The sequence below is a fragment of the Triticum urartu genome, chromosome 6A (genome assembly GCF_056163025.1).
Source record: "Triticum urartu cultivar PI428250 chromosome 6A, HENAU_Tu73, whole genome shotgun sequence".
Lineage (NCBI taxonomy): Eukaryota > Viridiplantae > Streptophyta > Magnoliopsida > Poales > Poaceae > Triticum > Triticum urartu.
Genome location: NC_141878.1, coordinates 231,350,865 through 231,422,953, shown reverse-complemented (window position 1 = coordinate 231,422,953; position 72,089 = coordinate 231,350,865). Strand labels below are relative to the sequence as shown.

At 44.4% G+C, this 72,089-nt stretch overlaps 1 protein-coding gene and 1 long non-coding RNA gene across 4 annotated transcripts; one reads left to right on the top strand and one right to left on the bottom strand.

Annotated features, from left to right (window-relative positions):
* Positions 1-28,173: 28,173 nt before the first annotated feature.
* On the bottom strand, positions 28,174-30,453 carry LOC147964862 (uncharacterized). Of its 2 annotated transcripts, XR_015607198.1 has the most exons (4): positions 29,546-30,453; positions 29,360-29,449; positions 29,085-29,197; positions 28,174-28,992 (listed from the first exon to the last, which is right to left on the bottom strand). It is a non-coding gene; the product is annotated as an uncharacterized LOC147964862 (long non-coding RNA). The 2 variants fall into 2 exon arrangements; XR_015607197.1 differs by having other exon boundaries at positions 28,174-29,197.
* Positions 30,454-30,777: 324 nt separating this feature from the next.
* On the top strand, positions 30,778-51,027 carry LOC125513314 (RING/U-box superfamily protein). 2 transcript variants are annotated; one of them, XM_048678395.2, is made up of 8 exons: positions 30,778-31,218; positions 32,937-32,988; positions 33,080-33,125; positions 33,225-33,306; positions 33,395-33,557; positions 33,651-33,753; positions 49,042-49,108; positions 50,203-51,027. In XM_048678395.2, the coding sequence occupies exons 1-8, from the start codon at positions 31,021-31,023 to the stop codon at positions 50,767-50,769; spliced, it is 1,278 nt and encodes a 425-aa protein (XP_048534352.1). In that variant the 5' UTR covers positions 30,778-31,020; the 3' UTR covers positions 50,770-51,027. The 2 variants fall into 2 exon arrangements, with proteins under 2 accessions (XP_048534352.1, XP_048534353.1); XM_048678396.2 differs by having other exon boundaries at positions 30,782-31,218; positions 50,206-51,027.
* Positions 51,028-72,089: the final 21,062 nt, after the last annotated feature.

The following is a 72,089-nucleotide window of genomic DNA, read 5'->3' as shown; positions in this document are numbered from 1 at the left end:
TATTTAGCCTCTTTTTTGGTTGTGTTTTTTGTGTTTAATTAGTGTTTGTGCCAAGTAGAACCGTTGGGAAGACTTGGGGAAAGTCTTGTTGAACTTGCTGTAAAAAACAGAAACTTTAGCGCTCACGAGAACTGCTGCCATTTTTATTTGGAAAGTGCTATTTAGTTAATTATTTTTGCAGATGATTAATAGATAAATTCCTCACGCCCAGCAATTTATTTTAGAATTTTTGGGGTTCCAGATCTTGCGCTAGCTACAGATTACTACAGACTGTTCTGTTTTTGACAGATTCTGTTTTGCGTGTGTTGTTTGCTTATTTTGATGAATCTATGGATAGTAAAATAGTTTATGAACCATAGAGAAGTTGGAATACAGTATGTATAACACCCATATAAATAAATAATGAGTTCATTACAGTACCTTGAAGTGGTCTTTTGTTTTCTTTCGCTAACGGAGCTCACGAGTTTTCTACTTTAAGTTTTGTGTTGTGAAGTTTTCAAGTTTTGGGTAAGGATTTGATGGATTATGGAACAAGGAGTGGCAAGAGCCTAAGCTTGGGGATTCCCATGGCACCCCCAAGGTAATCTAAGGACACCTAAAAGCCAAAGCTTGGGGATGCCCCGGAAGGCATCCCCTCTTTCGTCTACTTCTATCGGTAACTTTACTTGGAGCTATATTTTTATTTACCACATGAAATGTGTTTTACTTGGAGCATCTTGTATGATTTGAGTCTTTGCTTGTTAGTTTACCACAATAATCCTTGTTGTACACATCTTTTGAGAGAGCCATACATGATTTGGAATTTGTTAGAATACTCTATGTGCTTCGCTTATATCTTTTGAGTTATATAATTTTGCTCTAGTGCTTCACTTATATCTTTTAGAGCACGGTGGTGGATTTGTTTTATAGAAAATATTGATCTCTCATGCTTCACTTAGATTATTTTGAGATTCTTAATACCATGGTAATTTGCTTAAAATCCTAATATGCTTGGTATGCAAGATTAATAATAAAACTTTCTTATGAGTGTGTTGAATACTAAGAGAAGTTTGATGCTTGATGATTGTTTTGAGACATGGAGGTAATAATATCAAAGTCGTGCTAGTTGAGTAGTTGTGAAATTGAGAAATACTTGTGTTGAGGTTTGCAAGTCCCGTAGCATGCACGTATGGTAAACGTTATGCAACAAATTTGAAACATGAGGTGTTATTTGATTGTCTTCCTTATGAGTGGCGGTCGGGGACGAGCGGTGGTCTTTTCCTACCAATCTATCCCCCTAGGAGCATGCGCGTAGTGCCGAGGTTTTTGATGACTTGTAGAATTTTGCAATAAGTATGTGAGTTCTTTATGACTAATGTTGAGTCCATGTATTATACGCACTCTCACCCTTCCATCCTTGCTAGCCTCTTCGGTACTGTGCATTGCCCTTTCTCACATTGAGAGTTGGCACAAACTTCGTCGGTGCATCCAAACCCCGTGATATGATACGCTCTTTCACACATAAACCTCCTTATATCTTCCTCAAAACAGCCACCATACCTACCTATTATGGCATTTCCATAGCCATTCCAAGATATATTGCCATGCAACTTTCCATCATTCTGTTCATCATGACACATTCATCATTGTCATATTGCTTAGCATGATCATGTAGTTGACATAGTATTTGTGGCAAAGCCACCGTTCATAATTCTTTCATACGTGTCACTCTTGGTCCATTGCATATCCCGGTACACCGCCGGAGGCATTCATATAGAGTCATATTTTGTTCTAGTATCGAGTTCTAATCATTGAGTTGTAAATAAATAGAAGTGTGATGATCATCATTTTCTAGAGCATTGTCCCAAGTGAGGAATACATAAAAAAAGAAAGGCCATAAAAAAGAGAAGGCCCAAAAAAGAGAAAGGCCATAAAAAAAGAGAAGGCCCCAAAAAAGAAAAAAATGAGAGAAAAAGAGAGAAGGGACAATGTTACTATCCTTTGCCACACTTGTGCTTCAAAGTAGCACCATGATCTTCATAGTAGAGAGTCTCTCATGTTATCACTTTCATATACTAGTGGGAATTTTTCACTATAGAACTTGGCTTGTATATTCCAACAATGGGCCTCCTCAAGTGCCCTGGGTCTTCGTGAGCAAGCAAGTTGGATGCACACCCACTAGTTTCTTTTGCTGAGCTGTCATACATTTATAGCTCTAGTGCATCCGTCGCATGGCAATCCCTACTCCTTGCATTAACATCAATCGGTGGGAAACTCCATAGCCCATTGATTAGCCTCGTTGATGTGAGACTTCCTCCTTTTTTGTCTTCTCCACATAACCCCCCTCATTATATTCTATTCCACCTATAGTGCTTTGTCCATGGCTCGCGCTCATATATTGCGTGAAATTTTATAGGTTTGAGATTACTAAAGTATGAAACAATTGCTTGGCTTGTCATCAGGGTTGTGCATGATGATAGCATTCTTGTGTGACGAAAATGAAACATGGCTAAACCATATGATTTTGTAGGGATGAACTTTCTTTGGCCATGTTATTTTGAGAAGACATAATTGCTTAGTTAGTATGCTTGAAGTATTATCATTTTTATGTCAATAGGAACTTTCGTCTTGAAACTTTCGGATCTGAATATTCATACCACAATTAAGAAGAATTACATTAAAATTTTGCCAAGTAGCACTCCGCATCAAAAATTCCGTTTTTATCATTTACCTACTCAAGGACGAGCAGGAATTAAGCTTGGGGATGCTTGATACGTTTCCAACGTATCTTTAATTTTTGATTGCTCTATGCTATATTATCTACTGTTTTGGACATTATTGGGCTTTATTATCCACTTTTATATTATTTTTGGGACTAACCTATTAACCGGAGGCCCAGCCCAGAATTGTTGTTTTTGCCTCTTTTAGGGTTTCGAAGAAAAGGAATATCAAACAGAGTCCAAACCGAATGAAACCTTCGGGAACGTGATTTTCTCACCGAATACAACTCAGGAGACTTGGACCCTACGTCAAGCCAACTAACAGGAGCCCACGAGGTAGGGGGGCGCGCCTACCCCCCCCCCCAGGCGTGCCCTCCACCCTCATGGGGCCCCTGTTGCTCCACCGACGTACTTCTTCCTCCTATATATACCCACGTACCCCCAAACGATCAGAACAGGAGCCAAAACCCAAATTCCACCGCTATAACTTTCTGTATCCACGAGATCCCATCTTGGGGCCTGTTCCGGAGCTCCGCCGGAGAGGGCATCGATCACGAAGGGCTTCTACATCAACACCATAGCCTCTCTGATGAAGTGTGAGTAGTTTACTTCAGACCTACGGGTCCATAGTTAGTAGCTAGATGGCTTCTTCTCTCTTTTTGGATCTCAATACAATGTTCTCCCCCTCTCTTGTGGAGATCTGTTTGATGTAATCTTCTTTTTGCGGTGTGTTTGTTGAGACTGATAAATTGTGGGTTTATGATCAAGTCTATCTATGAATAATATTTGAATCTTCACTGATTTCTTTTATGTATGATTGGTTATCTTTGCAAGTCTCTTCGAATTATCAGTTTGGTTTGGCCTACTAGATTGATCTTTCTTGCAATGGGAGAAGTGCTTAGCTTTGGGTTCAATCTTGCGGTGTCCTTTCCCGGTGACAATAAGGGCAGCAAAGCACGTATTGTATTGTTGTCATCGAGGATAACAAGATGGGGTTTTCTTCATATTGCATGAGTCTATCCCTCTACATCATGTCATCTTGCTTAAGGCGTTACTCTGTTTTTAATTTAATACTCTAGATGCATGCTGGATAGCGGTCGATGAGTGGAGTAATAGTAGTAGATGCAGGCAGGAGTCGGTCTACTTGTGTCGGACGTGATGCCTATATACATGATCATACCTAGATATTCTCATAACTATGCTCAATTCTGTCAATTGCTCAACAGTAATTTGTTCACCCACCGTAGAATACTTATGCTCTCGAGAGAAGCCACTAGTGAAACCTATGGCCCCCGGGTCTATCTTTATCATATCAATCTCCTACTGCTTAGTTATTTACTTTGCTATTTACTTTGCCTTTATTTTACTTTGCATCTTTATCATAAAAATACCAAAAATATTATCTTATCATATCTATCAGATCTCACTCTCGTAAGTGGCCCTATAGGGATTGACAACCCCTATTTGCGTTGGTTGCGAGGATTTATTTGTTTTGTGCAGGTACGAGGGACTCGCGCGTAGCCTCCAACTGGATTGATACCTTGGTTCTCAAAAACTGAGGGAAATACTTACGCTACTTTGCTGCATCATCCCTTCCTCTTCGGGGAAAACCAACGCAATGCTAAAAGAGGTAGCAGGGAGCCCGGGGCCGTGAAGGCTCCAAAGGAACGAGCCCGTGCTCATCGAAGATAGGCATGGCGTCGGCAATCTTCTCCCTGTCAAGGTGGCGGTACAACACAAGATGGGTGTCCGGGGAGCAACCCTGGTCCTTCTCGAGCAAGGTGTGCATGACCTTGTTCAGCTCCTCATTGGACAGGTTGTCCAGGCGCAGCCGGAGGTCGCCTTCCGCACCCTTGAGCCTCCACAGGGGGCGCGAGCGCGCCTGGAGCAGAGCCACGCGCTGCGCTAGGAACTCCTTGACGATCATGGCTCCCGTCAGCTTCTCCGCCTTCAGGTCGTCCAGCTTCAGATCGGCCACCATCTTCTCCATCAACTGCCCCTCGGGGATCGGTGAGCTTCTCGTGAGACCATCCTTCGTGGGGCGTCGGCAGCCCAGTCGGTAGCTCCAATCGAGGGTAGGAGCGTTTGGCGTCCATGAAGATCCACTTGTTCCAGAAGTCCTCCACCTTCTTCCCCGCCCGCGAAATTGCGTTGCTGCCATTGGCCGCGATGAAGTTGGCGCACCCCGAGCACTGTCCGCCATTGACTGGAAGGTAGAAAAAGTGGCGGAGCAGCGCCACGGAGGGCATCACCCCCAGAAATGCCTCGCAGTAAAAGGCGAAGATTGACAGGAGGAGGATGGAGTTAGGGTGAAGATGGAGGGTGTGGAGCTTGTAGTGGCGAAGAACAGCATAGAAGAAGTTGGAGAAAGGGGGAACCAGCCCCGCGAAGACACTATGCAAGAATAAGGGGTAGAAGGTGCCGCCCAAGGTTTCTGGTTTGGCGGAGCCGACCCGGAGCGCCGTCTCTCCTCCCTTGTTGCTGCTGCCCGCCATCAGTTGGAGCGCGGCGGTGAGGTGCTTCTCCTCGGCAATGGTGGACGCGCTCACGGCAGGCTCGAACCAAGAGGGTGAGCGCGCAGCCGTGGCCGAGGACTTCGCCTTGTCGGTGGCCATCGATCGCGGGATTGAGGAAGAAGTTCGGCGGATCTAGAGTTTTTCTGGACAGAAGGATAAGGGGATCTGGAGCTAGACAAAGGAAGGGCAATGAAGGCTTCGCAGCAGGCAGTAGCCTTTTTGTCAGCCAGGGACGGTTGCCGAGGCAGCGTGGGGAAGCGGAGGCGCCCACGTCCCATCAATCAACATGCGTCAACCAAGGCCACAGGCGGTTAGGGCCCGCGGTGCTCCGCACTTGCCCTTTGGCTTCACCTTGAAGCCAAGTTCGAGCGCGCCTTGGGCCCGGGGTCTACTGTCGGCGTTCTGGGAACGGGGGTACCCAGACTTGCCTGCCTATGGCCCACAACATGGCTCCATAGACGGCCTGGTGCGGCCCAGCTTCAACATCGACAACTCAAGACCCTCGCGGGGGGCCAAGCCTTGCGAGGCAGACAACACCAAGACCTCCACGTGGGGCGGCCTCTCCAGGCTGGCTCACGAGGAGCAGAGATATCTATGCAAGGTTCACCTCGCGAGGTTTAGATGGCATGAGCCATGACGACCAAGGCCAGGCGGGTACCAGCGGGCGCAATGTACTAGTTTCCTCTTTGGTGCTAAGGAGGCAAGCGCAGGTGCGGAGTCCCGAGGAATCAAGCAAAGGTTCCCACTCTGATGCAACAAGACCAAGAATGTCGGGACGGCAGGACGGAGGTCATCACCGAGCCCTGATACGTCCATTTTGCATCATGCTTTTACATCAACATTTATTGCATTATAGGCTGTTATTACACATTATGTCACAATACTTATGCCTATTCTCTCTTATTTTACAAGGTTTACATAAAGAGGGAGAATGCCGACAGCTGGGATTCTGGGCTGGAAAAGGAGCAAATATTAGAGACCTATTCTGCACAGCTCCAAAAGCCCTGAAACTTCACGGATGATGTTTTCCAAATATATAAAAAATACTGAGCGCAAGAACCTCACCAGGGGGGCCACACCCTTCCCACGAGGGTGGGGGGCGTGCCCTACCCCCCTGGGCATGCCCCCCTACCTCGTGGGCCCCTTGGTGGCCCTCCGGTGGCCATCTTCTGCTATATTGAGTCTTTCGATGGAAAAAATCCATCTTCTCGGATGAAACTCCGCCGCCACGAGGCGGAACCTTGGCGGAATCAATCTAGGGCTCTGGCGGAGCTGTTCTGCCAGGGAAACTTCCCTCCCAGAGGGGGAAATCATCGCCATCGTCATCACCAACGCTCCTCTCATTGGGAGAGGGCAATCTCCATCAACATCTTCACCAGCACCATCTCATCTCAAAACCCTAGTTCATCTCTTGTATCCAATTCTTGTCTCCAAGTCCGGGATTGGTGCTAGTAGGTTGCTAGTAGTGTTAATTACTCCTTATAGTTGATGCTAGTTGGTTTAATTGGTGGAAGATCATATGTTCAGATCCTATATGCATATTAATACCCCTCTGATTATGAACATGTTTATGCTTTGTGAGTAGTTACTTTTGTTCCTGAAGACATGGGAGAAGTCTTGCTATTAGTAGTCATGTGAATTTGGTATTCGTTCGATATTTTGATGAGATGTATGTTGTCTCTCCTCTAGTGGTGTTATGTGAAGTAAGGGCAGCACCCAAGCACCGGTCCACCGACATACCAAATTATCAAAGTACCGAACGCGAATCATATGAACGTGATGGAAACTAGCTTGACGATATTCCCATGTGTCTTCGGGAGCGCTTTACATCATATAAGAGTTTGTCCAGGCTTGTCCTTTGCTACAAAAGGATTGGGCCACCTTGCTGCACTTTATTTACTTTTGTTACTTGTTTCTCGTTACAAATTATCCTATCACAAAACTATCTTTTACCACTTATTTCAGTACTTGCAGATAATACCTTGCTGGAAACCGCTTATCATTTCCTTATGCTCCTCGTTGGGTTCGACACTCTTACTTATCGAAAGGACTACGATAGATCCCCTATACTTGTGGGTCATCAAGACTCTTTTCTGGCGCCGTTGCTGGGGAGTGAAGCGCCTTTGGTAGGTGGAATTTGGTAAGGAAAAAATCATATAGTGTGCTGAAATTTATTGTCACTTGTTCCCATGGAAGGTAATCCTCCGAGGGGCTTGTTCGGGGTATCTTCACCCCGACCAGTAGAGCAAAGAGTTTCTCCTCAACCTACTGAACCTAATGAAAATGAATATGAAAATGCTTGCTTTGAAGTTCCTTCGGGTATGATAGAAAAACTGCTAGCTAATCCTTTTTTGGGAGATGGAACAAAACATCCTGATGAACATTTGATATATGTGGATCAAGTTTGTGGATTATTTAAGCTTGCAGGTGTACCCGGAGATGTTGTTTAGAAGAAGGTCTTTCCCTTATCTTTGAGGGGAGATGCATTGACATGGTATAAGCTATGTGATGATATGAGGTCTTGGAATTACAAACGATAGAAATTGGAATTTCATCAGAAGTTTTATCCTATGCATCTTGTTCATTGTGATCGCAATTATATATATAATTTTTGGCCTCGCGAAGGAGAAAGCATCGCTCAAGCTTGGGGGAGTCTTAAATCAATGTTATATTCATGCCCCAATCATGAGCTTTCAAGAGAAATGATTATTCAAAAAATCTATGCTCGACTTTCTGGTAACAATCGCACCATGCTTGATACTTCTTGTGCTGGCTCTTTTATGATGAAGACTATTTAATTCAAATGGGATTTATTGGAAAGAATTAAACGCAACTCTGAAGATTGGGACCTCGACAATGGTAAGGAGTCAGGTATGACACCTAGTTTTGATTGTGTTAAATCTTTTATGGATACCGATATTTTTCGTAAATTTAGCACTAAATATGGACTTGACTCTGAGATAGTAGCTTCTTTCTGTGAATCTATTGCTACTTATGTTGATCTCCTCAAGGAGAAGTGGTTTAAATATCATCCTCCCATAGAAGTAAAAGTAGCTGCGCCTATTAAAGTTGAAGAAAAGACTATCACTTATAATGATCCTATTGTTCCTACTTCTTATGTTGAGAAACCCCCTTTCCCTGTTAGGATAAAGGATCATGCTAAAGCTTCAACTGTGGTTCGTAAAAGCAATACCAAAACATATACACCTCCTGAGCAAGTTAAAGTTGAACCTAATATTGCTATTGTTAAAGATCTCTTGTCTGATAATATAGATGGGCATGTTATTTATTTCTGTAATGAAACTGCTAGAATTGCTAAACCCCGTGATAAAGATAAACCTAGACCTGTGGTAGGCATGCCTGTTATTTCTGTTAAAATAGGAGATCGTTGTTATCATGGCTTATGTGATATGGGTGCTAGTGCTAGTGCAATACCTTATTCCTTATACAAAGAAGTTATGCATGATATTGCACCTGCTGAGATGGAAGATATTGATGTCACAATTAAACTTGCCAATAGAGATACTATTTCACCAATGGGAATTGTTAGAGATGTTGAAGTCTTGTGTGGGAAAACTAAATATCCTGCTGATTTTCTTGTTCTTGTTGTTACTATCGGTTTAGATGATATGACTCACGAATTTAATTTTTCTAAATTCAGTAGACAACACCGTGAAGAAGAATTACCTAGTAAGGATGAAATTATTGGTCTTTCTTCTATTGCCGTACCTCCTAGCGATCCTTTAGAACAATATTTGCTAGACCATGAAAATGATATGTTTATGAATGAAAGAAGGGAATTAGATAAAGTATTCTTTAAATAGGAACCTATTCTGAAAAATAATTTACCTGTTGAAATCTTAGGGGATCCTCCTCCACCCAAGGGTGATCCCGTGTTTGAGCTTAAACCATTACCTGATACTCTTAAATATGCTTATCTTGATGAGAAAAAGATATATCCTGTTATTATTAGTGCTAACCTTTCAGAGCATGAAGAAGAGAGATTATTGAAAACTCTGAAGAAGCACCGTGCTGCTATTGGGTATACTCTTGATGATCTTAAGGGCATTAGTCCCACTCTATGTCAACATAAAATTAATTTGGAAGAAGATGCTAAGCCAGTTTGTGATCATCAACGCCGGCTGAATCCTAAAATGAAAGAAGTGGTAAGAAAGGAGATACTAAAGCTCCTTGAGGCAGGTATAATTTATCCTGTTGCTGATAGTCAGTGGGTAAGCCCTGTCCATTGTGTCCCTAAGAAGGGAGGTATTACTGTTGTTCCTAATGATAAAGATGAACTGATTCCTCAAAGAATTATTACAGGTTATAGGATGGTAATTGATTTCTGCAAATTAAATAAGGCTACTAAAAAGGATCATTACCCCTTACCTTTTATCGATCAAATGCTAGAAATATTATCTAAACATACACATTTTTGCTTTCTAGATGGTTATTCTGGTTTCTCTCAAATACCTGTGTCAGCCAAAGATCAATCAAAGACTACTTTTACATGCCCTTTTGGAACTTTTGCTTATAGCCTTTTGGTTTATGTAATGCACCTGCTACCTTTCAAAGATGCATGATGGCTATATTCTCTAACTTTTGTGAAAAGATTTGTGAGGTTTTCATGGACGATTTTTTCGTCTATGGGTCTTCTTTTGATGATTGCTTGAGCAACCTTGATCGAGTTTTGCAGAGATGTGAAGAAACTAATCTTGTCTTGAATTGGGAAAAGTGTCACTTTATGGTGAATGAAGGTATTGTCTTGGGGCATAAAGTTTCTGAAAGAGGTATTGAAGTTGATAAAGCCAAGGTTGATGCTATTGAAAAGATGCCATGTCCCAAGGACATCAAAGGTATAAGAAGTTTCCTTGGTCATGCCGGTTTTTATAGGAGGTTCATTAAGGACTTCTCAAAAATCTCTAGGCCTCTGACTAATTTATTACAAAAAAGATATACCATTTGTTTTTGATGATTATTGTGTAGAAGCATTTGAAATACTTAAGAAAGCATTGATCTCTGCACCTATTGTTCAGGCACCTGATTGGAATTTACCCTTTGAAATTATGTGTGATGCTAGTGATTATGTTGTAGGTGTTGTTCTAGGACAAAGAGTTGATAAGAAACTAAATGTTATTCAATATGCTAGTAAAACTCTAGATAATGCTCAAAGAAATTATGCTACTACTGAAAAAGAATTCTTAGCAGTTGTATTTGCTTGTGATAAGTTTAGACCTTATATTGTTGATTCTAAAGTAACTATTCACACTGATCATGCTGCTATTAAATATCTTATGGAAAAGAAAGATGCTAAACCTAGACTTATTAGATGGGTTCTCTTGCTACAAGAATTTGATTTGCATATTGTTGATAGAAAAGGAGCTAAGAACCCCGTTGCAGACAACTTGTCTAGGTTAGAAAATGTGCTTGATGACGCACTACCTATTGGAGATAGTTTTCCCGATGAGAAATTAAATGTCATAAATGCTTATCATACTGCTCCATGGTATGCTGATTATGCTAATTATATTGTTGCTAAGTTTATACCACCTAGTTTCACATACCAGCAAAAGAAAAAGTTCTTCTATGATTTGAGGCATTACTGTTGCGATGACCCACATCTTTATAAAGGAGTAGATGGTGTTATTAGACGTTGTGTACCTGAGCATGAACAGGAACAGATCCTATGCAAGTGTCACTCCGAAGCTTATGGAGGACACCATGCTGGAGATAGAACTGCACATAAGGTACTGCAATCTGGTTTTTATTGGCCTACTCTCTTCAAAGATGCCCGTAAGTTTGTCTTATCTTGTGATGAATGTCAAAGAGTTGGTAATATTAGTAGACGTCAAGAAATGCCTATGAATTATTCAGTTATTGAACCATTTGATGTTTGGGGCTTCGACTATATGGGACCTTTTCCTTCCTCTAATGGATATACACATATTTTAGTTGCTGTTGATTACGTTACTAAGTAGGTAGAAGCTATTCCAACTAGTAGTGTTGATCATAACACTTCTATTAAAATGCTTAAAGAAGTTATTTTTCCAAGATTTGGAGTCCCTAGATATTTAATGACTGATGGTGGTTCACATTTTATTCATGGTGCTTTCCGTAAAATGCTTGCTAAATATGATGTTAATCATAGAATTGCATCTCCTTATCACCCTCGGTCTAGTGGTCAAGTAGAATTGAGTAATAGAGAACTCAAATTAAATTTTGCAAAAGACTGTTAATAGTTCTAGAAAGAATTGGTCCAAGAAACTAGATGATGCATTATGGGCCTATAGAACTGCGTATAAAAATCCTATGGGTATGTCTCCGTATAAAATGGTCTATGGAAAAGCATGTCACTTGCCTCTCGAACTAGAACACAAGGCTTATTGGGCTATTAAAGAACTTAATTGTGATTTTAAACTTGCCGGTGAGAAGAGGTTATTGGATATTAGCTCACTTGATGAATGGAGAACTGAAGCCTACGAAAATGCCAAGTTGTTTAAAGAAAAGGTTAAAAGATGGCATGATAAAAGGATACAAAAGCGTGAGTTTAATGTAGGTGATTATGTATTGCTATACAACTATCGTTTAAGATTTTTTGCAAGAAAACTTCTCTCTAAATGGGAAGGTCCTTACGTTATTGAGGAGGTCTACCATTCCGGTGCCATAAAAATCAACAACTTCGAAGGCACAAATCTGAAGGTGGTGAACGGTCAAAGAATCAAACACTATATCTCAGGTAATCCCATAAATGTTGAAACCAATGTTATTGAAACCGTAACCCTGGAGGAATACGTAAGGGACACTTTCCGGAATGCTTCAGACTCCGAAAAGGAATAGGTATGTGGTACGGTAAGTAAACTGACTCCAAAACAGTTTTTAAGGCAATATTTCTCCGTTTTGGAATATTTAGAAAAATAGAAAAATAAGTAGCAGTCCGGGAAGGACACGGGGCCTCCACGAGGGTGGAGGGCGCACCCTACCCTACTGGGCGCCCCCCCTACCTCGTGGGCACCTCGTGTGCTCTCCGGACTCCGTTTTCATACACGACACATATTTTGGTCGGTAAAAATTCATTATATAACCTCCCGGGGGTTTTGACTCCCGTATCACGCAAAAATCTCATGTCTTTGTTTCGAGCTGTTTTTCTGACAGATCTAGATTATCATGGCATCTTCAAGTGCTCCCAAGGACAAGTTCTTTGAGAAGGTCATCAACCCTTACCTAGCGGAGGTGCAGCGACACCCTCAAACCATTGAGATGCGTGATGGGTTGCTGCACATCTGTGATGCTGAGGGACCGAAGGGGACCGGAAGCGTGCAGACGAGGCTCGAAGCAATGGAGCAACAAGTTTTCAAGTGTCAGGGGATGGTGGTGTTGGGGAACGTTGCAGAAAACAAAAATTTTCCTACAGTTTCACCAAGATCCATCTAGGAGTTCATCTAGCAACGAGTGATCGGATTGCATCTACATACCTTTGTAGATCACGCGCGGAAGAGTTCAAAGAACGGGGATGAGGAAGGCGTACTCGACGTGATCCAAATCACCGAAGATCCTAGCGCCGAACGGACGGCACCTCCGCGTTCAACACACGTACGGTCAGCGTAACGTCTCCTCCTTCTTGATCCAGCAAGGGGGAAGGAGAGGTTGAGGAAGATGGCTCCAGCAGCAGCACGACGGCGTGGTGGTGATGGAGCTGCAGTACTCCGGCAGGGCTTCGCTTAAGCACTATGGAGGAGGAGGATGTGTTGGAGAGGAAGAAGGAGGCACCAAAGATGTGGTTTAGAGGCCCTCCTTTCCCCACTATATATAGGGAGCCTAGGGGGGGCGCCGGCCCTAGGAGATCCAATCTCCTAGGGGGGGCGGCGGCCAAGGGAGGAATCCCTCCCCCCCAAGGCACCTAGGGGGTGCCTTCCCCCTTTGGGACTCTTCCCTTCTTGAACCCTAGGCGCATGGGCCTCTTGGGGCTGGTGCCCTTGGCCCATGTAGGCCAAGGCGCACCCCCTACAGCCCATGTGGCCCCCCGGGGCAGGTGGCCCCACCCGGTGGTCCCGGTACAATACCGGTGACCCCGAAACTTGTCCCGATGGCCGAAATAGCACTTCCTATATATAATTCTTTACCTCCGGACCATTCCGGAACTCCTCATGACGTCCGGGATCTCATCCGGGACTCCGAACAACATTCGGGTTACTGCATATACATATCCCTACAACCCTAGCATCACCGAACCTTAAGTGTGTAGACCCTACGGGTTCGGGAGACATGTAGACATGACCGAGATCGCTCTCCGGCCAATAACCAACAGCGGGATCTGGATACCCATGTTGGCTCCCACATGCTCCTCGATGATCTCATCGGATGAACCACGATTTCGAGGATTCAAGCAACCCTGTATACAATTCCCTTTGTCAATCGGTATGTTACTTGCCCGAGATTCGATCGTCGGTATCCCAATACCTCGTTCAATCTCGTTACCGGCAAGTCACTTTACTCGTACCGTAATGCATGATCCCGTGACCAGACACTTGGTCACTTTGAGCTCATTATGATGATGCATTACCGAGTGGGCCCAGTGATACCTCTCCGTCATACGGAGTGACAAATCCCAGTCTTGATCCGTGTCAACCCAACAGACACTTTCGGAGATACCCATAGTATACCTTTATCGTCACCCAGTTATGTTGTGACGTTTGGCACATCCAAAGCACTCCTACGGTATCCGGGAGTTACACGATCTCATGGTCTAAGGAAAAGATACTTGACATTGGGAAAACTCTAGCAAACGAACTATACGATCTTATGCTATGTTTAGGATTGGGTCTTGTCCATCACATCATTCTCCTAATGATGTGATCTCGTTATCAATGACATCCAATGTCCATAGTCAGGAAACCATGACTATCTGTTGATCAACGAGCTAGTCAACTAGAGGCTTACTAGGGACATGTTGGTGTCTATTATTCACACATGTATTACGATTTCCGGATAACACAATTATAGCATGAATAAAGACAATTATCATGAACAAGGAAATATAATAATAATGCTTTTATTATTGCCTCTAGGGCATATTTCCAACAGTCTCCCACTTGCACTAGAGTCAATAATCTAGTTACATTGTGATGAATCGAACACCCATGGAATTCTGGTGTTGATCATGTTTTGCTCCAGGGAGAGGTTTAGTCAACGGATCTGCTACATTCAGGTCCGTGTGTACTTTACAAATATCTATGTCTCCATCTTGAACATTTTCACGAATGGAGTTGAAGCGACGCTTGATGTGCCTTGTCTTCTTGTGAAACCTGGGCTCCTTGGCAAGAGCAATAGCTCCAGTGTTGTCACAGAAGAGTTTGATTGGCCCCGACGCATTGGGTATGACTCCTAGGTCGGTGATGAACTCCTTCACCCAAATTGCTTCATGCGCTGCCTCCGAGGCTGCCATGTACTCCGCTTCACATGTAGATCCCGCCACGACGCTCTGCTTGCAACTGCACCAGCTTACTGCCCCACCATTCAAAATATACACGTATCCGGTTTGTGACTTAGAGTCATCCAGATCTGTGTCGAAGCTAGCATCGACGTAACCTTTTACAACGAGCTCTTTGTCACCTCCATAAACGAGAAACATTTCCTTAGTCCTTTTCAGGTACTTCAGGATATTCTTGATCGCTGTCCAGTGTTCCTTGCCGGGATTACTTTGGTACCTACCTACCAAACTTACGGCAAGGTTTACATAAGGTCTGGTACAGAGCATGGCATACATAATAGAACCTATGGCTGAGGCATAGGGGATGACACTCATCTCTTCTATATCTTCTGCCGTGGTCGGACATTGAGCTGAGCTCAATTTCACATCTTGCAACACAGGCAAGAACCCCTTCTTAGACTGGTCCATATTGAACTTCTTCAATATCTTATCAAGGTATGTGCTTTGTGAAAGACCTATGAGGCGTCTTGATCTATCTCTATAGATCTTGATGCCTAATATATAAGCAGCTTCTCCAAGGTCCTTCATTGAAAAACTCTTATTCAAGTAGGCCTTAATGCTGTCCAAAAGTTCTATATCATTTCCCATCAAAAGTATGTCATCTACATATAATATGAGAAATGCTACAGAGCTCCCACTCACTTTCTTGTAAATGCAGGCTTCTCCATAAGTCTGCATAAACCCAAACGCTTTGATCATCTCATCAAAGCTAATGTTCCAACTCCGAGATGCTTGCACCAGCCCATAAATCGAGCGTTGGAGCTTGCACACCTTGTCAGCATTCTTAGGATCGACAAAACCTTCCGGCTGCATCATATACAATTCTTCCTTAAGGAAACCATTAAGGAATGCCGTTTTGACGTCCATTTGCCATATCTCATAATCATAGAATGTGGAAATTTCTAACATGATTCGGACGGACTTTAGCTTCGCTACCGGTGAGAAAGTCTCATCGTAGTCAACCCCTTGAACTTGTCGATAACCCTTAGCGACAAGCCGAGCTTTATAGATGGTCACATTACCATCCGCGTCTGTCTTCTTCTTAAAGATCCATTTATTTTCTATGGCTCGCCACTCTACGGGCAAGTCAGTCAAAGTCCATACTTCGTTTTCATACATGGATCCTATCTCGGATTTCATGGCTTCCAGCCATTTGTCGGAATCCGGCCCGCCATCGCTTCTTCATAGTTCGAAGGTTCACCATTGTCTAACAACATGATTTCCAAGACAGGGTTGCCGTACCACTCTGGTGCGGAACGTGTCCTTGTGGACCTACGAATTTCAGTAGGAGCTTGATCAGAAGTATCTTGATCATCATCATTAACTTCCTCTCTAGTCGGTGCAGACACCTCAGGAACATTTTCTTGAGTTGTGCCCTTTTCTGGTTCAAGAGGTAATACTTCATCAAGTTCTACTTTCCTCCCACTTACTTCTTTCGAGAGAAACTCTTTCTCTAGAAAGGACCCATTCTTGGCAACAAAGATCTTGCCTTCGGATCTGAGGTAGAAGGTATACCCAATAGTTTCTTTAGGGTATCCTATGAAGACGCATTTTTCCGATTTGGGTTCGAGCTTTTCAGGTTGAAGTTTCTTGACATAAGCATCGCATCCCCAAACTTTTAGAAATGATAGCTTAGGTTTCTTCCCAAACCATAATTCATACGGTGTCGTCTCAACGGATTTCGACGGAGCCCTATTTAAAGTGAATGCGGCAGTCTCTAAAGCATACCCCCAAAAAGATAGCGGTAAATCGGCAAGAGACATCATAGATCGCACCATATCTAATAGAGTGCGATTACGATGTTCGGACACACCATTACGCTGAGGTGTTCCGGGCAGCGTGAGCTGTGAAACTATTCCACATTTTCTTAAGTGTGTGCCAAACTCATGACTCAAGTATTCTCCTCCATGATCTGATCGCAGGAACTTGATTTTCCTGTCACGTTGATTCTCAACCTCACTCTGAAATTCCTTGAACTTTTCAAAGGTCTCAGACTTGTGTTTCATTAAGTAGACATACCCGTATCTACTCAAGTCATCAGTGAGGGTGAGAACATAACGATAGCCACCGCGAGCCTCAACACTCATTGGACCGCACACATCAGTGTGTATGATTTCCAATAAGTTGGTTGCTCGCTCCATTGTTCCTGAGAACGGAGTCTTGGTCATTTTACCCATGAGGCATGGTTCGCACGTGTCAAATGATTCGTAATCAAGAGACTCTAAAAGTCCATCAGCATGGAGCTTCTTCATGCGTTTGACACCTATGTGACCAAGGCGGCAGTGCCACAAGTATGTGGGACTATCATTATCAATCTTACATCTTTTGGTACTCACACTATGAACATGTGTAGCATTACGCTCGAGATTCATTAAGAATAAACCATTCACCATCGGAGCATGACCATAAAACATATCTCTCATATAAATAGAACAACCATTATTCTCGGATTTAAATGAGTAGCCATCTCGAATTAAACGAGATCCTGATACAGTGTTCATGCTCAAAGCTGGCACTAAATAACAATTATTAAGGTTTAAAACTAATCCCGAAGGTAAATATAGAGGTAGCGTGCCGACGGCGATCACATTGACCTTGGAACCATTCCCGACGCGCATCGTCACATCGTCCTTCGCCAGTCTCCGCTTATTCCGCAGCTCCTGCTTTGAGTTACAGATGTGAGCGACTACACCGGTATCAAATACCCAGGAGCTACTACGAGTACTGGTAAGGTACACATCAATTACATGTATATCACATATACCTTTCGTTTTGCCGGCCTTCTTGTCCGCTAAGTATTTGGGGCAGTTCCGCTTCCAGTGACCACTTTCCTTGCAATAAAAGCACTCAGTCTCAGGCTTGGGTCCATTCTTTGGCTTCTTCCCGGCAGCTTGCTTGCCGGGCGCGGCAACTCCCTTGCCATCCTTCTTGAAGGTTTTCTTACCCTTGCCTTTCTTGAACTTAGTGGTTTTATTCACCATCAACACTTGATGTTACTTTTTGACTTCTACCTCTGCTGATTTCAGCATTGCAAATACTTCAGGAATGGTCTTTTCCATCCCCTGCATATTGAAGTTCATCACAAAGCTCTTGTAGCTCGGTGGAAGCGACTGAAGGATTTTGTCAATGACCGCGTCATCCGGGAGATTAACTCCCAGCTGAGTCAAGCGGTTATGCAACCCAGACATAGTGAGTATGTGCTCACTGACAGAACTGTTTTCCTCCATCTTACAGCTGAAGAACTTGTCGGAGACTTGATATATCTCGACCCGGGCATGAGCTTGGAAAACCATTTTTAGCTCTTCGAACATCTCATATGCTCCGTGTCTCTCAAAACGTTTTTGGAGCCCCGGCTCTAAGCTGTAAAGCATGCCGCACTGAACGAGGGAGTAGTCATCGGTACGTGCCTGCCAAGCGTTCATAACGTCTTGTTCTGCAGGGAGAACAGGTGCGTCACCTAGCGGTGCTTGTAGGACATAATCTTTCTTGGCAGCTATGAGGATGATCCTCAGGTTCCGGACCTAGTCCGTGTAGTTGCTGCCATCGTCTTTCAGCTTGGTTTTCTCTAGGAACGCGTTGAAGTTGAGGACTACGTTGGCCATTTGATCTACAAGACATATTGTAAAAAATTTAGACTAAGTTCATGATAATTAAGTTCATCTAATCCAATTATTCAATGAACTCCCACTTAGATAGACATCCCTCCAGTAATCTAAGTATAACATGATCCGAGTTAGCTAGGCCGTGTCCGATCATCACGTGAGACGGACTAGCCAACGCCGGTGAACATCTTCATGTTGATCGTATCTTCTATACGACTCATGCTCGACCTTTTGGTCTTCTGTGTTCCGAGGCCATGTCTGTACATGCTAGGCTCGTCAAGTCAACCTAAGTGTTTGCATGTGTAAATCTGTCTTACACCCGTTGTATGTGAACGTTAGAATCTAACACCCGATCATCACGTGGTGCTTCGAAACAACGAACTGTCGCAACGGTGCACAGTTAGGGGAAACACTTTCTTGAAATTATTATGAGGGATCATCTTATTTACTACCATCGTTCTAAGTAAACAAGATGCAGAAACATGATAAACATCACATGCAATCAAATAATAACAGTGACATGATATGGCCAATATCACATAGCTCCTTTGATCTCCATCTTGGGGCTCCATGATCATCTTGTCACCGGCATGACACCATGATCTCCATCATCATGATCTCCATCATCGTGTCTCCATGAAGTTGCTCGCCAACTATTACTTCTACTACTATGGGTAACGCGTTTAGCAATAAAGTAAAGTAATTTACATGGCGTTTCTCAATGACACGCAGGTCATACAAAAAATAAAGACAACTCCTATGGCTCCTGCCGGTTGTCATACTCATCGACATGCAAGTCGTGATTCCTATTACAATAGCATGAACATCTCATACATCACATATATATCATTCATCATTCATCACAACTTTGGCCATATCATATCACAAAGCACTTGCTGCAAAAACAAGTTAGACGTCCTCTAATTGTTGTTGCATGTTTTACGTGGCTGGAGTAGGGTTCTAGCAAGAACGTTTTCTTACCTACGTGAAAGCCACAACGTGATTTGTCAACTTCTATTTACCCTTCATAAGGACCCTTTTCATCGAATCCGCTCCAACTAAAGTGGGAGAGACAGACACCCGCCAGCCACCTTATGCAACTTGTGCATGTTAGTCGGTGGAACCGGTCTCACGTAAGCGTACGTGTAAGGTTGGTCCGGGCCGCTTCATCCCACAATACCGTTGAAGCAAGATAAGACTAGTAGCGGAAAGAAAATTGACAACATCAACGCCCACAACAAATTGTGTTCTACTCGTGCAAGAGAACTACGCATAGACCTAGCTCATGATGCCACTGTTGGGGAACGTTGCAGAAAACAAAAATTTTCCTACGGTTTCACCAAGATCCATCTAGGAGTTCATCTAGCAACGAGTGATCGGATTGCATCTACATACCTTTGTAGATCACGCGCGGAAGCGTTCAAAGAACGGGGATGAGGAAGGCGTACTCGACGTGATCCAAATCACCGAAGATCCTAGCGCCGAATGGACGGCACCTCCGCGTTCAACACACGTACGGTCAGCGTAACGTCTCCTCCTTCTTGATCCAGCAAGGGGGAAGGAGAGGTTGAGGAAGATGGCTCCAGCAGCAGCACGACGGCGTGGTGGTGATGGAGCTGCAGTACTCCAGCAGGGCTTCGCTTAAGCACTATGGAGGAGGAGGATGTGTTGGAGAGGAAGAAGGAGGCACCAAAGATGTGGTTTAGAGGCCCTCCTTTCCCCACTATATATAGGGAGCCTAGGGGGGGCGCCGGCCCTAGGGGATCCAATCTCCTAGGGGGGGCGGCAGCCAAGGGAGGAATCCCTCCCCCCCAAGGCACCTAGGGGGTGCCTTCCCCCTTTGGGACTCTTCCCTTCTTGAACCCTAGGCGCATGGGCCTCTTGGGGCTGGTGCCCTTGGCCCATGTAGGCCAAGGCGCACCCCCTACAGCCCATGTGGCCCCCTGGGGCAGGTGGCCCCACCCGATGGACCGCCGGGACCCTTCCGGTGGTCCCGGTACAATACCGGTGACCCCGAAACTTGTCCCGATGGCCGAAATAGCACTTCCTATATATAATTCTTTACCTTCGGACCATTCCGGAACTCCTCGTGACGTCCGGGATCTCATCCTGGACTCCGAACAACATTCGGGTTACTGCATATACATATCCCTACAACCCTAGCGTCACCGAACCTTAAGTGTGTAGACCCTACGGGTTCGGGAGACATGTAGACATGACCGAGATCGCTCTCCGGCCAATAACCAACAGCGGGATCTGGATACCCATGTTGGCTCCCACATGCTCCTCGATGATCTCATCGGATGAACCACGATGTCGAGGATTCAAGCAACCCCGTATACAATTCCCTTTGTCAATCGGTATGTTACTTGCCCGAGATTCGATCGTCGGTATCCCAATACCTCGTTCAATCTCGTTACCGGCAAGTCACTTTACTCGTACCATAATGCATGATCCCGTGACCAGACACTTGGTCACTTTGAGCTCATTATGATGATGCATTACCGAGTGGGCCCAGTGATACCTCTCCGTCATACGGAGTGACAAATCCCAGTCTTGATCCGTGTCAACCCAACAGACACTTTCGGAGATACCCGTAGTATACCTTTATAGTCACCCAGTTACGTTGTGACGTTTGGCACACCCAAAGCACTCCTACGGTATCCGGGAGTTACATGATCTCATGGTCTAAGGAAAAGATACTTGACATTGGGAAAACTCTAGCAAACGAACTATACGATCTTATGCTATGTTTAGGATTGGGTCTTGTCCATCACATCATTCTCCTAATGATGTGATCTTGTTATCAATGACATCCAATGTCCATAGTCAGGAAACCATGACTATCTATTGATCAACGAGCTAGTCAACTAGAGGCTTACTAGGGACATGTTGGTGTCTATTATTCACACATGTATTACGATTTCCGGATAACACAATTATAGCATGAATAAAGACAATTATCATGAACAAGGAAATATAATAATAATGCTTTTATTATTGCCTCTAGGGCATATTTCCAACAGGTGGAGCGTGGACTCAACTCCAACCACATGATGATCGCAGAATTCACCAACAAACACAAGCTGGATGCCGACAACATCGGGGAGACCATCTTCAAGCTTCACGAGAAAATTGAGCGCCTTCAAGCTCAAATCTATGACTTGCAAAACCAAAACTATGAGTATGAATATAGATTCAAAAGGATGAGTTTGGATGCATATTTGAGGATCCCGGAGACCCGGTCATCTTTCTATGATGGTGAGCTTATGCCTTGGAAGAAGGACGACAAGCCTACGCCATCAACAAAATCACCACCAGACTCCACCAACAAAGAAGAATTGAGTATCTGGTATGGGCACTCCACTTGGAAACTGCCAAGCTTGTGGGAGTGCCCCGGTATCATATCACCATCACTTTTATCTTTACCGTTTTTCTTAGTTCGATCCTTTTAGTAATATCTTGATCTAGTAGAATAAAAGTTCTTAGTATGATCTAGTTGTGAGTTTTGTTTTATTATCCTTCTATGTAATCAAGTCCGTGAGCTATATATAATAAAGATTAGTGTTGAGTCAAGGGCTTGATTATTTTGCCATGATCCTAAGGGAATAAAAGAAAAGAGAAAGAAATAAAAAGAAACAAAGAGATCGTATGAGTCTTATGGAGAGTAATGAGCTCACATAGAAAGAGTATGATGAATAAAAGTTGTTGAGGGTTGACAAACACAGTTTTGGTCACCGTTGCAATTAATAGGAAGTAATAAAGAAAGAGAGGTCTTCACATATAAATATACTATCTTGGACATCTTTTATGATTGTGAGCACTCATTAAAATATGACAAGCTAAAGAGTTGACATTGGACAAGGAAGACAACGTAATGGGTTATGTTTTCTTACATCTGAGATAAATTATATTGTCTTGGATCTTCCAACATGATGAGCTTGCCTTTCCCCCTCATGCTAGCCAAATTCATTGCACCAAGTAGAGATACTACTTGTGCTTCCAAATACCCGTAAACCAGTCTTGCCATAAGAGTACACCATACCTACCTATGGATTGAGTAAGATCCATCAAGTAAGTTGTCATCGGTGCAAGCAATAAAAATTGCTCTCTAAATATGTATGATTGATTGTTGTGGAGGAAATAAGCTTTATACGATCGTGTGATATGGAAGTAATAAAAGCAACATACTGCACAATAAAGGTCCATATCACAAGTGGCAATATAAAGTGATGTTCTTTCGCATTAAGATTTTGTGCGTCCAACCATAAAAGCGCATGGCAACCTCTGCTTCCCTCTGTGGAGGGCCTATCTTTTACTTTTATCTCCTACATTACATAAGAGTCATGGTGATCTTCACCCTTCCTTTTTACATTTTATCCTTTGGCAAGCACAATATGTTGGAAAGATCCTGGTATATATGGCTAATTGGATGTGAGTTTTCATGAACTATTACTGTTGACATTACCCTTGAGGTAAAACGTTGGGAGGCAAAACTATAAGCCCCTATCTTTCTCTGTGTCCGGTTAAAACTCCATAACCATAAGTATTGCGTGAGGGTTAGCAATTGTGAAAGATTATATGATAGTTGAGTATGTGGACTTGCTGAAAAGCTCTTATACATTGACTCTTTCCTATGTTATGATAAATTGCAATTGATTCAATGTCTGAGATTGTAGTTTGTTAGTTTTCAATGAAGTTTACGATTTATACTTGATATTGTGATTGAATTATTACTCTAGCATAAGAGATTATATGACAAGAATTATAAGTTCCTGTTCTAAGAATGATCATGATGCCCTCATGTCCGTATTTTATTTTTATCGACACCTCTATCTCTAAACATGTCGACATATTTTTTGATTTCGGCTTTTCGCTTGAGGACAAGCGAGGTCTAAGCTTGGGGGAGTTGATACGTCCATTTTGCATCATGCTTTTATATCAATATTTATTGCATTATGGGCTGTTATTACACATTATGTCACAATACTTATGCCCATTCTCTCTTATTTTACAAGGTTTACATAAAGAGGGAGAATGCCGACAGCTGGGATTCTGGGCTGGAAAAGGAGCAAATATTAGAGACCTATTCTGCACAGCTCCAAAAGCCCTGAAACTTCACGGATGATGTTTTCCAAATATATAAAAAATACTGAGCGCAAGAACCTCACCAAGGGGGCCACACCCTTCCCACGAGGGTGGGGGCTGAAATGGATCCATATGTTTCATGCTATGGTTAGGTTTACCTTAATACTTTTGTTGTATTTGTGGATGCTTGCAATAGAGGTTAATCATAAGTGGGATGTTTGTCCAAGTAAGGGCAGCACCCAAGCACCGGTCCACCGACATACCAAATTATCAAAGTACCGAACGTGAATCATATGAACGTGATGGAAACTAGCTTGACGATATTCCCATGTGTCTTCGGGAGCGCTTTACATCATATAAGAGTTTGTCCAGGCTTTTCCTTTGCTACAAAAGGATTGGGCCACCTTGCTGCACTATATTTACTTTTGTTACTTGTTGCTCGTTACAAATTATCCTATCACAAAACTATCTTTTACCACTTATTTCAGTACTGGCAGATAATACCTTGCTGGAAACTGCTTATCATTTCCTTCTGCTCCTCGTTCGGTTCGACACTCTTACTTATCGAAAGGACTACGATAGATCCCCTATACTTGTGGGTCATCAAGCCCACCATGACGTCACCACCACAGGCTTTTGCAGGCGAAGACTAATTTTGTCAGGATAGCATGTACTAGCTGTCTACCTTCGAATTTGGCCGTTGTGGGATCCCTTCCCGCCTTCATTTGGGAAGAGGACCAAGGCCACTATAAATAGGACCTAGCCACCACCATAGGGGGAGAGATCATCCTTACGGAGGGGACGGATCATTCAGATCATCCTCACACCCACCAGCTCATCAATCACAAGAACACCTCTCCTCCTGAGGTCGTTCTCCACTGTACCAGTTCATCCTCAGCCCCTCGAGGCCAATCCACCACAAAGCAGGAGTAGGGTTTTACACCGCAAGGTGGCCCGAACCTGGGTAAACTGCCGTGTCTCTTGTCCATTTAGTTCGTCGAGCTAGGCCGTGAGATTTGTGAGCAGGCAGACTGGGGAGGACGAGTTCTTCGCATGCACCCCAGAATTCGAACCTCTCAAGGGTCTGCGGAACCCAAAATCCGACACCCCCTCCTCGACCTCCTATTTGGTCCATCATCGTCTTCCCAAATGTGGTCAGCACAACGCGCGACCCCATCGTCCAGGGCAGATCTGGAGGCAGCCACCCCCCTGTGGTCGGGACCGCGGCGGAGGTGGCATGGCAGACCAAGACCTCGCGGCGTCCCCGGAGCACTCCCTCTCCGCGAATCCCTGCGGCACGATGCCGTTCCCTGTCGACACTCCCAACCTCGAGGCCGCCGAGGAGTCGCATCCCTCTCCTCCTCCATGGATGTTGCTACAATCGTGGAGATGAGCGCCACATCTCGCCTGACTGCACAAGGCCGACCTTTTATGTCTGTTGCAAGGGAGAAGGTCACATTGGCGGGGGTTGTACTAGGCCTAGGCTGTGGAGCACGTCACCTTGGGAGCACCAAGCCCGCTTGCCGTCGGCTCTCCGTCACCGGGCGGAGGCCCCGCTGCCCCCTCCGTCGCTGCCCCGTGCGCATGAGAGAGCCCCCATCCAGACGCCACCACATCAGGAGCCGGCCCGGTGTGCGGACACACCACTCCCCCCACCGCCCGGTCCTCCTCCCGCAGGTGCAATCAGGATCATCCGCCCTCAGAGTCAAGTGGTGTGCAGCGAGTCGGTGGGCAGTGTCCCTGGCCCCGGTTTCTCTATGCCTTTCTCCAGGCCAGTGGTGGATACGTTGGTGTGCCCTCCGGTACACCCGCACGTGGATTCGATAGACGAGACTGAATGCTGCTACATGGTGGCGTCCGATGAACTCATGGAGATGGAAGCCGATTTGGCACGCACAGTTGTGGTCACTGTCACTAGAGAGCGACCATAAGTGGATCTGGCTTCGGCTGCAGAGGCACTCCACGCTGAATTTGGGATTGGCCCCAACGATATGTCAATCTGCGCATCCTACCCGCAGGACTTTCTTACCATCTATAAGCACCCAATCATCTGGCAGTTGATGGTGGATCATGGATACACTGCCTTGTCCTGGTTTGAGCTCTCTCTCCGGCCATGGCTCAGACAGGGGCAGGCGACAGGTGCTTCCATGCCCTTCCTTGTGCCCCTCAAGCTCATCGACGTTACTGGGCACGCCTGGACCAAGCGCACAGCGAAGGTCGTTTTGAGGGGACTTGGATTTCTGGAGAGTGTCGCACAACGCACAATGAGTAGATTTGACATGTCTACTTTCCAGGTTTGGCTAGAGATGGCTGATCCGTCCAAGATTCTAGCCGCCGCCATTTGTTCATCAAAGAGCCGGGAGGCGGACGCCTAGGGCAGGCCTCCGATGTGCCAACGACGCTCTGGTACCACATTGAGATCACGTTGCTCCGCCAGTTAGGGATGGGGCGTTGGACGATAGCAACCTGTCGCCACCACCACCACCCCTTTCACCGCCAAAGGATGAGGATGGGGACCGTTGTGCTGGTGGGGACATGCGGCATGTGGATCGCCAAGGCGTGCGAGGCACAGTGGACCCAACGTAAGGTCCTGGCAGTTCTGATGGCCCCGTCGCCTCCTCTGCTGCATCGGCGCTGGCTCCGATGCCAAGGAAGACCAGGCCCCTTGCCGAACGGAGCGACATGCCAATAGCTGCCAAGGAATCGGTGACCCCATCTAGCTGCCTTAGGCAGGCCAACAAGGCTGCCCCTATAGATGACCAAAGTGGACGTGACCAGCACTTTTGCAGGACCAGAATGCTTTTGACCGAGCCAGAACCAGATAAGGATGGGGATGGCCTGGCTATGCTCCCTCCTATGGAGAGCTGCGCATCCTGCGGCAACACATATGGCTAATCGATGGACAAGGAAGCATGGCGGGATAAGGTTGGGTCCCCCACGTCGGTGGCTTTACCACGGTGGAAGGCTCCAACTTAGAGCCAGTTGGGCCTCCTGACATATGACAGCCCACCTCGGGATCGACCAAGACGAATCCTATGCCCGGGGCGCGTGAGTATGGATGGATCACGAGATGCTGACAGGATCATGGTGGGGTCCGTTGAACTCCCCCTTCCCGAGGACAATGACCAGTTATGGACGGACCGAGGCACGAGTGCCCACCTACTCTCCCACGACTAGTTGCCCAAGGACTGCTCATCCATGGGCTCGGAGGCGGACCTATTGTCTTCACGCTCATTGGCCTACGTAGAGACTGATGCGGACCTTGTGGCCCCGCCAAATCACACCGATAATGATCTCCTGATGATCACCCTATCGGGCCACTCCCTGGAAGCCACCTGCCCTATTTCGAGTGGTGCACACCCATGCATACCATGCACAGGGTGTAACAACTTGGATGTTCTTCAGGCGAGTTAATAAAGGCCATTTCCCTGATTCTTTCTAGGCTGCCAACCAAGGACCCGGCTGCAAAAAAGAGGAGGCCACGCAACAAGAGGCAGCTGGTCTCAAATCCGAGGCGAAGTGTGAGGATTGCATGAGGCGTTGAGCGCGGTACGAACGCTTCCAAGCAACAAAACGTTCTCATCCGAAAGTTGTGCCTAGCCAATGAGGGGGAACAAATTAGCGATGAGGCGCTCCAAGCCTACGTGAGGCTGTTTGACCGGCCGCTGGCAGAGACACACATCAAAGCCATTCTTGCCTTGTTTGGATGGGAGGCCTCCATCTTGCCCTTGGCCGTGGGCGACAACGCGGTGGAAGACTGGAACTAGCAGTCATTTCCTCTAGAGTGGATCTTGGTGGGCCTACAAAATGAATGAACAACAGCGCCTCAAAACCTTGGTGTGGAATGTGCGTGGGCTCAACTCCCCGGCACGTAGAAACGTTATCTTGCAAGTGGTCATGGCTGCCAAGCCGAGCGTAGCATGCCTCCAAGAGACTAAAGTGGAAGTTGTAACACCGGAGATTGTAAACTTGCCAAAATATGAAAAATTTGATGACGTCACATGTTGGTGGAACTAATTTTGTTGGATGGTGGGTGCCAATAGCTACAAAACGAGCTAAGGAATGCCTAAATCGGAGTCCATGTGAAGAAGTTATGGTAAAAATGGTGAATCAACTGAGGTTGAAACTGGAAGGGGCGGTTGTACTGCTTGGGAGAGCGGTTTTACCGCTCCTAGAGTGTCCTGGAGGTGTCATTTTTGAGATTGCGAAAATGCTGGACCTGGGGGGTTGCGGTTGTATCGCTTGGGAAGGTGGTTGTGCCGCTCCTGGGGCGAAACCGGGGTTCTAGGTTTTGTGCGGGCGGAAATATCAGTTGACGGGGGAGTGGTTGTACCATCTTGGGGGGGGGGGTCGTACCACTCTATACAGGATAATTCCTAGATGTGAGCACGAGATGAACTTGGGGGCAGACCAACTCGAAATTTTAGACCAAATCGAAGGGGAAAATAAAATCCGAGGCCAGGGAATGCCAAGGGAGGTGGATCCACTTTCCAAGCACTAGATCCACATATCAAAATCAGCAAAAACTCACAAACAACAAAATGCAAGAAATTTTGGGGGGCTCTTTTCATGGATTTTTTTTTTTGAAATTTATAAGAAAATTCGAACTAAAGGCTAGAACATGGGGGGGGGGAGGGTAGGGCTCCAAATTCGTGTCAACGTGGCTCATGATACCAAGATGATATAAGGCACGGGCCAAAGTGCCCTGATTTGTCCCGATGTTCACGAAATTGGAGGTGGATTCGAGGAGGAACACGAAGGGAAAACATGGAGAAATCAAAGGGGGAAACACTCTATTGGACAAGATTCACTCCCGGTACTCCTCAAATCACAAGCAATACAAGAGGCGCATCAAGATCCAAGAACAACAAGGGAAATAAAGATACAAGGTAGTTCATCCAAATATCTAGGAGAGATGGCTCTTGATGATTCACTTGGGGAATCCTTCTCCACATGTGGAGGTCTTGCATCCACTAGGGATCTTCTCCATAGGAGGCCTTGCACTCCAATGGAGTCTTCTCCCTCACAAGAGGAATCCCACAAAGGGAGATACATGAGCTAAGCTCTATGATATGAGTTCTAATCTTAGCTAACCCTAGAAATGAGGTGGGGAAAGAGTATATATAGTCCTAGCCAGGAAGGGGTAAGTGAGGGGCAGAATGGGAAAGATAGAAGGCCACTTGGCCAACTCTACGTGCAGACAGACCGGTTGTACTATAACTATCGGGTGGTACCGGTCTTGTACCGCTCGATTACAGTAAGGTGTCCAAGCGAAGCAGTAGTGGACCGGTTGTACCGGTGGACCGGTTGTTGACCGGTAGTGGACTGGTTGTACCAGTTTTCCTGGGCTGGCACAATCATCTTCTTCCTTCTCTTCCATGCTTCCCTCCCGGATGGTGTAGTTGTACTCTTGTGTTTGGACTCCTCGTCATCCATAAAGCTATGACAATACCTATATATGCATACAAGAGGAGTGTCAAGTAGTATACCATCCTCGAAGGGGTCAAGTGAACACGTGTAAATGAGATGAGTCACCTTTATGTACGTGAAGTAGATGTTGCACGTGTCACTTGCCAAACGAACTCTTGACATGGTGATGTCTGTAGGATGCTCCACATCACAAACACATTAGTCCCTTAACCCATTTGTCTTCAATACTCCAAAACCACTTAGGGGCACTAGATGCACTTACATTTATACCTGGAATTTTGCTTGCAAAGTAACATATGGCATCTACCTATCTTGCTCATCCCCTTGATGCACCACTCTGTTAGCGATACTTCCTAGAGTGTTTATCTAGTTCCTCTAGCAATGGTAAGTTAAGAAGAACTTAAGAACTCCTTCAATTGTACGATCAAAATGTTGGTGTCATTTGTAAAGCCCTTGGACCCCCAAGTTCTGACAAGCCTTCATTAGGAAATTGCTTTTTGAAGCATGTAGGAGCAACAAAGGGGGTTCTTTTCGTACCTTAGATGGATCATTCTGAGCCTTCTTGAAGAGCTAGGCGCCGAAGCTCCCGGCGATTGGCGATTGATCCCCGTCGGCATCTGGATCTTGCTGTTTCAGCAACCAAGACTAGATCCAGTTCAGTACAAAAGAATGGAAGAACAAAAAAAACATGACATGATTCGATCCTTGCGCTGATTTTCTTACCCGTCGAGGATGTGGGTGTGGTCACATGGACAATGCTGCCGATGTCCCCGACAACCCGCCTGTTTCCTCCTACCTTCTGCTTCCATGTCGGGCCCGCGGCACATGCACATCATGAACGAGAAACACGAGTAAAAGCACTACATGAACCCCTTATGAACGATTTAGCAATGAACACAAAATTCTAGTATTTAGACATGAGAATGCCTTGTACAGAATTTAAAAGTCATGAAAAACGTTACCTCTGGTTTGGGTATCGTGCAAATAAAACAGAGATAATAAATTTCTTATAGACAATGTGGTGAACGTAGCAAATTGATTCCCCCGGGTTTGATTCCATGTGCTCTAGCCAAAATAGATCAAATCAGCAAGATATCTTATGCTATGAATGGTGATAGTGGTCGCTCATGTTCATCTCGACTGCCGAAATCATGTGCCCTTAGCGGACGTTGTACTCCTCGGCAGTGGCCACTATCAGCGAGCGGCGGCAGCCAAGGCGAAGGGATCCATGCAGATCGTGAGCAACCGTCCATGCGTGGCTGCGGCAGACCGGAGCACGAGTAGGAGGCGGCAGATTCCACCATGGAAGGCCGAGGAGTGGCAAGGGTAGAGGTGGATGCAGGAGGGGGGGGGGGAGAAAGGGCTGGTGCTATGGACCGCGGGAGGGGAGGACGTGCCGGTGACGAGGGAAGCGAAGGGCAGAGCGGCAGGAGGCCTGTCGGGTCGATGAGATCCCGTACAGCAGCTCGCAACAAACCCTAGCTCGCGCGAGAAGAGAGAGGGGATGTTCGGATCAAAGAGAGGACGAGAGAAAACCGGCGTGGTAAGAAAAATCGATAAGGAAAGAACATCGTATGAGTGGAGAAGGGTGAGACGAAAATAAATCGGACGGAAATAATCATAAAGTGAAAGCTACCAAGTCCTTCTTTAAAAGTAGAGATCACATATTCGCTTAGAGGAAAGATGAAGGGGTAGGTGATGCGCCCGCGATGATGCACTCATCATGTCGCTTCCCATTTACGAAAGCATTACCTATGTTTATCAAGCGTTACATGGGATAGGGGATATACACAAACATGTTCCTAAATTAATTAAAAAAAATGTTTCTAAATTGTGACACAGATCGATGGTCCAGAATCTACGTGTCACAAAACTAATTGGGAAGATTTTCGAGAGGTGTATCTCTTGCAGCGCAGCGGGCCAGCGGCAGAGAAGCCGAAGCCTAGTGAGCTGTGTTGTCGTCGAGTGTCGCGTGCGCCTTCTCTTTTGCTTTGCCTCCCTGTTCTCCTACCCCGAGGGGAAATGCATTTTTAAAAACAGGGTAATCCCACCTCGCCTCGGCGCTCCCCAAGCCCCGCAGCATCGCGTACGAGTGCGTATACCGTATGTATCTACAGTGAGGCGGCGCGGGGCAAGGGTTTCGTCTCCGGCGGCGGCGACGGCGGCGGCGGCGGCGGAGGAGGCTAGATCTGGGAGGGATGGGGAACAGAATAGGAGGGAGGAGGAAGGCCGGGGTGGAGGAGCGGTACACGAGGCCGCAGGGGCTGTACGAGCACAGGGATATCGACCAGAAGAAGCTACGCAAGTTGATCCTCGAGGCCAAGCTCGCGCCCTGCTACCCGGGGGCTGACGACGCCGCGGGGGGTGACCTGGAGGAGTGCCCCATCTGCTTCCTGGTAACAGATCTTTATCCTCTCCCCAGTCTCTCTCCCCACCCGCAAATTCCAGATGTTGGTGGTTGCTTGAGTGCCCCGCCTGGTCACGGTGGCTTGCATCTCATTGGGATGGAACGTACGTTTGATGCGTCACTGCGTATTGCTTAGGTCCATTAGTAGTAGTTGCATTTGTTCTGCCGTAGAGTGCCGCTGCCGTGAGCCCGTCAGGGAGGAGGTGCATGAGTATTCACGTGATTGTACTCAATGCCTTCTAATTCATGTCTTTGAATCTTACAATTTCACTCAACCTAGGCACGATTTAATTGTAATTTTCGTCATTAAGTAACACAATTCGTTAACACCTTTTCTTTGCAAAACGTAGTAGCACTTGTGCTAGGTGCCTGTGTTTGCATCAGCCAATCTGTCTTGAGAGTTTGTATCTTGGAATCCTTCATGCGCTCAGCACCCATGTGCATGATTCTCCTTTTCAGACACCAGGAAGAGCATGTCCTCTAGTACCCCTTGGTAAATGGCCGCCAACGCCATTTGATCCTTCTTCTCCTCTGTGGGTACCTTAGGATCTTTTGGCTCAACACAAAGCAGCATTCCAAACTCCATCTTGATGGACCATGCCAAGTAGCTGCTCTTTGTGAGCATAGGATATCTAAGGGAAACAATCTCTCCTTTCTCCATCTCTCACTCAAGCTAAGACACAGGGCTCGGATACCAATTGTTAGAATCACTAGCTCTCTAGCTGCTGCCCAGGACTCTCTCTAAAGAGATGTGCTTCACACCCACGTACACAAAGAGCTTACCACTAGTAGGAAGCTTTATTTGATATCTCAAGTACTACAAGCTTCATTCTACATATGGGGTGCCTGCTTCTTATGTAGGCTGTAGGGGAGTTCTACAATAGCTGACTGCTACAGTAGCCGACCCACACAGCTCAGCCTAGCTTTGTGCCCTGGAAACTACAGCTAGCTATTACAGCTCACCTTATCTTGTCTTCCTTAACTACTATATAAGCCACCTAAGACCAAAATACCTATAAGGGCTGCTAGTCTGCGACTACAGGACACAAGGATTATCCTAATACATTTTTCCATACTCAAATTGACTTGTTCTACCATTCATGCATCTCTTTGGTATATGACAAGACTAACTCTTAACGCTAGTGGGAAGGAGTATAATTTGACTAATTCACAAAGAAATGATTGACTAATTGGTCTGAGATATTGCACCTTCGATTGAAATCTTTATAGACTCTAGAGAGTTCTTGTGGTAAAACTGTTCATTATGTTGAATCTTTTGGTACTAGAAGTGCTCTTGACCGGCTTGCGTAAAGTGCCTGATTCTGGTGAATGGGTTTAGCCGTTGCTTCAGTTTCCAGGATACTTTGGATAGTTCTATCTTGCTTGAAAACTGAAAATGGTATCGACTTCGTGTGCATTTATGTGTCACCAAGTACATGTTTAATGCTACTATAGTTTAATCGTTACTGCAATTAGTGTTACTACAATTGGATTGTGTCTGCAATTCTGTTACATTTTATCATTATCTCAAAATTTCTAGATGAATTTGTCGAATGCAAAGATGGACATTATATTATAGGAGTTTCTGTTATTTAGCACTTCTACCATGTCCCGAGTTTTTTAACTTGTTAATAAGATTCTCCTAATTTGGGAACCACTGTAATTTCCCCTGTCCTAAAAAATGCATGTTTTTTTTCTTAATTGTAGTACTACCCAAGCCTTAACCGATCAAAATGTTGCTCGAAAGGGATATGTACAGGTAATGTATCTGTCCTACTAGCTACTACCAGTGATTGTGTGTTACTTGTTAGGTGCAAATTTCCTTACATGTCTTGTTTGGTATTTTGCAGAGTGCTTTCTTCAAATGAAACCAACTCATACTGCTCGACCTACACAGTATCCTTCATACCATCTCTGTTCTTGTTTCAAATATCCTGTATTGGTAAGTAATGTATGGGCCTTGTCAATTCTCACGGTAACACTTAACCAATAAAGATGCCCATTTTGCAAAACCCCCAACTATGCTGTGGAGTATCGTGGTGTAAAGACAAAGGAGGAAAGGAGCATAGAGCAATTTGTAAGTCTTATTCCCTAATGTGTTTGTTTTTGTGTTGATATTAGAAAGCCAAATTCATTTACTTTATCTTGTATAAATTTTGTTACAGGAAGAACAGAAAGTCATTGAAGCACAGATGAGGGTGCGGCAGCAAGCACTTCAAGACGAAGAGGATAAGATGAAAAGAAAACAGAGTAGGTGCTCTTCTAGCAGAACAATCGCTCCAACAACAGAAGTGGAGTATCGAGATATTTGCAGCACATCCTATTCAGGTCTGCACTAGATACGACAAATGTACACATTTAATAATGTCAATTTTTCTGTAGCTTAATCTGATAACTTGCAATTTACTATGTTCGTTGCAGTGCCATCGTACCAATGTACCCAGCAAGAAACTGAATGTTGTTCGTCTGAGCCTTCATGTTCTGCTCAGGCTAACATGCGGTCTTTCCATTCTAGGCATACTCGGTATGTTGTTTTATGTTTTATGTTCCATCATACTTTACCGAAGCTCATATTGTTGGACAAATTCATTTTAACAAGAAAATCCATATGCCATTCGTACCAACTGTTCCAAAAGGCTATATACTACACATCAGATGACAGCTACTCTAAAAGCAGGGAGTATCTGAAGCATAAAGTACTAGCCATTGGATTAAATGTAGATAACAATGACTGACCATTGAATCGAATATAGATGGCAGGCCTACCACCAAGAGCTGCTGGACTTCTGACCCTGAATGTCTTCACTTTACACTTGCATTCTGCATTCCAATCGTTTGTGTAATCCACCCTGGTCTACACCATTCAAGTTAACATAGCACTAGAGTTACAAAATGATTTAGTTTATTAAAAATCACAAGTGGAGTTTATAGTTATTTCCTGTCTAAATTGAATGTTCTTTAGTTAGTCAATGGCTCAATGCGGGAAAGAATACTTGTATTTTGATCATGCTTTGAGTGTGCCAACCCAACGTGGCTAATATCTTCCTTGAACACCATATACTGACCTTCTCTATGAATGTGGTGGAATAATTGGTACAAAGCAATCATTTCGAACAATTCTGTACAATTTTGTTCGAGGGGAACGATCTTAAGAAGGAATTAGTTTTTGAAGTCATTTTCTGTTCAGATTGAATGCTCTGTAGTTGGCCTATGCAGGAAAACAATGAGTGTGCCGACCCCAGTTGAGCTAACGGCTACACATCAACACTGTATTCTTACCTTCCCTATGAGTGCAATAAAATAATTGGTCTTCAACCCCAGGGTGAAAACCAGACAGGTTGGCCTTTGCGGCAAAACAATGTTTATATGTTGGTCGTTGGGTGTGCCAAACCTTGTTGACCTAACCGCTACACCTTAAACTATATTTGTACCTTCTCTATGTAAAGGAATAGTTGATCTTCAACCCAAGGGTGAACGCCAGGCAGTTTTGGTTATTAATTTAGCACAAAAATTCTCTACACACTTGTAAAAGGAGCGACCTTCTCTTTTTGGGGACTTTCTTGCACATTACAACACTAGAGAGTTCAGACCTGAAAGTTTCAAATACTGACAGATTGCATAGACCAGTAGCATCTCTTTGTGTAATGTGTCATGTTGGATTGATGGCTAAACTGGTAGGATGCTCATCATTACACCAAGCTTGTGGTTCGTTGTGGAAGTCCTATCGGTCCAAAACAGAAATGGTAACGGAAGGATCAACTACTGACATAACCCTAATTACTGAAAAGTAGATAAAAGTAAATGTCCATATTCTTCTCTGTTTTATTGAGAGGGGCAGCCCCTTTATATAGTAGACAAGACTTGACCAACAAGCCGGTAAATCTATTCAAACTCTAATACAATCTCTAAACTGGCTGGACTCTTTCCTAACAGAGTTGCTTCATCAACTAGGACTCGGGATAAGACTCCATGTTTTGATGGGCTGGCCCACACAACATCTCTCCCATCCTTGAAAAACAGCTTGTCTGCAAGCTGTAGGTTATCAATTACCTCCCCGGGGACCTTGGGTGTTACTAGTTGTGGAGTTATCTTGGTCGTAGTGATCAGCCTCGATGAAGAGAAGCTGCGCGTACAGGTGACCCTGAACATAAATCTCGTCACAGTTGAAGCAAAGGCCTCGAGGACGGCGTTCTGCTAACTCAACTTGAGTGAGACGCTGAACCTGCCGTGGCGGGGCTGGCTCTGGAGTGGTCCACAACAGAACATGTGCTAGTGGTGCTGGCGGGGAAGGTATTGTAGTTGTGTTGACTGCAAGAAGATCGGAGGGGCAGAAGGGTCTTGTAGGCCCAGAACGCTGGTGTGATGACGCTGTTGGAGGGTAAGGCCGCTGCTCATAGGCCTTGGTGAAGGAGATGGGGATGTGGAGGTCAGATGGCCGTTGAAGCTCGACGTCAATGCGAAGACCACCGGGCAGCCCTGTTGTGTACAGAAACCGTTGTTGGGACTGTGTTAATGGCTCATTGTTGCGACACATAGTGCTAGAAACCTGCTAGTGTAGTCTGCACTGGCGGAGCTATAGTTAAAATGTTGGGCGGGCCAGACGGGTTAGGCTACAGGGGATCCCAAATTTTGGTACAACACCCCTTTGTATATTGGTCTAGGGCTGGGCGGGCCATGACATTGTTTTGTTCGTGTGTAGCTCCGCCACTGGTAGTATGTGGCCGAGGAAGTGAACAGCAGACGCACAAACACACACCCAAGGCATTTGCGTGAAGTGACGACACAAACTGAACGTGGCAAGCCTCCTTGGACCACTCCCATGTCGGCATGCCGAAATCGCCTTGAGCTGTAAGTACCAGAGTTGAGCGTCATTTGGTGAGGTGGTAGGCTGCAGTGTGCTGTCCACAAATAACTGCTCGCACCTATTGAGCCAACCAAGAGGGTCGACCAAGCCATCATATATTGGGAATTCAAGGTTGCGGAAGCGGGGCATGATGGAACCCGAATCAGAGCCGAGGTGATGGTTAGGCAGGGTTAGAAGGGAGGTGAAGGGCGGGTGGATCCATAGATGGGTTGTGGAGGGGGGCATGGCCATAACGGCGTATGAAATCGGTTGGCAGGTGGAGGCATGAAGGTGGTAGAGGCGGCGGCGAAAATCTGTGGCCGCTGCTGCTGATGGTTGGGTTGCTTTTGCTGATAAGTGGGTGAAAAATTGGTGTGGGATTTGGGCTGCAGAGTGGGAGTGCCAAGTGGCCCAGATTGATGTTAGGGGGTGGCTATGGCAAGTAAGGAGATGGCTGGAGGTGGTAAAAGGGTTGTTGGAGTTATTGGCCATGGGTAGCCTCATCTGCCCCCCATGGCGTTTCAAGACATCGGGGCCGACTGCGCCTCTCAGGCCTCAGAGATTGACCGCCGCCTTCTTGTGGCCTGCTGGTCAGAGCGGTCGGGTGCGAGAGGGGCCGGCTCCTAGAAGGCGGGCCCCTAGAGGGGCCGGCTTCTAGCAGGCGGCCCCAAACACCCTCAAAGTCTGAGCCACCATGAATGCGATGAGATGAGGCGTGGCTACAGAGAAGCCTGCCACCCTCGAACCCAGGGCGGGTCGTGGCTGCAGTGCGCCGTACCGGTTGGCGATCTCCCGCATGGCGCGACACTGTAGCCCCTTCGCCCATGACATTACCCAAGATAGGAGGGACCCAGCTCCCATGACGGGCTGTCGGTACGGTCCGCAAGCGGCGGGTCCTACCAGCCCATGGAAAGCCAAAAGGCGGCAAGCTCAGCTAGCCGGCTAAGGGAGAGGCCGGCTTCCAGCAGGCGGCCCTCCCCTTAAGAGTTTGTACACCATCAGCCGGAAGAAATGGGGAGTGGCTACAATGAACGGCCACCAAGCGGCGGGACTGTAGCCACACCTCCCCTGACCAAGCAAGCGTCATTAGAAGCACGACTACAGTGATGAGCCGTCAACAAGGCCCGCAAGCGGCGGGTGCGGCCTGTCGGCCAAGTACAAGACAGCCGGCAGGGCCCACCAGTCGGTGGGCCTCAGCTGCCAGCGGAGAAGCTGGTCACAAGAGACACTGACGGCCTAGGCCCACACCCGGCCGGATTACCATTGTACCCCTGGGGGTAGGCCTATATAAACCCCCCAGGGCACCCATGCAAAGGGTTCAGATTCTTAGAAACACACTCACATAGAAAGGGTTCAGATTCCATGGCGACTCGAGGACTGCGGCGAGCGCGCGGACTCGCGGCGGAGGAGAAGGGGGTCGGCGGAGAAGAAGCTCGGCGACGACGATGAGCCGCGGTAGCACTACGGCGAGCAAGGAGTGCGGCAGCGGTGGAGAAGAAGAAAGAGTGAGGGGAGGGCGCGCGTGCCACTGCCCCTCCCCTCTCCCTCTACTTATAGCCCTCTGCTACGAAGCCGAGGGGGCGGGGCGTGGGATCGTGGGATTTACTGCACCCACGACCCCACGGCCCCGCGTTTACCGCGCTGTAATGGCGCGTGGTAAAAGCGCACGGGATCCCAACCGCCCGCCTCGGCCGCAGCGGATCCGCGCGCGTGCCGAGGCCCGGTAGTGGCGGGCCCGGCTTGCTCATGCGTCCCATCAAGCGTGGGCTGGCGGGCTGGCCCGGCCAGCTATCGCCGCGTGGCGAGCATGCGGCGGGCGGCTAGCCTAGGCACCTAGCCAGCGCGCCGCGTGCTTCCTGCCGCGACTGTTCGAATTCCACCAGTCGGCTTGTCAGGCCCCGGGCGGCTCCTGACAGCCGGCACTCCAGAAGACGGACCCCGCAAGCAACCAAAACTTTACGAAGTAGGAAGCTGCCGGGGCACCTTCACCTTGTCAGCCGTGGCGACCCGCCAGCTTCGGGGACTACTGTCGGAGTTATTGGCCATAGGTAGCCTCATCTGCCCCCCATGGCGTTTCAAGACATCGGGGTCGACTGCGCCCCTCAGGCCTCAGAGATTGACCGCCGCCTTCTTGTGGCCGGCTGGTCCGAGCGGCTGGTTGCGAGAGGGGCCGGCTCCTAGAGCCGCCTTCTAGCAGGCGGCCCCAAACACCCTCAAAGTCTGAGTCACCATGAATGCGATGAGACGAGGCGTGGCTACAAAGAAGCCTGCCACCCTCAAATCCAGGGCGGGTCGTGGCTACAGTGCGCCGTACCGGTTGGCGATCTCCCGCACAGCGCGGCACTGTAGCCCCTTCGCCCATGACATCACCCAAGACAGGAGGGACCCAGCTCCCATGACGAGCTGTCGGTACGGCCCGCAAGCGGCGGGTCCTACCAGCCCATGGAAAGCCAGAAGGCGGCAAGCTCAGCTAGCCGGCTAAGGGAGTGGCCGGCTTCCAGCAGGCGGTCCTCCCCTTCTTAAGAGTTTGTGCACCATCAGCGGGAGCAATGGGGAGTGGCTACAGTGAACGGCCCTCCCCTTCTTAAGCGTCATTAGAAGCACGACTACAGTGATGAGCCGCTAGCAAGGCCCGCAAGCGGCGGGCGCGGCCTGTCGGTCAAGTACAAGACAGCCGGCAGGGCCCACCAGTCGGGGGGCCCCAGCTGCCAGCGGAGAAGCCGGCCACAAGAGACACTGACGGCCTGGGCCCACACCTGGCCGGATTACCATTGTACCCCTGGGGGGTAGGCCTATATAAACCCCCAGGGTACCCATGCAAAGGGTTCAGATTCTTAGAAACACACACACACACAGAGGGAGTTAGGGCTAGCCTTGTTCTTCTTCCTGTAGAGAAACAGCTCGAGGAGCATCTTGTAGCCACTCTTGTCGAGTTAGTGATCATGCGGAGACCCCGCAGAGCAGGACTAGGGGTGTTATCTCCTAGGAGAGCCCCGAACCTGGGTAAGATTCGCCGGCGTGCATGTCTTCGCCTCATCCCGTTTCCTGGCACCGGCGACGTCTTATTAGCCCCCTCCATGATAAGCCATCCTTTGGCATATGTCGCACGACACCCCCGACAAGGGTGTTGACGGCTGAGGTGGTTGGCAGCGGTTGGCACAGGGTTGTGTTGCAAGGGGAATTAGAAGGTGGAAAGCAGGAAAGTGAATGGGTAGTGGGGGTGGGCAATCTGCCTGGCGGGTGGAGGTCTGCCGACGGTGGCGATTCCCTTGCTGGAAAAAGGGATACCAGAGGTTCTGTTGGCGAAGGGAAGCTCCAGGGGCGCGTTGTTGCTGGGTAGGAGGGCCTCAAACGGGGAAGTGGCATCATGGGCGGCTGCTGCAGCCGATGGAATATGGCGGTGGGGGCAGGGCCAGCGGCCTTTGCTTGAGCTCCGTCAAGCGCTGCATCAGCCCGGTGAGGAGCGCTTAGTCCTCCGCTTGTTGGCGTGTGAAGGTCTCCAATTGCTTTGTGATGATCGTCATCTGCTCCACTGCCTTGATCTCAATTTCTTTGCCCGTGATGGCTCCGATACCAAATTGGAAGGATCTTCTACTGACATAACCCTAATTACTGAAAAGTAGATAAAAATAAACGACAACATTCTTCCCTGCTGTATTGAGAGGGGTCGGCCCTTTATATAGTAGACAAGACTCGACACCAACACAAGCCAGTAAATATATTCAAATTCTAATACGATCTCTAAAGTGACTGGAATCTTTCCTAACAAAGTTGCTTCATCAACTAGCACTCTAATTAAGAGATAAGACTCCACGTTTGATGGGCTGGCCCACATAACAGGTTAACTACTTTTGTCTGGTGTGTACACTAAAGCCTATCAGTATCTCAGTAATTGAAATTACCTCTTATCCTTGAGCTAGGTTGTCAAATTGAAGCCTCCATGCTTCAGTTGCTGAAAGGTACAAAATGTGACCAGGATAGGTTTTTTTTATGCTACGTACTAGTAAATGACAGGATCTGTTCAGTTCGGACTAAACGAGGGGGCTCTTTTGTAATCGTGGAACTGCAGAAACTGATAGAGTAGGGAGGAAATGCTCGAGCCAGAATGAAGTTGAGGTTCCAAAGAGCATTTGGCCGAATCTTGGTTTTCACCTCTTAAGCTTTATTAAATATACCTCCGTCCCAAAATATAAGACGTTTTTGCAGTTCAAAATGTCTTATATGAACTGCAAAAACGTCTTATATTTTGGGACGGAGGTAGTAGGTTATGACCGTATGTGTATGACTGGACGGAATTCAAAGAAAATTAGACCCCTTTCATGTTGAAACCTAAAACTTCTCATCAGCATCTCATGGAAGCGTTGCTTTTGGAAAAAGTAATAAACTAAGTAATTAATAGTCTTACAGAAAATAGCCATAATCTTTTGGTTGAATATGAGCATGTTTTACTTTGAAATGGAAGTAAAGGATTTACCTCATTCCCTTAATTAGGTGAGAATTTAGTCATGACATGGACAAAGCCAAACAAAGCAGCCAAAAAGAGCCCAACAAGAAAAAACCCTACTTTCGTGGTAGGATTTCTTTGCCCGTGATGGCTCCGATACCAAATTGGAAGGATCTTCTACTGACATAACCCTAATTACTGAAAAGTAGATAAAAATAAACGACAACATTCTTCCCTGCTGTATTGAGAGGGGTCGGCCCTTTATATAGTAGACAAGACTCGACACCAACACAAGCCAGTAAATATATTCAAATTCTAATACGATCTCTAAAGTGACTGGAATCTTTCCTAACAAAGTTGCTTCATCAACTAGCACTCTAATTAAGAGATAAGACTCCACGTTTGATGGGCTGGCCCACATAACAGGTTAACTACTTTTGTCTGGTGTGTACACTAAAGCCTATCAGTATCTCAGTAATTGAAATTACCTCTTATCCTTGAGCTAGGTTGTCAAATTGAAGCCTCCATGCTTCAGTTGCTGAAAGGTACAAAATGTGACCAGGATAGGTTTTTTTTATGCTACGTACTAGTAAATGACAGGATCTGTTCAGTTCGGACTAAACGAGGGGGCTCTTTTGTAATCGTGGAACTGCAGAAACTGATAGAGTAGGGAGGAAATGCTCGAGCCAGAATGAAGTTGAGGTTCCAAAGAGCATTTGGCCGAATCTTGGTTTTCACCTCTTAAGCTTTATTAAATATACCTCCGTCCCAAAATATAAGACGTTTTTGCAGTTCAAAATGTCTTATATGAACTGCAAAAACGTCTTATATTTTGGGACGGAGGTAGTAGGTTATGACCGTATGTGTATGACTGGACGGAATTCAAAGAAAATTAGACCCCTTTCATGTTGAAACCTAAAACTTCTCATCAGCATCTCATGGAAGCGTTGCTTTTGGAAAAAGTAATAAACTAAGTAATTAATAGTCTTACAGAAAATAGCCATAATCTTTTGGTTGAATATGAGCATGTTTTACTTTGAAATGGAAGTAAAGGATTTACCTCATTCCCTTAATTAGGTGAGAATTTAGTCATGACATGGACAAAGCCAAACAAAGCAGCCAAAAAGAGCCCAACAAGAAAAAACCCTACTTTCGTGGTAGGATTTCTTTGCCCGTGATGGCTCCGATACCAAATTGGAAGGATCTTCTACTGACATAACCCTAATTACTGAAAAGTAGATAAAAATAAACGACAACATTCTTCCCTGCTGTATTGAGAGGGGTCGGCCCTTTATATAGTAGACAAGACTCGACACCAACACAAGCCAGTAAATATATTCAAATTCTAATACGATCTCTAAAGTGACTGGAATCTTTCCTAACAAAGTTGCTTCATCAACTAGCACTCTAATTAAGAGATAAGACTCCACGTTTGATGGGCTGGCCCACATAACAGGTTAACTACTTTTGTCTGGTGTGTACACTAAAGCCTATCAGTATCTCAGTAATTGAAATTACCTCTTATCCTTGAGCTAGGTTGTCAAATTGAAGCCTCCATGCTTCAGTTGCTGAAAGGTACAAAATGTGACCAGGATAGGTTTTTTTTATGCTACGTACTAGTAAATGACAGGATCTGTTCAGTTCGGACTAAACGAGGGGGCTCTTTTGTAATCGTGGAACTGCAGAAACTGATAGAGTAGGGAGGAAATGCTCGAGCCAGAATGAAGTTGAGGTTCCAAAGAGCATTTGGCCGAATCTTGGTTTTCACCTCTTAAGCTTTATTAAATATACCTCCGTCCCAAAATATAAGACGTTTTTGCAGTTCAAAATGTCTTATATGAACTGCAAAAACGTCTTATATTTTGGGACGGAGGTAGTAGGTTATGACCGTATGTGTATGACTGGACGGAATTCAAAGAAAATTAGACCCCTTTCATGTTGAAACCTAAAACTTCTCATCAGCATCTCATGGAAGCGTTGCTTTTGGAAAAAGTAATAAACTAAGTAATTAATAGTCTTACAGAAAATAGCCATAATCTTTTGGTTGAATATGAGCATGTTTTACTTTGAAATGGAAGTAAAGGATTTACCTCATTCCCTTAATTAGGTGAGAATTTAGTCATGACATGGACAAAGCCAAACAAAGCAGCCAAAAAGAGCCCAACAAGAAAAAACCCTACTTTCGTGGTAGGATTTCTTTGCCCGTGATGGCTCCGATACCAAATTGGAAGGATCTTCTACTGACATAACCCTAATTACTGAAAAGTAGATAAAAATAAACGACAACATTCTTCCCTGCTGTATTGAGAGGGGTCGGCCCTTTATATAGTAGACAAGACTCGACACCAACACAAGCCAGTAAATATATTCAAATTCTAATACGATCTCTAAAGTGACTGGAATCTTTCCTAACAAAGTTGCTTCATCAACTAGCACTCTAATTAAGAGATAAGACTCCACGTTTGATGGGCTGGCCCACATAACAGGTTAACTACTTTTGTCTGGTGTGTACACTAAAGCCTATCAGTATCTCAGTAATTGAAATTACCTCTTATCCTTGAGCTAGGTTGTCAAATTGAAGCCTCCATGCTTCAGTTGCTGAAAGGTACAAAATGTGACCAGGATAGGTTTTTTTTATGCTACGTACTAGTAAATGACAGGATCTGTTCAGTTCGGACTAAACGAGGGGGCTCTTTTGTAATCGTGGAACTGCAGAAACTGATAGAGTAGGGAGGAAATGCTCGAGCCAGAATGAAGTTGAGGTTCCAAAGAGCATTTGGCCGAATCTTGGTTTTCACCTCTTAAGCTTTATTAAATATACCTCCGTCCCAAAATATAAGACGTTTTTGCAGTTCAAAATGTCTTATATGAACTGCAAAAACGTCTTATATTTTGGGACGGAGGTAGTAGGTTATGACCGTATGTGTATGACTGGACGGAATTCAAAGAAAATTAGACCCCTTTCATGTTGAAACCTAAAACTTCTCATCAGCATCTCATGGAAGCGTTGCTTTTGGAAAAAGTAATAAACTAAGTAATTAATAGTCTTACAGAAAATAGCCATAATCTTTTGGTTGAATATGAGCATGTTTTACTTTGAAATGGAAGTAAAGGATTTACCTCATTCCCTTAATTAGGTGAGAATTTAGTCATGACATGGACAAAGCCAAACAAAGCAGCCAAAAAGAGCCCAACAAGAAAAAACCCTACTTTCGTGGTAGGATTTCTTTGCCCGTGATGGCTCCGATACCAAATTGGAAGGATCTTCTACTGACATAACCCTAATTACTGAAAAGTAGATAAAAATAAACGACAACATTCTTCCCTGCTGTATTGAGAGGGGTCGGCCCTTTATATAGTAGACAAGACTCGACACCAACACAAGCCAGTAAATATATTCAAATTCTAATACGATCTCTAAAGTGACTGGAATCTTTCCTAACAAAGTTGCTTCATCAACTAGCACTCTAATTAAGAGATAAGACTCCACGTTTGATGGGCTGGCCCACATAACAGGTTAACTACTTTTGTCTGGTGTGTACACTAAAGCCTATCAGTATCTCAGTAATTGAAATTACCTCTTATCCTTGAGCTAGGTTGTCAAATTGAAGCCTCCATGCTTCAGTTGCTGAAAGGTACAAAATGTGACCAGGATAGGTTTTTTTTATGCTACGTACTAGTAAATGACAGGATCTGTTCAGTTCGGACTAAACGAGGGGGCTCTTTTGTAATCGTGGAACTGCAGAAACTGATAGAGTAGGGAGGAAATGCTCGAGCCAGAATGAAGTTGAGGTTCCAAAGAGCATTTGGCCGAATCTTGGTTTTCACCTCTTAAGCTTTATTAAATATACCTCCGTCCCAAAATATAAGACGTTTTTGCAGTTCAAAATGTCTTATATGAACTGCAAAAACGTCTTATATTTTGGGACGGAGGTAGTAGGTTATGACCGTATGTGTATGACTGGACGGAATTCAAAGAAAATTAGACCCCTTTCATGTTGAAACCTAAAACTTCTCATCAGCATCTCATGGAAGCGTTGCTTTTGGAAAAAGTAATAAACTAAGTAATTAATAGTCTTACAGAAAATAGCCATAATCTTTTGGTTGAATATGAGCATGTTTTACTTTGAAATGGAAGTAAAGGATTTACCTCATTCCCTTAATTAGGTGAGAATTTAGTCATGACATGGACAAAGCCAAACAAAGCAGCCAAAAAGAGCCCAACAAGAAAAAACCCTACTTTCGTGGTAGGATTTCTTTGCCCGTGATGGCTCCGATACCAAATTGGAAGGATCTTCTACTGACATAACCCTAATTACTGAAAAGTAGATAAAAATAAACGACAACATTCTTCCCTGCTGTATTGAGAGGGGTCGGCCCTTTATATAGTAGACAAGACTCGACACCAACACAAGCCAGTAAATATATTCAAATTCTAATACGATCTCTAAAGTGACTGGAATCTTTCCTAACAAAGTTGCTTCATCAACTAGCACTCTAATTAAGAGATAAGACTCCACGTTTGATGGGCTGGCCCACATAACAGGTTAACTACTTTTGTCTGGTGTGTACACTAAAGCCTATCAGTATCTCAGTAATTGAAATTACCTCTTATCCTTGAGCTAGGTTGTCAAATTGAAGCCTCCATGCTTCAGTTGCTGAAAGGTACAAAATGTGACCAGGATAGGTTTTTTTTATGCTACGTACTAGTAAATGACAGGATCTGTTCAGTTCGGACTAAACGAGGGGGCTCTTTTGTAATCGTGGAACTGCAGAAACTGATAGAGTAGGGAGGAAATGCTCGAGCCAGAATGAAGTTGAGGTTCCAAAGAGCATTTGGCCGAATCTTGGTTTTCACCTCTTAAGCTTTATTAAATATACCTCCGTCCCAAAATATAAGACGTTTTTGCAGTTCAAAATGTCTTATATGAACTGCAAAAACGTCTTATATTTTGGGACGGAGGTAGTAGGTTATGACCGTATGTGTATGACTGGACGGAATTCAAAGAAAATTAGACCCCTTTCATGTTGAAACCTAAAACTTCTCATCAGCATCTCATGGAAGCGTTGCTTTTGGAAAAAGTAATAAACTAAGTAATTAATAGTCTTACAGAAAATAGCCATAATCTTTTGGTTGAATATGAGCATGTTTTACTTTGAAATGGAAGTAAAGGATTTACCTCATTCCCTTAATTAGGTGAGAATTTAGTCATGACATGGACAAAGCCAAACAAAGCAGCCAAAAAGAGCCCAACAAGAAAAAACCCTACTTTCGTGGTAGGATTTCTTTGCCCGTGATGGCTCCGATACCAAATTGGAAGGATCTTCTACTGACATAACCCTAATTACTGAAAAGTAGATAAAAATAAACGACAACATTCTTCCCTGCTGTATTGAGAGGGGTCGGCCCTTTATATAGTAGACAAGACTCGACACCAACACAAGCCAGTAAATATATTCAAATTCTAATACGATCTCTAAAGTGACTGGAATCTTTCCTAACAAAGTTGCTTCATCAACTAGCACTCTAATTAAGAGATAAGACTCCACGTTTGATGGGCTGGCCCACATAACAGGTTAACTACTTTTGTCTGGTGTGTACACTAAAGCCTATCAGTATCTCAGTAATTGAAATTACCTCTTATCCTTGAGCTAGGTTGTCAAATTGAAGCCTCCATGCTTCAGTTGCTGAAAGGTACAAAATGTGACCAGGATAGGTTTTTTTTATGCTACGTACTAGTAAATGACAGGATCTGTTCAGTTCGGACTAAACGAGGGGGCTCTTTTGTAATCGTGGAACTGCAGAAACTGATAGAGTAGGGAGGAAATGCTCGAGCCAGAATGAAGTTGAGGTTCCAAAGAGCATTTGGCCGAATCTTGGTTTTCACCTCTTAAGCTTTATTAAATATACCTCCGTCCCAAAATATAAGACGTTTTTGCAGTTCAAAATGTCTTATATGAACTGCAAAAACGTCTTATATTTTGGGACGGAGGTAGTAGGTTATGACCGTATGTGTATGACTGGACGGAATTCAAAGAAAATTAGACCCCTTTCATGTTGAAACCTAAAACTTCTCATCAGCATCTCATGGAAGCGTTGCTTTTGGAAAAAGTAATAAACTAAGTAATTAATAGTCTTACAGAAAATAGCCATAATCTTTTGGTTGAATATGAGCATGTTTTACTTTGAAATGGAAGTAAAGGATTTACCTCATTCCCTTAATTAGGTGAGAATTTAGTCATGACATGGACAAAGCCAAACAAAGCAGCCAAAAAGAGCCCAACAAGAAAAAACCCTACTTTCGTGGTAGGATTTCTTTGCCCGTGATGGCTCCGATACCAAATTGGAAGGATCTTCTACTGACATAACCCTAATTACTGAAAAGTAGATAAAAATAAACGACAACATTCTTCCCTGCTGTATTGAGAGGGGTCGGCCCTTTATATAGTAGACAAGACTCGACACCAACACAAGCCAGTAAATATATTCAAATTCTAATACGATCTCTAAAGTGACTGGAATCTTTCCTAACAAAGTTGCTTCATCAACTAGCACTCTAATTAAGAGATAAGACTCCACGTTTGATGGGCTGGCCCACATAACAGGTTAACTACTTTTGTCTGGTGTGTACACTAAAGCCTATCAGTATCTCAGTAATTGAAATTACCTCTTATCCTTGAGCTAGGTTGTCAAATTGAAGCCTCCATGCTTCAGTTGCTGAAAGGTACAAAATGTGACCAGGATAGGTTTTTTTTATGCTACGTACTAGTAAATGACAGGATCTGTTCAGTTCGGACTAAACGAGGGGGCTCTTTTGTAATCGTGGAACTGCAGAAACTGATAGAGTAGGGAGGAAATGCTCGAGCCAGAATGAAGTTGAGGTTCCAAAGAGCATTTGGCCGAATCTTGGTTTTCACCTCTTAAGCTTTATTAAATATACCTCCGTCCCAAAATATAAGACGTTTTTGCAGTTCAAAATGTCTTATATGAACTGCAAAAACGTCTTATATTTTGGGACGGAGGTAGTAGGTTATGACCGTATGTGTATGACTGGACGGAATTCAAAGAAAATTAGACCCCTTTCATGTTGAAACCTAAAACTTCTCATCAGCATCTCATGGAAGCGTTGCTTTTGGAAAAAGTAATAAACTAAGTAATTAATAGTCTTACAGAAAATAGCCATAATCTTTTGGTTGAATATGAGCATGTTTTACTTTGAAATGGAAGTAAAGGATTTACCTCATTCCCTTAATTAGGTGAGAATTTAGTCATGACATGGACAAAGCCAAACAAAGCAGCCAAAAAGAGCCCAACAAGAAAAAACCCTACTTTCGTGGTAGGATTTCTTTGCCCGTGATGGCTCCGATACCAAATTGGAAGGATCTTCTACTGACATAACCCTAATTACTGAAAAGTAGATAAAAATAAACGACAACATTCTTCCCTGCTGTATTGAGAGGGGTCGGCCCTTTATATAGTAGACAAGACTCGACCAACACAAGCCAGTAAATATTCAAATTCTAATACGATCTCTAAAGTGACTGGAATCTTTCCTAACAAAGTTGCTTCATCAACTAGCACTCTAATTAAGAGATAAGACTCCACGTTTGATGGGCTGGCCCACATAACAGGTTAACTACTTTTGTCTGGTGTGTACACTAAAGCCTATCAGTATCTCAGTAATTGAAATTACCTCTTATCCTTGAGCTAGGTTGTCAAATTGAAGCCTCCATGCTTCAGTTGCTGAAAGGTACAAAATGTGACCAGGATAGGTTTTTTTTATGCTACGTACTAGTAAATGACAGGATCTGTTCAGTTCGGACTAAACGAGGGGGCTCTTTTGTAATCGTGGAACTGCAGAAACTGATAGAGTAGGGAGGAAATGCTCGAGCCAGAATGAAGTTGAGGTTCCAAAGAGCATTTGGCCGAATCTTGGTTTTCACCTCTTAAGCTTTATTAAATATACCTCCGTCCCAAAATATAAGACGTTTTTGCAGTTCAAAATGTCTTATATGAACTGCAAAAACGTCTTATATTTTGGGACGGAGGTAGTAGGTTATGACCGTATGTGTATGACTGGACGGAATTCAAAGAAAATTAGACCCCTTTCATGTTGAAACCTAAAACTTCTCATCAGCATCTCATGGAAGCGTTGCTTTTGGAAAAAGTAATAAACTAAGTAGTTAATAGTCTTACAGAAAATAGCCATAATCTTTTGGTTGAATATGAGCATGTTTTACTTTGAAATGGAAGTAAAGGATTTACCTCATTCTCTTAATTAGGTGAGAATTTAGTCATGACATGGACAAAGCCAAACAAAGCAGCCAAAAAGAGCCCAACAAGAAAAAACCCTACTTTCGTGGTAGGATGTTCCCTAAATGTGCCCCCCCCCCCCCCCCCGCCGCAAGTCAACGATTGCCACCTCCTTCTTGTATTAAGCATATATAGCATTATGTGATCATGGTCAAGGTAATCCTTCATGCTGTAGGTGTGTGACATTATGTAAATTGTCTTTTGATTACAGTGATGATAACATAGACATGAACATAGAGGACATGATGGTTATGGAAGCGATTTGGCGTTCAATTCAGGTAAAGAAAAGGTTCTTATATGTCCCTTGAATGAACAGTATTTGGTTTGTGCAAGATGTACGATTTCAATAATATTATGATGCGACTTGTTGGATCAAATTGTTTTCTATATGAGCTGCGGAAAACATGACGGTTATTTTCTTTGTTCTTACTGTTTTCTCTCTGTCCTTCAAGTTGACAGTAGTTCATTTGTGTTACTGTTCTACAAACAGTATGCTGGCAGTTAATGACGATGTCCTACTTATTTTTGTTGTTTCCCTTCTTACGGTATATTTGAAGACAGGAGTATCAAGACACGATTGTTATTGTTGCAGACAATTCCTGCTGAAACATGCATATACTCCCTCTATAAAGAAATCACTTTACAGAGGGAGTAGTTCCTAACTGTGTGCTTGTTAGTTTTTAATGGTTACAAGATTAAGCGAAGAGATTGAGATCAACTGCAAAATAAGGTGATCTTTGCAGGCTTTGCCATCCTGGATCACTCGACGAGAAACAAATAATCTTGATTTTCATAAGAGGCTATACTGCCTTTAGTTTCCTTAACCTTTTTCAGTTGACCATATGTTCTTAAGTAAATTTTCACTTTCGCACACACTTATTTTCTTCTAGAACTGTTGCGATGGGGTTTATCTTTTAAACTGGATATTGATGTGCAATCTACTTGTCGTGACAAATTCTTCGAAGTACTGCCATTACTTTGTATTTTGGTAATAAACAGAATAATTTAATTGTCATCTGAGCCTAGACTACCAATGTTTTTTTCAATTAAGCGTATGTTCCAAATTATTGTCTCACCTTTGATCTTGGAAGTTTGATTTTAAATTGTTTTGATTTCATAAAGAAACATAACTTATGTTACAGGACACCATATATTTCCTTCTAGAATTGTTGAGATGCAATTTATCTTCTAAACTGAATGTTGTTCAGATGGGCAATCTAAAATTCGTGTCAAATTCCTTCAAGTGATGCATGTACTTTGATTGTTTGCACGGCACCCTGCTGAATTAGGAAAATTCGTGGACCATCTTATAGTACAGAAAAGTTTGAATATGTATATGCTTGTAATATTATGTTGACATTCTCTCTCTTAGCAGGAGCAAGGAAGTATAGGAAATCCTTCTTGTGGGAGCTTTATGCCTTTTGAGCAACCAACGCGTGAGAGGCAGGCATTCGTTGCAGCTCCTCCTCTAGAAATGCCCCATCCTGGTGGATTTTCTTGTGCTGTTGCTGCTATGGCTGAGCACCAGCCATCAAGCATGGATTTCTCTTACATGACTGGTAGTAGTGCGTTCCCAGTCTTTGACATGTTCCGCCGACCGTGCAACATTGCTGGTGGAAGCATGGGTGCTGCGGAAAGTTCACCAGATAGCTGGAGCGGGATAGCGCCAAGTTGCAGCAGAAGGGAAGTGGTAAGAGAGGAAGGAGAGTGCTCAACGGACCACTGGTCAGAGGGTGCAGAGGCCGGGACAAGCTATGCCGGCTCGGACATCGTGGTGGATGCGGGGACAATGCTACCGTTGCCTTTTGCTGACAATTACAGTATGGTTGCAAGCCATTTCCGTCCTGAGAGCATCGAAGAACAAATGATGTATTCCATGGCTGTTTCTTTAGCAGAAGCTCATGGTAGAACGCACACGCAAGGGTTGGCATGGTTGTAACGCGATGATTGTGACGTTTACTGCCTTCTCTCCCGCACTATCGTTGTTCTGCCCCCCTTCTGCTCTTTTTTGCCACCCCGTGTTCGGCCGTTTTGTTTCTCCTTTTTGCATGTGTTGCATCATGGTTTGATATAGTTCCCGCTATAGCTCTCCATTATTGCTTATATGTTGTAAAATGGAATATGAGGAAGAAATAGAAAAGAGAATGAGTCAGTGTTCTTGATGCCAAAAGAAGGATGCAAAAATGTTTCGGGTTGACCATTGCGAGCTGCAGGTGTATTTTCTATTTTGGGTGACTAATTCCAACCTGCCGTGCAGTTGATGGATGGGGCGATTAAAATGCGCGACTCCAAAACTCCCTCGAACAAAATCCTCTCGCCCAACTCGCTGGCTTGATGAAGCCTATTCGCTCTCATTGGCATTACTCCTATGAAGGATGCCCGCCTTCCCATTGGCATTACTCCTATGAAGGATGCCGTTACTATAGCCGTAAAGTACATGCCCGGAGCCTTGAGAAAGGTGACCTTATTCCTCGTCGGATTCAGTCTGCGAAGGGATTAAACAAGTTGATACCGAAATGGAAAGGCCCTTATCGGGTAGTTCAAGTCACTAGATCTAGCCCAGTCCGTCTAGAGACCGAAGATGACACTCCAGTACAAAACTCATAGAATATTGAGCATCTTCATAATGTGAGGCGTGGTTGCCGTGTTGCATGACAATCTCTTTGGTACAAGTTGGCCGGCAAGACATGTAATCCTTTGTATAAAGCCAGAAACAGACCCTATGCATAGTGAAATAAATCTAAGTGTTTCACAACTCTTTGTCAAAGTACATATTTACTTAATGCATGATGCATGCCATGATGTGCTGCATTCTACCTTGTATAAAATGCTTAATGAGTTGTCAAGGTCTCTAGCCTCCTCTTTCTTTTCTTTCCTTTTCACAAAGGATAGAAGGGTTCCTCGCCGTACAAGTTTCCCGGGGAGAGTGATGGTGTGGATACCAAGTGATGTTCAGGTTATCATTTACGACAGGAAGTAGATCAAAGAAAAGCTAAGTTGGAAAACTTTCAAACAAATTTCTTTGTTGTAGTTTCTATTTTCCTTGAACGATTTTAGCCTTTGTATGAAAAACTTACACGCGAAGGAATCTTGTCGCGATCGATTGCGCTCTTACTTTGCTACGAGTCCGCTCAGCAACTTAAGTACCTGCATGGAAACCGTCAAGTGTGATCTTTTGCCGGAAGCGACACTTCCAACAGGCTGCTAAGGATCCGTTCTCCAAGCGCTCGTGGCAAGAGTGTGTGTACCAACAAGTTCCCGACAAACGTAGGGTATAGAAACATGCAAAGGTAGAATAAAACAAGGAAGATAGCATACATTCATCCAATAGCACAAGCTATATTACATCAAAAGCATAGTGTAGCTCTAACTTAGGATAACTGTCTTTTACATGAACGACACTTGCGACAAAGAATATCGGAGAGGCTATTTCATGAGCTGGCCTTGAGTCTTGGAAATTCCGCCAACCCTATTGGCAATTGGAGCGACAAGCGCTTCGGCGGCGCTGGTGTCGGTCCCCTTCGGCAAGCTAGTGAAGACCTTGGAGAGATCGATGCCAGGATTGCGATGCATGATCTTGGCAAGTACTTTGAACAACACGTCATGGCAAAGCTTGCAGGACTCACTTGCAAACTGGTCAGCTCGGTCTTCGTGATGTTTCTCCAGTGCGGTAATGAAGCTGTCAAAGAAAAAAGTTAGCCGGACGCTTGCCGCCTCTTGCTCGTTGTTGGAGAAGATATAACTCCCCATATCCATGATGGCCAGTTGTGCACTGAGACGTTCTGCAATGTCGACAAGGCGAGTTGTCCAAAGTTGCAGGCTCTTCTTCAGTTCATTGAAGGTGTTCTTGGCATTGGAGAGCGAGGACTTCTCGTTTTGCTAGTTTATCAACATGTTCTTATCCCTGGCTTTGCCGGCCTCAAGGTCCTCCTCCAGAGTGGAAACCTTCAGCTTGAGATCAGCATTGGTGTCATCACATGAGTGAGCTCTTTGGTCTTGGTTGATAGCGACGTTTGCAGCTCCGCCAAGGTGTGAGCCATCTTCTGCGCATCTTCTTTGAGCACCAAGATCTCCTTGTTATAGACAGCCAGATCTTCTTCGAGCTTTTTCACCTTGGCTTCTAAATCCACCTTGACGGCCTTGGAAGCTTCGGCAGCCTTGACGGCCTCTTGGAGCTTGCCAGCGCGATCCAGGGCTTGAGTTTCAATGGCCTTCTTATGTTTCTCTTCTAGCTCCTGGGTCCAATTCGCAACGAGGGTCTGAACATCCTCATCCTTACCGCTAAGCTTGGTGGCAAGTGATTCTTCTCTGGTGGCAAGATCCTTTTCTCTAGCATCAAGTTGCACCTTGAGTTCAACTAGCTTGCCGTCCAGAGCTGCTGCTTCCTTCTTAGCAGCGGAAAGCTCATCCCCCTGTCCCTTGATAATTTGGACCTTGTCCTCGTACCACTTGCGGGTCTCTTCTACCCTCTCATTCAGCTTTTGTTCGGCCAACTCCATGGCTTGTTGCTGCGCTTGGAGTTTCTCCCAGCACCTGCTATAGCGCTCTTGCACATCCTTGAACCAAGCAGCCATGCCTTCAGGAATGTGAGATCTGCAGAGCTTTCATCGGAGGTTTCCATTTCCCCTGAGTTGCGAGACAAGGGGACGATGATTCCCGCCATTATATCTTCAAGGGAAACATTCCCAGCATCAGATGAGCTAAGGGCTTCAGATTCTTGCTGCTGGTTGAGGGGCTCCAAGAGATCTGCCACTGGTTGCACTTCATATATAGCAGGATGGTTGTCACCAATTGGCCCTTCATTGTCGGCTTCTCCCATCTCGACATCTGTCGTGATTGAAACAGACGTGTTGCCGGGGGCTTTATCAGCTTCCACGACAGCTTCCTGGCTTCCTTAACTTCAGACGTTGCAGCTTCTTCGACAAAAAATTTGGCAGCTTCATCAGCGGCACTCTTTGCAATCTCTTGCACATCCACAATTTTCTCCTCCTCTTCTAGTGGAGTTGAGTATGCAAGAGGAAAAAGAAAGGGTGAAGAGCAGAAGAAAATTCAAAATTTGGATCAAGTTCAAGAAAACCAACAAAAATAAGATTATGCTTGGACAGGAATTTACCTTGATGAGCATGTGGAGGTGATGTCGTTTCTCCTCCGGCAACATTAGTTGCCGTCGCTCGGTCCCTGGAAACATTAGTTGCCGGCGGGCCATCGACGCGAACAAGCTCTTCTTGGTACTCCTCAGGAGGAGGACCGGTCCTTGTCGATGAGCTGCTTTGTGAAGGGGCAGGAGTTGAGGGTGAAGGAAATATGCCCTAGAGGCAATAATAAAGTTGTTATTTATATTTCCTTATATCATGATAAATGTTTATTATTCATGCTAGAATTGTATTAACCGGAAACTTAGTACATATGTGAATACATAGACAAACATATTGTCACTAGTTTGCCTCTACTTGACTAGCTCGCTGAATCAATGATGGTTATGTTTCCTAACCATGACATGAGTTGTCATTTGATTAACGGGATCACATCATTAGAGAACGATGTGATTGACTTGACCCATCTGTTAGCTTAGCACGATGATCGTTTAGTTTGTTGCTATTGCTTTCTCCATAACTATATATGTTCCTATGACTATGAGATCATGCAACTCCCGAATACCGGAGGAACACCCTGTGTGCTACCAAACGTCACAACATAACTGGGTGATTATAAAGGTGCTCTACAGGTGTCTCCGATCGTGTTTGTTGAGTTGGCATGGATCAAGATTAGGATTTGTCACTCCGATTGTGGGAGAGGTATCTCTGGGCCCTCTCGGTAATGTACATCACAATAAGCCTTGCAAGCAATGTAGCTAATGAGTTAGTTACGTGATGTAGCATTACATAACGAGTAAAGAGACTTGCCGGTAATGAGATTGAACTAGGTATTGAGATACCAACGATCGAATCTCGGGCAAGTAACATACCGATGACAAAGGGAACAACGTATACCGTTATGCGGTTTGACCGATAAAGATCTTCGTAGAATATGTAGGAGCCAATATGAGCATCCAGGTTCTGCTGTTGGTTATTGACCGGAGACATGTCTCGGTCATGTCTACATAGTTCTCGAACCCGTAGGGTCCGCACGCTTAACGTTCGGTGATGATCGGTATTATGAGTTTATGTGTTTTGATGTACTGAAGGTAGTTCGGAGTCCCGAATTTGATCACGGACATGACAAGGAGTCTCGAGATGCTCGAGACGTAAAGATCGATATATTGGAAGCCTATATTTGGACATCGGAATGGTTCCGAGTGGTTCGGGCATTTTTCCGGAGTACCGGGAGGTTACCGGAACCCCCCGGGGAGTATATGGGCCTTATTGGGCCTTAGTGGAATAGAGGAGAGGGAAGGGAAAAGATAGAGGCGCGCCCCCAAGCCCAATCCAAATGGGGAAGGGGGCCGGCCCCCCTTTCCTTCCTCCCTCTCTCCTCCTTCCTTCCTCTCCTACTCCTACTTGGAAGGGGGCCGGGAGTAGGACTCCCCTAGGGCGCGCCATAGAGAGGGCCGACCCTCCCCCTCCTCCACTCCTTTATATACGGGGGAGGGGGCACCCCATGGACACACAAGTTGATCATTGATCTTTTAGCTGTGTGCGGTGCCCCCCTCCACCATAATCCACCTCGATTATATCGTAGCGGTGCTTAGGCGAAGCCCTGTTCCGATAGCATCATCATCACCGTCATCACGCCGTCGTGCTGACGAAACTCTCCCTCGAAGCTCTATGGGACGTCACCGAGCTGAACGTGTGCAGATCGCGGAGGTGTCGTACCTTCGGTGCCAGATCGGTCGATCGTGAAGATGTACGACTACATCAACCGCGTTGTCATAACGCTTCCGTTTACGGTCTACGAGGGTACGTAGACGATACTCTCCCCTCTCGTTGCTATGCATCACCATGATCTTGCGTGTGCGTAGGATTTTTTTGAAATTACTACATTTCCCAACAGTGGCATCCGAGCCAGGTTTATGCGTAGATGTTATATGCACGAGTAGAACACAAAGGAGTTGTGGGCATGGTACAAATGTAAATACATCATACAGGCAGAAGGCACTGACAACAGCAATGCAGAGCTAAACTTCTTCAGTAACATTGGTTTTATTCAATATTTTGGCAAGCGTAAATGTAGATCTGATGTGTAGAAAAATGGAGGACAAGGGAAAATAAGCTGCAAAGTGTACATGAAGAACTAGCTGACAAATATAACTACAGTGATGAAGGACAACAGATACTTACAAGAACAATGCAGAACTAAATTTCTTCATAGGCATTGGGTTTATTCTACATTATTTTAAGCATTAATATAGATCTGATAATTTGGAGCGAACAGTGGATAAGCAAGCTATAATGCACAATGATGTCACATAATCCACCAGGTATGAATGTAAGGACAGCGATAGGACAATAGGTACTCGCAATGTCCTAGGTTTTGCGGTGCTGGTTCTATCGCCAATATACGTCGGGTGCTATGTGATTTCTCCGGTAGCACCACCTTTTTCAAGGACTTTGCTTGTACTCCTTCAGGTTATGCAATCACCCTCTTCCTTTTGGATGTCTGAAACACAAGAACAACATTTGAATGGAAAAACATGGTATGACAACAAATGGAATAGGTGTTGATAATGGATGGGCATGGCATCTTCACATATATCATGAGTAAACTAAGCAGATGACGGTGCAATGAAGCAAAAGAAATGCAAGACACCTCATGCAAGATATGTGCAACCAATAAAACCTTGCCAAATTAGAATAGACACCTTATTGGGTGAACATGATAGGCCATCTGCCTTCGACTCCTTGAGCTCAGAATAGTCATTAGGATCATATTCTAAATACAAATCTATATGTCAGGAGCATGTGGGTTTCATTGCATCCACAATGGACCTCAATCCCTTGATGCCAAGTTTGTTATTCTACAATATTCTTCTGATGTGCACATTCTTATATTCATTGTGATTACGTACAATATCTGTGAAGCATGAAAACACAAATAGTAGTGATATTATCTTTGTAATGCAGAGGATATTGTAATATATAGAGGCTCCCTGTAAACCTTTGTGTGCTATCACTGGATTCTGATGGGAGAGCCCGTGTGTGCTGTAATATGGTGAGTAGATTAATATAATCTGGCACAACTACACAAAAAATAGGATCCCGGTTGCCCCCCCCCAGATGTAAGGATAGTTGGCAGATGATAGGTTCATAATACACTCTATAGAAGTTTTATTGCCAAACCATGATAACGAGAGCGCAGAGCCAGTAGGTAGATCGTAGTGTAGATAATAGGGGTACACCATAACCACCATAAATAAATTGGGAAAGTGGAACAGACTGGAAAACATAGGGTTTTGCTGCTACTAATATGCAGCCTATCAATCACCTACAGGCCAGCTCTATTCATCTGAAGGCGCACAACTGTTACTATCAGTTTAATCTATCAAAGACCGCGCGGCTCCCACCATTTCCGGGGTATTATGGTAGACTAACTCGAAGTGAGAAATCATTTAGCAGAACCGGCCCAATAGAGGTGTCGACTGCAGATGTCCCTGCTCCCCTTCCTGACAAGGAACATACTGTGCTTACTAAAGAAGAAGAGAAGAGGAACATGTTAAAGAACAGAAGAGGAAGCATATTATTGAGATTTCCCTTCTTTCTATACAATGTTGGTTGCCCACCCATGATGAATCAGAGCGCCCAAAGAAATGCAATTCCATGATGTCTTTCTATATGTGGCCACATGCATTTGGAAACTCAATTGGGAGCATTAGCTAACCAATTAAATGTGTGTCTGTTAGCTAATGTCAGTATCATATCATAGTTCGTATTTGAAGAAGTAAGCTTTGGACTTATGATTGGTGTGTTGTTTAAGAGTGGACTGCTGCTAGTGCGACACAAAGCAGCTACACAGATCATAGTGTAGATATAACGGGAAAACCGTAAGCATCAGGAGTAAAATCATCTAGTATTGCTGGTACGGCTAGAAAGGCTTCGGATACAATCTCTCTTCAACTGAAGGTGCGGTACTGTTAATATCAGTGTAACTCTCAAAGGCGACACATATCCCCACATTTCCTTGCTAATCTTATAGGATTTAAGTGGGTAGGCCACTACAATTCCTATTCCTATGTTTACAAAATCCTATGAATCAAAGAGGCCCGAAGAGTTCAAAGTGTCCATCACAACCGACCGTATAGACCTCTACACTGCAAATGTCCCTGCTCATCTTCACTAGAAGGAACATACTGTACTACTATCATACTCCCTCCATTCCATAATATAAGTCTTTGTAGAGATTTCCACTATGGATCACATACAGATGTATACAAATACATTTTAGAGTGTAGATTCACTCATTTTGCTCCATATGTAGTCCATGATGGAATCTATACAAATACTTGTATTTAGGAATGGACATAGTACTTATTAAAGAAGAACGAAAGAGGAACATGCTAAAGAAGAGCAAGCAGATTCTGGATAATAAAATGTTCGTTGCGCAGTGCCCACACATGATGAACCAGAGAGCATTAAGAATGCAACTCCCTGCTGTCTCTCTATATGTGGTGCACGTGCTTTTCAAAAGTAAAGTAGGAACATTAGCTGACCAATTAAACGTTATCTGTTTTAGTAATATCAACATCATATCAGATTCATATTTGAGCAACAAGTTTGGAATTATGAGTGGCACGTTGTTTAGCTTGATGGATTCAGGAGTAGTGCTAAGCAGCTACGATGATGGTACTGAATATAAAGGCATGTCTGCATGCAAGTCGCGTTACTTTTGTCATTTGGGTCAGTCGACCATTTCAGGCGGTTGGATCAAGATCCTACGTCTCCTAACCCTTCTTCTTCCTCATCTCTGATTCTTCCCATACAGAACACCACACGGGCCGCCGGTCGAACAACCGGCCCCGACCCCCCGCCCTCCTGTGAACCGCCCCACCGCCTATGTTCCTCCGCCACCCCCACCCCCTCCTCCCACCCGCGTCGAGTTTTCTTCGTTCGGCGAGGCCCCACCACCGCCCCCACAATCACCGTCCCCACCCGAGCCCCTTCCTTCGCCCCGGCGAACTCCGGCGAGCTCTCAAAAATCAATTGACCCAATTTTGAAATTTAGTCTATTGTCATTTAACTAGTGTGGAATATAAAAGGGGAAAACCGTAAGCATTGTGAGTATAGTGTTGAGCGTGCCATGGCGGATCTGAAGGTGCAAACCGGACAAAGGCAACATTGCAACCAATGTTTGCTTTCAACTAACAAGTAAGTGATGGACAAGAAATTAGAGTAAAGCAGTGGCGATCTATTTTGTTGCTGCGATGAATAAGTTGAGCAGATACGAAAGAGTACCGCTGATACTCTCCGACGTATCTATAATTTTTGATTGCTCCATGCTATGTTATCTACTGTTTTGGGCAATATCGGGCTTTATTATCCACTTTTATATTATTTTTGGGACTAACCTATTAACCGGAGGCCCAGCCCAGATTTGCTGTTTTTTTTGCCTATTTCAGTGTTTCGAAGAAAAGGAATATCAAACGGAGTCGAAACGGAACAAAATCAACTGGAGAAGTTATTTTTGGAAGGAAAGTGAAAGTGCAACTATCCCTAGGTGGTTTTTGTAATTCATAACAACATATAGCTCATTGAGCTAATGCTATTCCAAGATGATTATTTCAGGAAAGCTCAATGATTGGCATGGCATGGATGTGAAAGTGGAACCCTCAAAATGCTAAGGACAAAGGATTGGATCAAGCTCAAAATCTCAAGACTCTTCATTTTATATTTTAGTGATCCAAGATCACATTGAGTCTTTAGGAAAAGCCAGTACTATTAAGGAGGGATGAGGTGTTGCTTAATGAGCCTCTTGCTTCATGTGCTTAGTGATATGCTCCAAAACCCTCAACTACTTTCCCATATCCACATATGACCTAAACCCTAAGCCAAACTCGGTCCTACCGATTCTTCCTATCCGGCGCCACCGAGTTTCACTTGTCATTAGCCACTGCCAAACCCTAGCAATTCGGTCCTACCGATAGGGATCTCGGTCTCACCGAGATGGGGTTGCAAACTCTCTGTTTCCCTTTCGTAACTTTTCGGTCCCACCGAAAGAGCGAATCGGTCCCACCGATATTGCAATGTAAACTCAGTGTTTCCCCTTTGTAACTTTTCGGTCTCACTGAGTTCCACTCGGTCTCACCGAAAGAGCAAATCGGTCCCACCGAGTTTGCCTGACCAACTCTCTGGTTAGCTAATTACCAAATTCGGTCTCACCGAGTTTGTGTAATCGGTCTCACCGAGATTGCGTTACGCCCAAACCCTAACCATATCGGTCCTACCGAGTTGCATGTCAGTCCCACGAAAAATCACTAACGGTCACTAGGTTTACTTTTTCGGTCCGACCGAGCTTATGATTCGGTCCCACCGAGATTGGAAAACTGTGTAACGGTTGGATTTTGTGTGGAGGCTATGTATACCCCTCCACCTTCTTCTCATTCGAGGAGAGAGCCATCAGAACACACACACCATTCCAACTCATATGTTCTGAGAGAGAACCACCTACTCATGTGTTGAGACCAAGACATTCCATTCCTACCATATGAATCTTGATCTCTAGCCTTCCCAAGTTGCTTTCCACTCAAATCCTCTTTCAACCAAATCCAAATCCTATGAGAGAGAGTTGAGTGTTGGGGAGACTATCATTTGAAGCACAAGAGCAAGGAGTTCATTACCTACACACCATTTGTTACTTCTTGGAGAGTGGTGTCTCCTAGATTGGCTAGGTGTCACTTGGGAGCCTCCGACAAGATTGTGGAGTTGAACCAAGGAGTTTGTAAGGGCAAGGAGATCGCCTACTTCGTGAAGATCTACCGCTAGTGAGGCAAGTCCTGTGTGGGCGATGGCCATGGTGGGATAGACAAGGTTGCTTCTTTGTGGACCCTTTGTGGGTGGTTGCTTCTTCGTGGATCCTTCGTGGGTGGAGCCCTGTGTGGACTCGCACAACCGTTACCCTTGGGTGGAGCCCTGTGTGGACTCGCGCAACCGTTACCCTTCGTGGGTTGAAGTCTCCATCAACGTGGATGTAGGATAGCACCACCTATCCGAACCACGGGAAAAACATCCGTGTCTCCAATAGCGTTTGAATTCTCCAAACCCTTCCCTTTACATTCTTGCAAGTTGCATGCTTTACTTTCCGCTGCCAATATACTCTTTGCATGCTTGCTTGAATCATGTGATGATTGCTTGACTTGTCCTAAATTAGCTAAACTCTGCCAAGAACTAAAATTGGGAAAAGGTTAAGTTTTTATTTGATCAAGTAGTCTAATCACCCCCCCCTCTAGACATACTTTCGATCCTATAGAAAGCTACCGGATGGACTTGGACCCCACGTCAGGAGCCAAGGGAGGTGCTCACGAGGGTGGGGCGCGCCCCCCTAGGGCGTGCCCCCTACCTCGTGGGGCCCCCGAAGCTCCACCGACATACTTCCTGCACCCATATATACTCACGTACCCTAAAACTTCCAGAACAGACAATAGATCGGGAGTTCCGCCGCCAGAAGCCTCCGTAGCCACCAAAAACCAATCTAGACCCGTTCCGGCACCCTGCCGGAGGGGGAAATCCTTCTCCGATGGCCATCTTCATCATCCCGGTGCTCTCCATGATGAGGAGGGAGTAGTTCTCCCTCGGGGCTGAGGGTATGTACCAGTAGCTATGTGTTTGATCTCTCTCTCTCTCTCTCTCGTATTCTTCAGATGATAGGATCTTGATGTATCGCGAGCTTTGCTATTACAGTTGGATCTTATGATGTTTATTCCCCCCCTCTACTCTCTTGTAATGAATTGAGTTTCCCCTTTGAAGTTATCTTATCGGATTGAGTCTTTAAAGATTTGAGAACACTTGATGTATGTCTTGCCGTGCGTATCTGTGGTGACAATGGGATACCACGTGATTCACTTGATGTATGTTTTGGTGATCAACTTGCGGGTTCCGCCCATGAACCTATGCATAGGGGTTGGCACACGTTTTCGTCGTGATTCTCCGATAGAAACTTTGAGGCACTCTTTGATGTTCTATGTGTTGGTTGAATAGATGAATCTGAGATTGTGTGCTGCATATCGTATAATCATACCCACGGATACTTGAGGTGACATTGGAGTATCTAGGTGACATTAGGGTTTTGGTTGCTTTGTGTCTTAAGGTGTTATTCTAGTACGAACTCTAGGGCTGTTTGTGACACTTATAGGAATAGCCCAACGGATTGATTGAAAAGAATAACTTTGAGGTGGTTTCGTACCCTACCATAATCTCTTCGTTCGTTCTCCGCTATTAGTGACTTTTGAGTGACTCTTTGTTGCATGTTGAGGGATAGTTATGTGATCCAATTATGTTATTATTGTTGAGGGAACTTACACTAGCGAAAGTATGAACCCTAGGCCTTGTTTCCTAGCATTGCAATACCGTTTACACTCACTTTTATCATTAGTTACCTTGCTGTTTTTATAATTTCAGATTACAAAAACCTTTATATCCATATACCACTTGTATCACCATCTCTTCGCCGAACTAGTGCACCTATACAATTTACCATTGTATTGGGTGTGTTGGGGACACAAGAGACTCTTTGTTATTTGGTTGCAGGGTTGCTTGAGAGAGACCATCTTCATCCTACGCCTCCTACGGATTGAGAAACCTTAGGTCATCCACTCGAGGGAAATTTGCTACTGTCCTACAAACTCTGCACTTGGAGGCCCAACAACGTCTAGAAGAAGAAGGTTGTGTAGTAGACATCAAGCTCTTTTCTGCCGCCATTGCCGGGGAGGTGAGTGCTTGAAGGTATATCTTTAGATCTTGTAATCGAGTCTTTTAGTTTCTTGTTTTATCACTTGTTTAGTTTATAAAACAAAACTACAAAAAATAAAATGGAATTGAGTTTACCTCATACGCTTCATCTTTTTAATATCTATCGTGAGAATAAGGATTCCGATAATTGTTCTCAAGTGCTAGAAGAAGAATGCATTAAAATGTTTGGCACTAAATCTTTGAATGATGAGCATGATTGCAATGTTGTTAGTATGAACTCCTTGAATATCTATGGTACTAATGATGATTGCACTAGTCATGATGATAATGTCTCCTATAAACATGTTAATTTTTGTGGAGTACATTGGGTTTGTAAGTACACACCAAATAGGGAAGATAGATATTGCAAGAGGCATAAGTACTTAGAAACCAAATTGTTGCAAGAAAGGCTAGATGATTGTGCTGAAAATTTAAACTTTCTTAGCCATACTTGTGAACTTTGCAATGAACATGATCATTTCAGTACCCAATGCAAATTGTTTCATGATCGTATCGTGTCCAAAAATTGTGATGACTTGATTTCCCTTGCACATCATAATGAACTTAGTTTGCTCTTGGGTTATGAAGAAATTAAACATATAACTAAGGATATTCCAAAATTTGCCCTTGATAAAGTTCTTCATTTTGATCTAGAGAAAATTTATATGTATTGCGCGGTGAATTGCATTGAAAATCCTTATATTGCCAATTACATAAAGAAAAGAAAACAAATAGAGGATGAAGAGAATACTAACGAAAGGGAAGAGACCTCCCAATATCCTCCTATTATTTCTTATGATGAATCAGGTAACGAGGAGGAGCCTTCTATTCAACCAATCTCATTAATAAGGAGATCCAAAAATAGGATTGAACCCACACATGAGCTGAAGAAGAAGAAAAGAAAAAGGAAGAGAGGTAAAAAGGTATCTCTCCCAAATAAGGTTGCTCCTATTATTGTTGTGCCTCATGAAAATGAAGATGATACACTTGATGATGATCTCGTTATGCCTATTGCTTGTTGTGATGATTATGACTGGGAAGATAATGATACTTCTTATGATCTTGAAAATCTTTTTGGCATTTGCTTGGAAGAATATGATAATAATGTTTGCTATACTATTGGCGCTATCCATACTATTAATGATGAGAGTGATTATGCTTATGATATGAAAAGGCCCAAGCTTGGGGAAGCTATGTTTGATGAAAATGATGTTTTTGAGAATATATTTGCTGCAACTAATGTTTGTCCCAAACTTGGGGATTCTATGTTTATTAATGATGATATTTTTAGTCTTCCAAGTTTTGATATGCAAAGTTGTTATGAGAACAAAGTTGCTACTTATGATGATTATTGTGATGAAACTTATGCTATAAAGAGTAGTGATGATTATTTTATAAAACTTGTCATGATTATGAGTACCCTTTCTCTGAACATTACTCTTTTAATGTGGAAACAATTTATAGTATTCAAGTCTCTTATGATACTCCCACTATTCCGAATGAAAAGAATTTTGCTTATGTGGAGAGTAATAAAATTTCTATGCTTGTAGATCATGAAAAGAATGCTTTAGGTGCTGGTTATATTGTTGAATTCATTCATGATGCTACTGAAAATTATTATGAGGGAGGAACATATGCTTGTAGGAATTGCAATAATATCAAGTTTCCTCTCTATGTGCTTAAAGTTTTAAAGTTATGCTTGTTTTGCTTTCCTATGCTAGTTGATTATTGTTCCCATATATTATTTTCTCACAAAATACCTATGCATAGGAAATGGGTTAGAATTAAATGTTCTAGTCATATTCTTCATGATGCTCTCTTTATGCTTCAATTCTTATCTTTCACATGAGCATCATTGAAATCATCATGCCTAGCTAGGGGCGTTAAACGATAGCGCTTGTTGGGAGGCAACCCAACTTTATTTTTGTTCCTTGCTTTTTACTCCTGTTTAGTATTAAATAATTTATCTAGCCTCTGTTATGATTGAGTTTTTATGTTTTAATTAGTGTTTGTGCCAAGTAGAACCGTTGGGAAGACTTGGGGAAAGTCTTGTTGATCATGCTGTAAAAAAACAGAAACTTTAGCGCTCACGAGAATTGCTGCCATTTTTTTTATTGGAGAGTGCTATTTAGTTAATTCTTTTTGAAGATGATGGATAGATAAATTCCTCAGGTCCAGCAATTTATTTGAGAATTTTATGAGTTCCAGAAGTATACGTTTGATCCATATTACTACAGACTGTTCTGCTTTTGACAGATTCTGTTTTTCATGTGTTGTTTACTTATTTTGATGAATCTATGGCTAGTAAAAGAGTTTATAAACCATAGATAAGTTGTAATACAGTAGGTTTAACACCAATATAAATAAAGAATGAGTTCATTACAGTACCTTGAAGTGGTGATTTATTTTCTTATACTAACGGAGCTTACGAGTTTTCTGTTAAGTTTTGTGTTGTGAAGTTTTTAGGTTTTGGGTAAGGATTCGATGGATTATGGAATAAGGAGTGGCAAGAGCCTAAGCTTGGGGATGCCCAAGGCACCCCAAGGTAATATTCAAGGACAACCAAAAGCCTAAGCTTGGGTATGCCCCGGAAGCCATCCCCTCTTTCATCTTCGTTCATCGGTAACTTTACTTGGAGCTATATTTTTATTCACTACATGATATGTGTTTTGCTTGGAGCGTCATTTTATTTTATTTTGTTTTGCTTGCTGTTTGAATAAAATACCAAGATCTGAAATTATTAAATGTTAGAGAGTCTTCACATAGTTGCATAATTATTCGACTACTCATTGATCTTCACTTATATCTTTCGGAGTAGTTTGTCATTTGCTCTAGTGCTTCACTTATATCCTTTTAGAGCATGGTGGTAGTTTTATTTTGAAGAAATAGATGAACTCTCATGCTTCACTTATATTATTTTGAGAGTCTTAAATAGCATGGTAATTTTCTTAAAATCCTAATATGCTTGGTATGCAAGATTAATAATAAAACTTATGAGTGTGTTGAATACTAAGAGAAGTTTGATGCTTGATGATTGTTTTGAGACATGGAGGTAATAATATAAAAGTTGTGCTAGTTGAGTAGTTGTGAAATTGAGAAATACTTGTGTTGAGGTTTGCAAGTCCCATAGCATGCACATATGGTAAACGTTATGCAACAAATTTGAAACATGAGGTGTTATTTGATTGTCTTCCTTATGAGTGGCGGTCGGGGACGAGCGATGGTCTTTTCCTACCAATCTATCCCCCTAGGAGCATGCGCTTAGTGCCGAGGTTTTTGATGACTTGTAGACTTTTGCAATAAGTATGTGAGTTCTTTATGACTAATGTTGAGTCCATGGATTTTACGCACTCTCACCCTTCCATCATTGCTAGCCTCTTCGGTACCGTGCATTGCCCTTTCTCACATTGAGAGTTGGTGCAAACTTCACCGGTGTATCCAAACCCCGTGATATGATACGCTCTATCACACATAAACCTCCTTATATCTTCCTCAAAACAGCCACCATACCTACCTATTATGGCATTTCCATAGCCATTCCGAGATATATTGCCATGCAACTTTCCATCATTCCATTCATCATGACACATTCATCATTGTCATATTGCTTTGCATGATCATGTAGTTGACATCGTATTTGTGGCAAAGCCACCGTTCATAATTCTTCCATACGTGTCACTCTCGAGTCATTGCACATCCCGGTACACCGCCGGAGGCATTCATATAAAGTCATATTTTGTTCTAAGTATCGAGTTGTAATCATTGAGTTGTAAATAAATAGAAGTGTGATGATCATCATTATTAGAGAATTGTCCCAAGTGAGGAATAAAAAAGGCTATAAAAAAGAAAAGGCCCAAAAAAATGAGAGAAAAAGAGAGAAGGGGCAATGCTACTATCCTTTTACCACACTTGTGCTTCAAAGTAGCACCATGATCTTCATGATAGAGAGTCTCCTATGTTGTCACTTCCATATACTAGTGGGAATTTTTCATTATAGAACTTGGCTTGTATATTCCAACAATGGGCCTCCTCAAGTGCCCTAGGTCTTCATGAGCAAGCAAGTTGGATGCACACCCACTAGTTTCTTTTGTTGAGCTTTCATACATTTATAGCTCTAGTGCATCCGCTGCATGGCAATCCCTACTCCTTGCATTAGCATCAATCGTTGGGCATCTCCATAGCCCATTGATTAGCCTCGTTGATGTGAGACTTTCTCCTTTTTCGTCTTCTCCACATAACCCCCTCATCATATTCTATTCCACCTATAGTGCTATGTCCATGGCTCACGCTCATGTATTGCGTGAAGGTTTATGAGTTTGAGATTACTAAAGTATAAAACAATTGCTTGGCTTGTCATCGGGGTTGTGCATGATGAGAGCATTCTTGTGTGACGAAAATGGAGCATGACTAAACTATATGATTTTGTAGGGATGAACTTTCTTTGACCATGTTATTTTGAGAAGACATAATTGCTTAGTTAGTATGCTTGAAGCATTATTATTTTTATGTCAATATTAAACTTTTGTATTGAATCTTATGGATCTGAATATTCATGCCACAATTAAGAAGAATTACATTAAAATTATGCCAAGTAGCACTCCGCATCAAAAAATCTGTTTTTATCATTTACCTACTCGAGGACGAGCAGGAATTAAGCTTGGGGATGCTTGATACGTCTCCAAGTATCTATAATTTTTGATTGCTCCATGCTATGTTATCTACTGTTTTGGGCAATATCGGGCTTTATTATCCACTTTAATATTATTTTTGGGACTAACCTATTAACCGGAGGCCCAGCCCAGATTTGCTGTTTTTTTGCCTATTTCAGTGTTTTGAAGAAAAGGAATATCAAACGGAGTCGAAACGGAACGAAATCAACTAGAGAAGTTATTTTTGGAAGGAAAGCTACCGGATGGACTTGGACCCCACGTCAGGAGCCAAGGGAGGTGCTCACGAGGGTGGGGGGCGTGCCCCCCTAGGGCGCGCCCTTGCCTCGTGGGGCCCCCGAAGCTCCACCGACGTACTTCCTGCACCCATATATACTCACGTACCCTAAAACTACCAGAACAAACAATAGATCGGGAGTTCCCCCGCCAGAAGCCTCTGTAGCCACCGAAAACCAATCTAGACCTGTTCCGGCACCCTGCCGGAGGGGGCAATCCTTCTCCGGTGGCCATCTTCGTCATCCCGGTGCTCTCCATGACGAGGAGGGGGTAGTTCTCCCTCGGGGCTGAGGGTATGTACCAGTAGCTATGTGTTTGATCTCTCTCTCTCTCTCGTGTTCTTGAGATGATACGATCTTGATGTATCGCGAGCTTTGCTATTACAGTTGGATCTTATGATGTTTCTTCCCCCCTCTACTCTCTTGTAATGAATTGAGTTTCCCCTTTGAAGTTATCTTATCAGATTGAGTCTTTAAAGATTTGAGAACACTTGATGTATGTCTTGTCGTGTGTATCTGTGGTGACAATGGGATACCACGTGATTCACTTGATGTATGTTTTGGTGATCAACTTGCGGGTTCCGCCCATGAACCTATGCATAGGGGTTGGCACACGTTTTCGTCGTGATTCTCCGGTAGAAACCTTGGGGCACTCTTTGACGTTCTATGTGTTGGTTGAATAGATGAATCTGAGATTGTGTGCTGCATATCGTATAATCATACCCACGGATACTTGAGGTGACATTGGAGTATCTAGGTGACATTAGGGTTTTGGTTGCTTTGTGTCTTAAGGTGTTATTCTAGTACGAACTCTAGGGCTGTTTGTGACACTTATAGGAATAGCCCAACGGATTGATTGAAAAGAATAACTTTGAGGTGGTTTCGTACCCTACCATAATCTCTTCGTTCGTTCTCCGCTATTAGTGACTTTGGAGTGACTCTTTGTTGAATGTTGAGGGATAGTTATGTGATCCAATTATGTTATTATAGTTGAGGGAACTTACACTAGCGAAAGTATGAACCCTAGGCCTTGTTTCCTAGCATTGCAATACCGTTTACGCTCACTTTTATCATTAGTTACCTTGCTGTTTTTGTAATTTCAGATTACAAAAACCTTTATCTACTATCCATATACCACTTGTATCACCATCTCTTCGCCGAACTAGTGCACCTATACAATTTACCATTGTATTGGGTGTGTTGGGGACACAAGAGACTCTTTGTTATTTGGTTGCAGGGTTGCTTGAGAGAGACCACCTTCATCCTACGCCTCCTACGGATTGATAAACCTTAGGTCATCCACTTGAGGGAAATTTGCTACTGTCCTACAAACCTCTGCACTTGGAGGCCCAACAACGTCTACAAGAAGAAGGTTGTGTTGTAGACATCAACCGCCTCTGGTGCTGTCAGGACCCCGATTCCAAGTCACATCGATCTAGCCGGTAACACCTCATATCACATTGCGGCCTCACGCACGGTATCCCCACGGGTGTCGCCTTACCATGGCCCGGGACCGTTTGCGCCTTTTGGCTCACGTATATGATAGTGTCGCTAGCATCCATATGACAGAGAACCCGGGCCGACATGGCTAGTCATGAACCCAAAGCGGCACAGACCTATGGAGACAGGCATACATGAATCACATCGAGCATGTCGGTCATCAGCGAGTGAATCCGGGCTGTAGCACTGGGCTAACAGGACTCCGGGGAACCCGGGCTGTAGCAGGCTAGGAAGGACTCCGGAAGTCACCGCGTGACATTTCCCCGAAGGGACAGACATAGGAACGAAGTGAAACACATGCCGGCCAGTCAAGTGTCCTGAGCAGTAGTGCTGGGCTAGCAGGACTCCGGTGAACCGGGCTGTAGCGGACTACTATGGCTCGAGGAGCACTAGACTACATTTCCCCATAAGAAAGGCTACCAAGGATAAACAACTAGATTGTTGGATCCCACACATACCAAGCATTTCAATCATACACACAATATGCTTGATATGTGCAAATACAACATGGCATCACAACAAAACTCTACAACTCAAGTACTTTATTTAAAGGCTCCAGAGAGCCATACGTAACATGTTCATATAGGTAGGGGTCACATCACCCGACACTCAAGTCATACAAGCATACAAGCACATGCGGAAGCAAATAGTCTGAGTACAGACACCAGAAAGAAAGAAGGCTTCTCGAAGCCTGTCTATCTACATAGGGCCCTCCATGGCCAGGATCACCACCTGGGTGGCAAGTTACTCATCGACGTCGAGGTCTACATAAAACCCATCGGAGGGGGCGGTGTTGTCGTCTGAAAACAGTAATTAAAGCAAACATGAGTACAAAGGTACTCAACAAGTCTTACAACAGAACCTACTATACATGCTCATTCTCAAGAAGGTGGTGGAGTTATTGCAGCAAGCCAGCTTTGACTCTTGGCTAAGCTATCCTACGAGACACCACTAGTAAAATAGTTTTTGCACACGAGTCCACTAATCACCAACACAATACTCCACCGGGGAACCTCCCTCGTCATCCTACGAGAGAGCCATCCTCGATACTCACACTTATCTTGAGTCTTTTAGTAGTAACCATTAACTTGTCTATGAACTGTATAGGCAACCAAGTAGTCCTTTACCGCGGACGCGGCTATTCGAATAGATGATGTTAACCCTGCAGGGGTGTACTTCTTCATACACGCTCTCACCACTTACCGTCGTTTACACGACATGTACTCGGCAACCTTCAAGCGGAAGCCCAACAAGGGTGTCGGCCACGGCCTACCTAAACACTCAAGTCTCTAGTCCAGGTTTATCGCCTATCCAGGTTCCATTCGCAGAGAGTCCGGCCAAGGTTTCCACATACGACCCCGAACGATGTGAACAGGGTTCCCGAGACACCAAACGGGTGACTCGGTACACCGTGCCACGATGTATCTACCGCATCATAGCCCACCCCTAGGGCCAGCGCTACGCATGGCTGCCAACACATAACCTACAAACACCAGAAACTATTTGCAACTCCTAGACAGAGTACTAGGGTGATTAAGAAGCCGAGAGGGTCAATTAAGGATCCCAATGCATGGTAGTAGCTGATTCTTAAAATCACACATACAGATCTCAGTTCTTAGGGATGGCCTCAATGAAACAACCCACCATGTACTCCTACATGGCCTCTCATCGATACCTTTACCAAATCATGTTCAACACATCTCTCATATTACCGACATAATCATTTCACTCTAGCCCATCGCCCAGATGAACCAGACCTGACACAAGTCTAAGCATAGTAGGCATAGCAAGGTAGGAAACACAAACATGGCTCAATCAACTCCTACACATGCTAGTGGGTTTCATCTAGTTACTGTGGCAATGACAGGTCATGCAGAGGATAAGGGTTCAACTACCGCAGCACACAACAGTTTGAAACGTTGTTGTCTTAATGCAGTAAATGAGAGCAGAGGCGAGAACATGGGATTGTATCAATATGATCAATGGGGCTGCTTGCCTGATGGAGTGGTAGTAGGGTACTGCCCTTTAGTTGGATACTCGGAGATATCCTCGGAGGCAGAACCTACCACGAAGGACACACAGAACATAATCAACACATGACAATATGCAACAATATGATGCATGCTATGACATGGCAAAATGATGTGTCCTGCCTAATGCAATGTGAAACAAGTTGAAATGGGTCCATTTGAATCAAAGATTCAAATGAAAGTTAAAGTTCTTATGCATAATAAGTGTATTAGCTTGTTTCACCTAAACAGCAAGGTTAAAGTGTTTTGTCATGCATGAAACCATTACAGATGGAAAGATTGAATTTTTCTGATCATTTTTCATATATAATTTGTTGGATTTGGAGCTATGGTTGATTTTCTATGATTTTTAGAAGTTTTGGCTATTTTTTGGAATTTCCTATATAAAAATAAATCCAGAAATTAAATAACTGCATCAGCACTATGTCACTGTGACGTCAGCGAGTCAAAGGCGCCAGCCTAGGTCAAACCTAACTGGTGGGCCCCATCTGTCAGTGTCTCAGCTAACTAACAGAGTTTAGTTAATACTAACTAACTGTCAGTGGGGCCTGGGCCCGCATGTCAGTGACTTAAACTAACTAAAATTAGTTAGCACTAATCCTAACATAATTAACAGGCCGGCTCCACCTGTCATAGGCTCAGGGGGGAGTCAACCTGGCCCACACGGGTCAAACATGGTCAACTCGCCGGCGGCTTGACGCCGGCGATGACAGACGCGGCGGAGGGGCTCGGGTTTTGCCCACAGTCGACCAAATCGACTACGGTTTGGTCCTACGTGTAGCTGGGAGCAAGCCGCAGCATTTGGTGGTGGAAGTGGAGCTCGGGGAGGCCGGGAACAACGTCGGCGACGACCTTGGCGGTCGCCGGAGCTCGGGTGAAGATGAACCCGAGGCTACGGGGCACGGCGAGGCGC

Excerpts from the sequence above, each read along its gene's own strand:
- LOC125513314 (XM_048678395.2), top strand. The coding sequence starts at position 31,021 with ATGGGGAACAGAATAGGAGGGAGGAGGAAGGCCGGGGTGGAGGAGCGG. Across the intron at positions 33,307-33,394 it reads AAAGGAGCATAGAGCAATTT|GAAGAACAGAAAGTCATTGA; the intron begins GTAAGTCTTATT and ends ATTTTGTTACAG. Across the intron at positions 49,109-50,202 it reads CGATTTGGCGTTCAATTCAG|CAGGAGCAAGGAAGTATAGG; the intron begins GTAAAGAAAAGG and ends TCTCTCTCTTAG.